The 71,276-nt window shown below is 50.3% G+C and overlaps 1 protein-coding gene across 2 annotated transcripts; it reads left to right on the top strand.

Annotated features, from left to right (window-relative positions):
• The first annotated feature begins 14,042 nt into the window (after positions 1-14,042).
• Positions 14,043-57,631, top strand: BICDL2 (BICD family like cargo adaptor 2). Of its 2 annotated transcripts, none has more exons than XM_073635314.1 (10): positions 14,043-14,197; positions 38,349-38,651; positions 41,973-42,188; positions 43,955-44,071; positions 49,242-49,388; positions 49,577-49,732; positions 50,124-50,270; positions 51,861-51,991; positions 54,883-55,003; positions 55,114-57,631. In XM_073635314.1, exons 2-10 carry the CDS (start codon positions 38,361-38,363, stop codon positions 55,267-55,269), a joined length of 1,482 nt encoding a protein of 493 aa, XP_073491415.1. In that variant the 5' UTR covers positions 14,043-14,197; positions 38,349-38,360; the 3' UTR covers positions 55,270-57,631. The 2 variants fall into 2 exon arrangements, with proteins under 2 accessions (XP_073491415.1, XP_073491416.1); XM_073635315.1 differs by lacking the exon at positions 14,043-14,197 and adding an exon at positions 34,316-34,420.
• The last annotated feature ends 13,645 nt before the right edge of the window (positions 57,632-71,276 follow it).

The raw sequence follows: 71,276 nt of genomic DNA, 5'->3' as shown, positions 1-71,276 counted from the left end.
TGCCCGGTGTCCAGGATAGGGAATGGTTGGGTGTCCGGTGTTCAGGATAGGGGATAGTTGGGTGCCGGTGTCCAGGATAGGGAATAGTTGGGTGTCCGGTGTTCAGGATAGGGGATAGTTGGGTGCCCGGTGTCCAGGATAGGGAATAGTTGGGTGTCCGGTGTCCAGGATAGGAGATAGTTGGGTGTCCGGTGTCCAGGATAGGGGATAGTTGGGTGTCCGGTGTCCAGGATAGTAGATAGTTGGGTGCCCGGTGTCCAGAATAGGGGATAGTTGGGTGTCTGGTGTCCAGGATGGGGGATAGTTGGGTGCTCGGTGTCCAGGATAGGGGATAGTTGGGTGTCCGGTGTCCAGGATAGGGGATAGTTGGGTGCTCGGTGTCCAGGATAGGGGATAGTTGAGTGTCCGGTGTCCAGGATAGGAGATAGTTGGGTGCCCGGTGTCCAGGATAGGGGATAGTTGGGTGCTCGGTGTCCAGGATAGGGGATAGTTGGATGTCTGGTGTCCAGGATAGGGGATAGTTGGGTGTCCGGTGTCCAGGATAGTAGATAGTTGGGTGCCCGGTGTCCAGAATAGGGGATAGTTGGGTGTCTGGTGTCCAGGATGGGGGATAGTTGGGTGCTCGGTGTCCAGGATAGGGGATAGTTGGGTGTCCGGTGTCCAGGATAGGGGATAGTTGGGTGTCCGGTGTCCAGGATAGGGGATAGTTGGGTGCCCGGTGTCCAGGATAGGGGATAGTTGGGTGCCCGGTGTCCAGGATAGGGGATAGTTGGGTGTCCGGTGTCCAGGATAGGGGATAGTTGGGTGCTCGGTGTCCAGGATAGGGGATAGTTGGGTGTCCGGTGTCCAGGATAGGGGATAGTTGGGTGTCCGGTGTCCAGGATAGGAGATAGTTGGGTGTCCGGTGTCCAGGATAGGGGATAGTTGGGTGCTCGGTGTCCAGGATAGGGGATAGTTGGGTGTGCGGTGTCCAGGATAGGGGATAGTTGGGTGCTCGGTGTCCAGGATAGGGGATAGTTGGGTGCCCGGTGTCCGGGATAGGGGATAGTTGGGTGTCCGGTGTCCAGGATAGGGGATAGTTGGGTGCTCGATGTCCAGGATAGGGGATAGTTGGGTGTCCGGTGTAAAGGATAGGGGATAGTTGGGTGTCTGGTGTTTGGTGTCCAGGATAGGAGATAGTTGGGTGTCTGGTGTCCAGGATAGGGGATAGTTGGGTGTCCGGTGTCCAGGATAGGGGATAGTTGGGTGCCCGGTGTCCAGGATAGGAGATAGTTGGGTGTCCGGTGTCCAGGATAGGGGATAGTTGGGTGCTCGGTGTCCAGGATAGGGGATAGTTGGGTGTCTGGTGTCCAGGATAGGGGATAGTTGGGTGTGCGGTGTCCAGGATAGGAGATAGTTGGGTGTCTGGTGTCCAGGATAGGGGATAGTTGGGTGTCCAGGATAGGGGATAGTTGGGTGCTCGGTGTCCAGGATAGGGGATAGTTGGGTGCTCGGTGTCCAGCATAGGGGATAGTTGGGTGCTCGGTGTCCAGGATAGGGGATAGTTGGGTGTCTGGTGTCCAGGATAGGGGATAGTTGGGTGTCCAGGATAGTAGATAGTTGGGTGCTCGGTGTCCAGGATAGGGGATAGTTGGGTGCCCGGTGTCCAGGATAGGGGATAGTTGGGTGCTCGGTGTCCAGGATAGGGAATAGTTGGGTGTCCAGGATAGGGGATAGTTGGGTGCTCGGTGTCCAGGATAGGGGATAGTTGGGGGCTCGGTGTCCAGGATAGGGGATAGTTGGGTGCCCGGTGTCCAGGATAGGGGATAGTTGGGTGCTCGGTGTCCAGGATAGGGAATAGTTGGGTGTCCAGGATAGGGGATAGTTGGGTGCTCGGTGTCCAGGATAGGGGATAGTTGGGTGCCCGGTGTCCAGGATAGGTGACAGTTTGGTGCCCGGTGTCCAGGATAAGGGATAGTTGGGTGCCCGGTGTCCAGGATAGGGAATGGTTGGGTGTCCGGTGTTCAGGATAGGGGATAGTTGGGTGCCGGTGTCCAGGATAGGGAATAGTTGGGTGTCCGGTGTTCAGGATAGGGGATAGTTGGGTGCCCGGTGTCCAGGATAGGGAATAGTTGGGTGTCCGGTGTCCAGGATAGGAGATAGTTGGGTGTCCGGTGTCCAGGATAGGGGATAGTTGGGTGTCCGGTGTCCAGGATAGGAGATAGTTGGGTGCCCGGTGTCCAGAATAGGGGATAGTTGGGTGTCTGGTGTCCAGGATGGGGGATAGTTGGGTGCTCGGTGTCCAGGATAGGGGATAGTTGGGTGTCCGGTGTCCAGGATAGGGGATAGTTGGGTGCTCGGTGTCCAGGATAGGGGATAGTTGGGTGTCCGGTGTCCAGGATAGGAGATAGTTGGGTGCCCGGTGTCCAGGATAGGGGATAGTTGGGTGCTCGGTGTCCAGGATAGGGGATAGTTGGATGTCTGGTGTCCAGGATAGGGGATAGTTGGGTGTCCGGTGTCCAGGATAGGAGATAGTTGGGTGCCCGGTGTCCAGAATAGGGGATAGTTGGGTGTCTGGTGTCCAGGATGGGGGATAGTTGGGTGCTCGGTGTCCAGGATAGGGGATAGTTGGGTGTCCGGTGTCCAGGATAGGGGATAGTTGGGTGTCCGGTGTCCAGGATAGGGGATAGTTGGGTGCCCGGTGTCCAGGATAGGGGATAGTTGGGTGCCCGGTGTCCAGGATAGGGGATAGTTGGGTGTCCGGTGTCCAGGATAGGGGATAGTTGGGTGCTCGGTGTCCAGGATAGGGGATAGTTGGGTGTCCGGTGTCCAGGATAGGGGATAGTTGGGTGTCCGGTGTCCAGGATAGGAGATAATTGGGTGTCCGGTGTCCAGGATAGGGGATAGTTGGGTGCTCGGTGTCCAGGATAGGGGATAGTTGGGTGTCTGGTGTCCAGGATAGGGGATAGTTGGGTGTGCGGTGTCCAGGATAGGGGATAGTTGGGTGCTCAGTGTCCAGGATAGGGGATAGTTGGGTGCCCGGTGTCCGGGATAGGGGATAGTTGGGTGTCCGGTGTCCAGGATAGGGGATAGTTGGGTGCTCGATGTCCAGGATAGGGGATAGTTGGGTGTCCGGTGTAAAGGATAGGGGATAGTTGGGTGTCTGGTGTTTGGTGTCCAGGATAGGAGATAGTTGGGTGTCTGGTGTCCAGGATAGGGGATAGTTGGGTGTCCGGTGTCCAGGATAGGGGATAGTTGGGTGCCCGGTGTCCAGGATAGGAGATAGTTGGGTGTCCGGTGTCCAGGATAGGGGATAGTTGGGTGCTCGGTGTCCAGGATAGGGGATAGTTGGGTGTCTGGTGTCCAGGATAGGGGATAGTTGGGTGTGCAGTGTCCAGGATAGGGGATAGTTGGGTGCTCGGTGTCCAGGATAGGGGATAGTTTGGTGTCTGGTGTCCAGGATAGGGGATAGTTGGGTGTGCGGTGTCCAGGATAGGGGATAGTTGGGTGTCTGGTGTCCAGGATAGGGGATAGTTGGGTGCTCGGTGTCCAGGATAGGGGATAGTTGGGTGCTCAGTGTCCAGGATAGGAGATAGTTGGGTGTCCGGTGTCCAGGATAGGGGATAGTTGGGTGCTCGGTGTCCAGGATAGGGGATAGTTGGGTGTCTGGTGTCCAGGATAGGGGATAGTTGGGTGTGCGGTGTCCAGGATAGGGGATAGTTGGGTGCTCGGTGTCCAGGATAGGGGATAGTTGGGTGCCCAGTGTCCAGGATAGGGGATAGTTGGGTGCTCGGTGTCCAGGATAGGGGATAGTTGGGTGCTCGGTGTCCAGGATAGGAGATAGTTGGGTGTCCGGTGTCCAGGATAGGGGATAGTTGGGTGCTCGGTGTCCAGGATAGGGGATAGTTGGGTGTCTGGTGTCCAGGATAGGGGATAGTTGGGTGTGCGGTGTCCAGGATAGGGGATAGTTGGGTGCTCAGTGTCCAGGATAGGGGATAGTTGGGTGCCCGGTGTCCGGGATAGGGGATAGTTGGGTGTCCGGTGTCCAGGATAGGGGATAGTTGGGTGCTCGATGTCCAGGATAGGGGATAGTTGGGTGTCCGGTGTAAAGGATAGGGGATAGTTGGGTGTCTGGTGTTTGGTGTCCAGGATAGGAGATAGTTGGGTGTCTGGTGTCCAGGATAGGGGATAGTTGGGTGTCCGGTGTCCAGGATAGGGGATAGTTGGGTGCCCGGTGTCCAGGATAGGAGATAGTTGGGTGTCCGGTGTCCAGGATAGGGGATAGTTGGGTGCTCGGTGTCCAGGATAGGGGATAGTTGGGTGTCTGGTGTCCAGGATAGGGGATAGTTGGGTGTGCAGTGTCCAGGATAGGGGATAGTTGGGTGCTCGGTGTCCAGGATAGGGGATAGTTGGGTGTCCGGTGTCCAGGATAGGGGATAGTTGGGTGCCCGGTGTCCAGGATGGGGGATAGTTGGGTGCTCGGTGTCCAGGATAGGGGATAGTTGGGTGTCCGGTGTCCAGGATAGGGGATAGTTGGGTGTCCGGTGTCCAGGATAGGGGATAGTTGGGTGCCCGGTGTCCAGGATAGGGGATAGTTGGGTGCCCGGTGTCCAGGATAGGGGATAGTTGGGTGTCCGGTGTCCAGGATAGGGGATAGTTGGGTGCTCGGTGTCCAGGATAGGGGATAGTTGGGTGTCCGGTGTCCAGGATAGGGGATAGTTGGGTGTCCGGTGTCCAGGATAGGGGATAATTGGGTGTCCGGTGTCCAGGATAGGGGATAGTTGGGTGCTCGGTGTCCAGGATAGGGGATAGTTGGGTGTCTGGTGTCCAGGATAGGGGATAGTTGGGTGTGCGGTGTCCAGGATAGGGGATAGTTGGGTGCTCAGTGTCCAGGATAGGGGATAGTTGGGTGCCCGGTGTCCGGGATAGGGGATAGTTGGGTGTCCGGTGTCCAGGATAGGGGATAGTTGGGTGCTCGATGTCCAGGATAGGGGACAGTTGGGTGTCCGGTGTAAAGGATAGGGGATAGTTGGGTGTCTGATGTTTGGTGTCCAGGATAGGAGATAGTTGGGTGTCTGGTGTCCAGGATAGGGGATAGTTGGGTGTCCGGTGTCCAGGATAGGGGATAGTTGGGTGCCCGGTGTCCAGGATAGGAGATAGTTGGGTGTCCGGTGTCCAGGATAGGGGATAGTTGGGTGCTCGGTGTCCAGGATAGGGGATAGTTGGGTGTCTGGTGTCCAGGATAGGGGATAGTTGGGTGTGCAGTGTCCAGGATAGGGGATAGTTGGGTGCTCGGTGTCCAGGATAGGGGATAGTTTGGTGTCTGGTGTCCAGGATAGGGGATAGTTGGGTGTGCGGTGTCCAGGATAGGGGATAGTTGGGTGTCTGGTGTCCAGGATAGGGGATAGTTGGGTGCTCGGTGTCCAGGATAGGGGATAGTTGGGTGCTCAGTGTCCAGGATAGGAGATAGTTGGGTGTCCGGTGTCCAGGATAGGGGATAGTTGGGTGCTCGGTGTCCAGGATAGGGGATAGTTGGGTGTCTGGTGTCCAGGATAGGGGATAGTTGGGTGTGCGGTGTCCAGGATAGGGGATAGTTGGGTGCTCGGTGTCCAGGATAGGGGATAGTTGGGTGCCCAGTGTCCAGGATAGGGGATAGTTGGGTGCTCGGTGTCCAGGATAGGGGATAGTTGGGTGCTCGGTGTCCAGGATAGGAGATAGTTGGGTGTCCGGTGTCCAGGATAGGGGATAGTTGGGTGCTCGGTGTCCAGGATAGGGGATAGTTGGGTGTCTGGTGTCCAGGATAGGGGATAGTTGGGTGTGCGGTGTCCAGGATAGGGGATAGTTGGGTGCTCAGTGTCCAGGATAGGGGATAGTTGGGTGCCCGGTGTCCGGGATAGGGGATAGTTGGGTGTCCGGTGTCCAGGATAGGGGATAGTTGGGTGCTCGATGTCCAGGATAGGGGATAGTTGGGTGTCCGGTGTAAAGGATAGGGGATAGTTGGGTGTCTGGTGTTTGGTGTCCAGGATAGGAGATAGTTGGGTGTCTGGTGTCCAGGATAGGGGATAGTTGGGTGTCCGGTGTCCAGGATAGGGGATAGTTGGGTGCCCGGTGTCCAGGATAGGAGATAGTTGGGTGTCCGGTGTCCAGGATAGGGGATAGTTGGGTGCTCGGTGTCCAGGATAGGGGATAGTTGGGTGTCTGGTGTCCAGGATAGGGGATAGTTGGGTGTGCGGTGTCCAGGATAGGAGATAGTTGGGTGTATGGTGTCCAGGATAGGGGATAGTTGGGTGTCCAGGATAGGGGATAGTTGGGTGCTCGGTGTCCAGGATAGGGGATAGTTGGGTGCTCGGTGTCCAGCATAGGGGATAGTTGGGTGCTCGGTGTCCAGGATAGGGGATAGTTGGGTGTCTGGTGTCCAGGATAGGGGATAGTTGGGTGTCCAGGATAGTAGATAGTTGGGTGCTCGGTGTCCAGGATAGGGGATAGTTGGGTGCCCGGTGTCCAGGATAGGGGATAGTTGGGTGCTCGGTGTCCAGGATAGGGAATAGTTGGGTGTCCAGGATAGGGGATAGTTGGGTGCTCGGTGTCCAGGATAGGGGATAGTTGGGGGCTCGGTGTCCAGGATAGGGGATAGTTGGGTGCCCGGTGTCCAGGATAGGGGATAGTTGGGTGCTCGGTGTCCAGGATAGGGAATAGTTGGGTGTCCAGGATAGGGGATAGTTGGGTGCTCGGTGTCCAGGATAGGGGATAGTTGGGTGCCCGGTGTCCAGGATAGGTGACAGTTTGGTGCCCGGTGTCCAGGATAGGGGATAGTTGGGTGCCCGGTGTCCAGGATAGGGAATGGTTGGGTGTCCGGTGTTCAGGATAGGGGATAGTTGGGTGCCCGGTGTCCAGGATAGGGAATAGTTGGGTGTCCGGTGTCCAGGATAGGAGATAGTTGGGTGTCCGGTGTCCAGGATAGGGGATAGTTGGGTGTCCGGTGTCCAGGATAGGAGATAGTTGGGTGCCCGGTGTCCAGAATAGGGGATAGTTGGGTGTCTGGTGTCCAGGATGGGGGATAGTTGGGTGCTCGGTGTCCAGGATAGGGGATAGTTGGGTGTCCGGTGTCCAGGATAGGGGATAGTTGGGTGCTCGGTGTCCAGGATAGGGGATAGTTGGGTGTCCGGTGTCCAGGATAGGAGATAGTTGGGTGCCCGGTGTCCAGGATAGGGGATAGTTGGGTGCTCGGTGTCCAGGATAGGGGATAGTTGGATGTCTGGTGTCCAGGATAGGGGATAGTTGGGTGTCCGGTGTCCAGGATAGGAGATAGTTGGGTGCCCGGTGTCCAGAATAGGGGATAGTTGGGTGTCTGGTGTCCAGGATGGGGGATAGTTGGGTGCTCGGTGTCCAGGATAGGGGATAGTTGGGTGTCCGGTGTCCAGGATAGGGGATAGTTGGGTGTCCGGTGTCCAGGATAGGGGATAGTTGGGTGCCCGGTGTCCAGGATAGGGGATAGTTGGGTGCCCGGTGTCCAGGATAGGGGATAGTTGGGTGTCCGGTGTCCAGGATAGGGGATAGTTGGGTGCTCGGTGTCCAGGATAGGGGATAGTTGGGTGTCCGGTGTCCAGGATAGGGGATAGTTGGGTGTCCGGTGTCCAGGATAGGAGATAATTGGGTGTCCGGTGTCCAGGATAGGGGATAGTTGGGTGCTCGGTGTCCAGGATAGGGGATAGTTGGGTGTCTGGTGTCCAGGATAGGGGATAGTTGGGTGTGCGGTGTCCAGGATAGGGGATAGTTGGGTGCTCAGTGTCCAGGATAGGGGATAGTTGGGTGCCCGGTGTCCGGGATAGGGGATAGTTGGGTGTCCGGTGTCCAGGATAGGGGATAGTTGGGTGCTCGATGTCCAGGATAGGGGATAGTTGGGTGTCCGGTGTAAAGGATAGGGGATAGTTGGGTGTCTGGTGTTTGGTGTCCAGGATAGGAGATAGTTGGGTGTCTGGTGTCCAGGATAGGGGATAGTTGGGTGTCCGGTGTCCAGGATAGGGGATAGTTGGGTGCCCGGTGTCCAGGATAGGAGATAGTTGGGTGTCCGGTGTCCAGGATAGGGGATAGTTGGGTGCTCGGTGTCCAGGATAGGGGATAGTTGGGTGTCTGGTGTCCAGGATAGGGGATAGTTGGGTGTGCGGTGTCCAGGATAGGGGATAGTTGGGTGCTCGGTGTCCAGGATAGGGGATAGTTTGGTGTCTGGTGTCCAGGATAGGGGATAGTTGGGTGTGCGGTGTCCAGGATAGGGGATAGTTGGGTGTCTGGTGTCCAGGATAGGGGATAGTTGGGTGCTCGGTGTCCAGGATAGGGGATAGTTGGGTGCTCAGTGTCCAGGATAGGAGATAGTTGGGTGTCCGGTGTCCAGGATAGGGGATAGTTGGGTGCTCGGTGTCCAGGATAGGGGATAGTTGGGTGTCTGGTGTCCAGGATAGGGGATAGTTGGGTGTGCGGTGTCCAGGATAGGGGATAGTTGGGTGCTCGGTGTCCAGGATAGGGGATAGTTGGGTGCCCAGTGTCAAGGATAGGGGATAGTTGGGTGCTCGGTGTCCAGGATAGGGGATAGTTGGGTGCTCGGTGTCCAGGATAGGAGATAGTTGGGTGTCCGGTGTCCAGAATAGGGGATAGTTGGGTGTCTGGTGTCCAGGACGGGGGATAGTTGGGTGCCCGGTGTCCAGGATAGGGGATAGTTGGGTGCCCGGTGTCCAGGATAGGGGATAGTTGGGTGCCCGGTGTCCAGGATAGGGGATAGTTGGGTGTACGGTGTCCAGGATAGGGGATAGTTGGGTGCCCGGTGTCCAGGATAGGGGATAGTTGGGTACCCGGTGTCCAGGATAGTGAATAGTTGGGTGCTCGGTGTCCAGGATAGGGGATAGCTGGGTGTCCGGTGTCCAGGATAGGGGATAGTTGGGTGCTCGGTGTCCAGGATAGGAGATAGTTGGGTGTCCGGTGTCCAGGATAGGGGATAGTTGGGTGCTCGGTGTCCAGGATAGGGGATAGTTGGGTGTCCGGTGTCCAGGATAGGAGATAGTTGGGTGCCCGGTGTCCAGAATAGGGGATAGTTGGGTGTCCGGTGTCCAGGATAGGAGATAGTTGGGTGCCCGGTGTCCAGAATAGGGGATAGTTGGGTGTCCGGTGTCCAGGATAGGAGATAGTTGGGTGCCCGGTGTCCAGAATAGGGGATAGTTGGGTGTGCGGTGTCCAGGATAGGGGATAGTTGGGTGCTCGGTGTCCAGGATAGGGGATAGTTTGGTGTCTGGTGTCCAGGATAGGGGATAGTTGGGTGTGCGGTGTCCAGGATAGGGGATAGTTGGGTGTCTGGTGTCCAGGATAGGGGATAGTTGGGTGCTCGGTGTCCAGGATAGGGGATAGTTGGGTGTCTGGTGTCCAGGATAGGGGATAGTTGGGTGTGCGGTGTCCAGGATAGGGGATAGTTGGGTGCTCGGTGTCCAGGATAGGGGATAGTTGGGTGCCCGGTGTCCAGGATAGGGGATAGTTGGGTGCTCGGTGTCCAGGATAGGGGATAGTTGGGTGCTCGGTGTCCAGGATAGGGGATAGTTGGGTGCTCGGTGTCCAGGATAGGGGATAGTTGGGTGTCTGGTGTCCAGGATAGGGGATAGTTGGGTGTGCGGTGTCCAGGATAGGGGATAGTTGGGTGCTCGGTGTCCAGGATAGGGGATAGTTTGGTGTCTGGTGTCCAGGATAGGGGATAGTTGGGTGTGCGGTGTCCAGGATAGGGGATAGTTGGGTGTCTGGTGTCCAGTATAGGGGATAGTTGGGTGCTCGGTGTCCAGGATAGGGGATAGTTGGGTGCTCAGTGTCCAGGATAGGAGATAGTTTGGTGTCCGGTGTCCAGGATAGGGGATAGTTGGGTGCTCGGTGTCCAGGATAGGGGATAGTTGGGTGTCTGGTGTCCAGGATAGGGGATAGTTGGGTGTGCGGTGTCCAGGATAGGGGATAGTTGGGTGCTCGGTGTCCAGGATAGGGGATAGTTGGGTGCCCAGTGTCCAGGATAGGGGATAGTTGGGTGCTCGGTGTCCAGGATAGGGGATAGTTGGGTGCTCGGTGTCCAGGATAGGAGATAGTTGGGTGTCCGGTGTCCAGAATAGGGGATAGTTGGGTGTCTGGTGTCCAGGATGGGGGATAGTTGGGTGCCCGGTGTCCAGGATAGGGGATAGTTGGGTGCCCGGTGTCCAGGATAGGGGATAGTTGGGTGCCCGGTGTCCAGGATAGGGGATAGTTGGGTGTACGGTGTCCAGGATAGGGGATAGTTGGGTGCCCGGTGTCCAGGATAGGGGATAGTTGGGTGCCCGGTGTCCAGGATAGGGGATAGTTGGGTGTCCGGTGTTCAGGATAGGAGATAGTTGGGTGCCCGGTGTCCAGGATAGGGGATAGTTGGGTGCCCGGTGTCCAGGATAGGGGATAGTTGGGTGCCCGGTGTCCAGGATAGGGGATAGTTGGGTGTCCGGTGTCCAGGATAGGGAATAGTTGGGTGCTCGGTGTCCAGGATAGGGGATAGCTGGGTGTCCGGTGTCCAGGATAGGGGATAGTTGGGTGCTCGGTGTCCAGGATAGGAGATAGTTGGGTGTCCGGTGTCCAGGATAGGGGATAGTTGGGTGCTCGGTGTCCAGGATAGGGGATAGTTGGGTGTCCGGTGTCCAGGATAGGAGATAGTTGGGTGCCCGTTGTCCAGAATAGGGGATAGTTGGGTGTCCGGTGTCCAGGATAGGAGATAGTTGGGTGCCCGGTGTCCAGAATAGGGGATAGTTGGGTGTCCGGTGTCCAGGATAGGAGATAGTTGGGTGCCCGGTGTCCAGAATAGGGGATAGTTGGGTGTGCGGTGTCCAGGATAGGGGATAGTTGGGTGCTCGGTGTCCAGGATAGGGGATAGTTTGGTGTCTGGTGTCCAGGATAGGGGATAGTTGGGTGTGCGGTGTCCAGGATAGGGGATAGTTGGGTGTCTGGTGTCCAGGATAGGGGATAGTTGGGTGCTCGGTGTCCAGGATAGGGGATAGTTGGGTGCTCAGTGTCCAGGATAGGAGATAGTTGGGTGTCCGGTGTCCAGGATAGGGGATAGTTGGGTGTCCGGTGTCCAGGATAGGGGATAGTTGGGTGCTCGGTGTCCAGGATAGGGGATAGTTGGGTGCTCGGTGTCCAGGATAGGGGATAGTTGGGTGCTCGGTGTCCAGGATAGGTGATAGTTGGGTGTCTGGTGTCCAGGATAGGGGATAGTTGGGTGTGCGGTGTCCAGGATAGGGGATAGTTGGGTGCTCGGTGTCCAGGATAGGGGATAGTTGGGTGCTCGGTGTCCAGGATAGGAGATAGTTGGGTGTCCGGTGTCCAGAATAGGGGATAGTTGGGTGTCTGGTGTCCAGGATGGGGGATAGTTGGGTGCCCGGTGTCCAGGATAGGGGATAGTTGGGTGCCCGGTGTCCAGGATAGGGGATAGTTGGGTGCCCGGTGTCCAGGATAGGGTATAGTTGGGTGCCCGGTGTCCAGGATAGGGGATAGTTGGGTGTCCGGTGTCCAGGATAGGGAATAGTTGGGTGCTCGGTGTCCAGGATAGGGGATAGCTGGGTGTCCAGTGTCCAGGATAGGGGATAGTTGGGTGCTCGGTGTCCAGGATAGGAGATAGTTGGGTGTCCGGTGTCCAGGATAGGGGATAGTTGGGTGCTCGGTGTCCAGGATAGGGGATAGTTGGGTGTCCGGTGTCCAGGATAGGAGATAGTTGGGTGCCCGGTGTCCAGAATAGGGGATAGTTGGGTGTCCGGTGTCCAGGATAGGAGATAGTTGGGTGCCCGGTGTCCAGAATAGGGGATAGTTGGGTGTCCGGTGTTCAGGATAGGGGATAGTTGGGTGTCCGGTGTTCAGGATAGGGGATAGTTGGGTGTCCGGTGTTCAGGATAGGGGATAGTTGGGTGTCTGGTGTCCAGGATAGGGGATAGTTGGGTGTCCGGTGTCCAGGATAGGAGATAGTTGGGTGCCCGGTGTCCAGAATAAGGGATAGTTGGGTGTCCGGTGTCCAGGATAGGAGATAGTTGGGTGCCCGGTGTCCAGAATAGGGGATAGTTGGGTGTGCGGTGTCCAGGATAGGGGATAGTTGGGTGCTCGGTGTCCAGGATAGGGGATAGTTTGGTGTCTGGTGTCCAGGATAGGGGATAGTTGGGTGTGCGGTGTCCAGGATAGGGGATAGTTGGGTGTCTGGTGTCCAGGATAGGGGATAGTTGGGTGCTCGGTGTCCAGGATAGGGGATAGTTGGGTGCTCAGTGTCCAGGATAGGAGATAGTTGGGTGTCCGGTGTCCAGGATAGGGGATAGTTGGGTGCTCGGTGTCCAGGATAGGGGATAGTTGGGTGTCTGGTGTCCAGGATAGGGGATAGTTGGGTGTGCGGTGTCCAGGATAGGGGATAGTTGGGTGCTCGGTGTCCAGGATAGGGGATAGTTGGGTGCTCGGTGTCCAGGATAGGAGATAGTTGGGTGTCCGGTGTCCAGAATAGGGGATAGTTGGGTGTCTGGTGTCCAGGATGGGGGATAGTTGGGTGCCCGGTGTCCAGGATAGGGGATAGTTGGGTGCCCGGTGTCCAGGATAGGGGATAGTTGGGTGCCCGGTGTCCAGGATAGGGTATAGTTGGGTGCCCGGTGTCCAGGATAAGGGATAGTTGGGTGTCCGGTGTCCAGGATAGGGAATAGTTGGGTGCTCGGTGTCCAGGATAGGGGATAGCTGGGTGTCCGGTGTCCAGGATAGGGGATAGTTGGGTGCTCGGTGTCCAGGATAGGAGATAGTTGGGTGTCCGGTGTCCAGGATAGCGGATAGTTGGGTGCTCGGTGTCCAGGATAGGGGATAGTTGGGTGTCCGGTGTCCAGGATAGGAGATAGTTGGGTGCCCGGTGTCCAGAATAGGGGATAGTTGGGTGTCCGGTGTCCAGGATAGGAGATAGTTGGGTGCCCGGTGTCCAGAATAGGGGATAGTTGGGTGTCCGGTGTTCAGGATAGGGGATAGTTGGGTGTCCGGTGTTCAGGATAGGGGATAGTTGGGTGTCCGGTGTTCAGGATAGGGGATAGTTGGGTGTCTGGTGTCCAGGATAGGGGATAGTTGGGTGTCCGGTGTCCAGGATAGGGGATAGTTGGGTGTCCGGTGTCCAGGATAGGAGATAGTTGGGTGCCCGGTGTCCAGGATAGGGGATAGTTGGGTGTCCAGGAAGGGGGATAGTTGGGTGCGCGGTGTCCAGGATAGGGGATAGTTGGGTGCTCGATGTCCAGGATAGGGGATAGTTGGGTGCCGGTGTCTAGGATAGGTCATAGTTTGGTACCCAGTGTCCACGATAGGGGATAGCTGGGTGTTTGAAGTCCTGGAGAAGTGACAGTTGGATGCTCAGTGTAGATAATAGTTGGATGTCTCAATGTTTCTATCACTTGGTGCATCATCCAGCCACAGCAGTTCTCAGAAGGCCAGAAGTGGGTCTGGATGGTACACCTGTGACCTCCACCTGCATGAAAGCCTTGGGGTTGGATGTGGCCTTCACCTACCTTTTACCTAAACATGATGGGAAGTATCTGGGAACAGGTTCAGATAACTCCAGACTTCCTGGAAGGATCATGTGTGGTTCTGATGGACCTGAACATGACGTTCCTCCAAGGTTGGGTTATGTATTTGGATCCCCCTAGAATGGGGCAGAAGCTGTACTCTTATCATGGCTACCATCTCATCGACTTTCATCAGACTGAAGTGATTATGTAGATTCCCTGATCCCTGCTCTCCTTAATCCTCTTTAATTGAGAACCTTCATCTTCAGTAACTGACGGGTGAGACGGTGGAGTGCAGATCCCGCAGTGAGGGTGAAGGGTCATCCTTCATGTATGGTCATAGAGATGAATGGAGGGTGGTGAAGTTCTAGATCTGAGGGGAAGAGATTTCTCTGCACACAGGTGACTTCCTGAGTGAGGAATCTCAGTGGGGAATGTCGGTGTGTGCGACGCCCTCTGGCTGTGTGTCCTGGTTGCAGAGTTACAGGAGAATGTGAAGGGAGGGGGGGGGGGGGGGTGTAATCTGTTCTCCCCTCCCTCTGTAACCACACCTGTCATCTGCGTACATCTCCGAGGAGGAGGAGGAAGAAGAAGAAGAACGATCACCAAGAGAGAACATTCACCTGACGCTCAGCAACTGACATGACCCCCCCAGAGAGCGCCTGACCCTACAGGTGAGTGAGAGCCCCCCGCTGTGTCCTTGTCACCTGTCCTACCTGTCCGGGGATTGTCCCGCCCCACCGCACTCTGCCAGGTGTCTGTTACCTAGTGACCGTGTGTATACTGATAGTGTGTATACTGACAGAGAGGTGTGTATACTGACAGAGAGGTGTGTATACTGATAGTGTGTGTATACTGACAGAGAGGTGTGTATACAGTATCTGACAAAAGTAAGTACACCCCTCAGTGACATTTGTGTAAATCTTTTCTTCTCTCTTTTCATGTGACAACACTGAAGAAATGACACTTGTCTACAATGTAAAGTAGTGAGTGTACAGCTTGTATAACAGTGTAAATTTGCTGTCCCCTCAAAATAACTCAACACACAGCCATTAATGTCTAAACCACTGGCAACAAAAGTTAGTACACCCCTAAGTGAAAATGTCTAAATTGGGCCCAAAGTGTCAATATTTTGTGTGGCCACCATTATTTTCCAGCACTGCCTTAACCCTCTTGGACATGGAGGTCACCAGAGCTTCACAGGTTGTCACTGGAGTCCTCTTCCCCTCCTCCATGATGACATCACAGAGCTGGTGGATGTTAGAGACCTTGCGCTCCTCCACCTTCCGTTTGAGGATGTCCCACAGATGATCAATAGGGTTTAGGTCTGGAGACATGCTTGCCAGTCCATCACCTTTACCCTCAGCTTCTTTAGCAAGGCAGTGGTGGTCTTGGAGGTGTGTTTGGGGTGGTTATCATGTTGGAATACTGCCCTGCGGTCCAGTCTCTGAAGGGAGGGGATCATGCTCTGCTTCAGTATATCACAGTACATGTTGGCATTCATGGTCCCCTCAATGATCTGTAGCCCCCCCGTGCCGGCAGCACTCATGCAGCCCCAGACCATGACACTCCCACCACCATGCTTTACTGTAGACAAGACACACTTGTCTTTGTCCTCCTCACCTGGTTGTCCCCACACACGCTTGTCACCATCTGAACCAAATACGTTTATCTTGGTCTCATCAGACCACAGGACATGGTTCCAGTAATCCATGTCCTTAGTCTGCTTGTCTTCAACAAACTATTTGCGGGCTTTCTTGTACATCATCTTTAGAAGAGGCTTCCTTCTGGGATGACAACCATGCAGACCAATTTGATGCAGTGTGCGACGTATGGTCTGAGCACTGACAGGCTGACCCCCCACCCCTACAACCTCTGCAGCAATGCTGGCAGCACTCATACGTCTATTTCCCAAAGACAACCTCTGGATATGACGCTGAGCACGTGACCTCAACTTCTTTGGTGGACCATGGCGAGGCCTGTTCTGAGAGGAACCTGTCCTGTTATACCGCTGTATGGTCTTGGCCACCATGCTGCAGATCAGTTTCAGGGTCTTGGCAATCTTCTTATAGCCTAGGCCATCTTTATGTAGAGCAACAATTCTTTTATTCTGATCCTCAGAGAGTTCTTTGCCATGAGGTGCCATGTTGTACTTCCAGTGACCAGTATGAGAGAGTGAGAGCGATAACACCACATTTAACACACCTGCTCCCCATTCACACCTGAGACCTTGTAACACTAACGAGTCACATGACACCGGGGAGGGAAAATGTCCCAATTTGGAGATTTTCACATAGGGGTGTACTGACTTTTGTTGCCAGCGGTTTAGACATTAATGGCTGTGTGTTGAGTTATTTTGAGGGGACAGTAAATTTACACTGTTATACAAGCTGTACACTCACTACTTTACATTGTAGACAAGTGTCATTACTTCAGTGTTGTCACATGAAAAGATAGAAGAAAAGATTTACACAAATGTCACTCAGGGGTGTACTTACTTTTGTGAGATCCTGTGTATTATTCTATGATGAGGGGTGTACTTACTTTTGTGAGATCCTGTGTATTATTCTATGATGAGGGGTGTACTTACTTTTGTGAGATCCTGTGTATTATTCTATGATGAGGGGTGTACTTTTGTCAGATCCTGTGTATTATTCTATGATGAGGGGTGTACTTACTTTTGTCAGATCCTGTGTATTATTCTATGATGAGGGGTGTACTTACTTTTGTGAGATCCTGTGTATTATTCTATGATGAGGGGTGTACTTACTTTTGTCGGATCCTGTAGGTAGGGGCCATGCGGTCCGTCGGTGGGAGGAGGAAGTCGGGTAAATCTGGGATGAGGTGGAGCTCCCTCTGGAATGTCTATAATAATAATAATATTAATCAGCTGATAATGATGGGAAGGTGAATCAGTGACCTCATTATACAGTGACATCATTATTACCAACATCAGCCAATCACAGGTCAGACTTCTATACCCTGATCACTGGCTCCTGGCTCTAGTCAGGCTGGGACTTGTAGTTCCTCGGGGTGTTGGGGACCCCAGTAGAGCTGTATAGGGCCCCCTACTGGTCACATCATTCTGGGTGTGCTGGAGCCTCACACAGCAGCCTCCTCCACACTCAGTGATGTCATAATACAGATGGCCAATAAGAAGGTGTCTGTGTGCTGAGCGCTGTGTGTGTGGGCTGTACTGTACACTCACCGGACACGGTATGAGGACTAGAGGTCGACCGATATGGGTTTTTCTCTGGCCGATGCCGATGCCGATATTTAGAAATCGCGGTGGCCGATGGCCGATATGTGATGCCGATTTTTTTGGGCCGATATATTTGGCCGATTTTTTTTTTTTCTTTTTTCCCTTCATCTCATAAAATCTAACAGTTAGATTTTTACACTGGGGAGTTTTTCAGGCGCTTTTGGGCTAAAAATAGCACCTGTAAAGTGCCTGTAAAATGGCTCCCCTGCAGTCTCAGTGTGATATCCCGAGTGCTTTCACACTGAGGCGATGCGCTGGCAGGATGTAAAAAAAGTCCTGCAAACGGCATCTTTGGAGCGGTGCAATACCGCTCCTCCACCACTCCTGCCCATTGAAATTAATGTGCACCGCTGCCGAAGCGCCTGCAAAGCGTTTTGGCAGCGACGCTTCAGGGGCGCATTTAACCCCTTCCTCGGCCGCTAGCTGGGTTATAAGCGCCCCGCTAGCAGCCGAATAGCGCCTCTAAAATGACGGTAAAGCGCCGCCAAAACTAGCAGCGTTTTACCATCAACGCATGCCTGCTCCAGTGTGAAAGCAACCTTAAGTAATACAGAAATTTTTTTTCATTTAAACATTAAACAAAACAAACCTCCAATCAGTTCACTTGTATGTATAATTTAGAAAACGAAAAAAAAAAAAAAAAAAAAAAACTATCTTAAATATTAAATACACAAAAACAGGTAATCAAAACTTTTGGACGAAAAAAAATGGGCTAACTTTACTGCTTAGGTTTTTTTTTTTAATTCATTACTGTATTTTTTTTTTTTTAAATTGCGTTTGAAAGACCGCTGCGCAAATACCGTGTGACATAAAATATTGCAACAATCACCATTTTATTCCCTAGGGTCTCTGCTAAAAAAATATATATAATGTTTGGGGGTTCTAAGTGATTTTCTAGCAGAAAATACAGGATTTTTACTTGTAAGCAACAAGTGTCAGAAAAGATTTAGTCTTTAAATGGTTAAACTGAGAACTTCTCCAGGAGTTCAGTCTATTGATAAAAAGAACCTGAAAGATACAATGTATCTTCTTATCAGACTTGGCAGGCTGCCCAGAGGAGGAGAGAAGAAAACTTCACAGATAACTTAAGGCAACTTGCATTAACTTCTATTACAGAAGTCATTTGCAAGTCACGGCTGAAGTTACAATCGGCCTTTTTTATCAGCACAATCGGCCGATGCCGATTAAGTAAATAACGCCAAATATCGGCCGATATATCGGCCGGCCGATATATCGGTCGACCTCTAATGAGGACCACCCTCTACAATCGCTCGGTAACACAAATCGCTAATCAGCCAATCACACGGCAGCAACTCGATGCATTTTGGCATCTAGACGTGGTGAAGACGATTTGCCGAAGTTCAAACCGAGCCTCAGGATGGGGGAAGAAAGGAGGTTGAAGTGACTCTGAACGTGGTTGGTGGCAGACGGGCCAGTCTGAGTATTTCCAGGATCTTCACACACAACTCTCGGGATTACAGAGAATGGTGGGAAAAAAGAGAAAATATCCAGTGAGCGGCAGTTGTGTGGAGGAAAATGCCTTACAGAGGTCAGAGGAGGATGGGCAGATGGGTTCCGGGTGATAGACAACAGGAACTCCAATCACCTCTCTATTAATTTAGAGGTTGGGTGACACCAGGTCAGAATCAGGTACCACATCCTAGAGCTGCACAATTAATCAGTAAAAGATCGAGATCTCGATTCAACCCCCCCATTAAAAGATCGTGATCTCGATTCACCCCCCGTTAAAAGATCGTGATCTCGATTCACCCCCCGTTAAAAGATCGTGATCTCGATTCACCCCCCCGTTAAAAGGTCGTGATCTCGATTCAACCCCCCCGTTAAAAGATTGTGATCTCGATTCAACCCCCCCGTTAAAAGATCGTGATCTCGACTGACCCCCCCCGTTAAAAGATTGTGATCTCGATTCAACCCCCCATTAAAAGATCGAGATCTCGATTCAACCCCCCCGTTAAAAGATCGTGATCTCGATTCAACCCCCCCGTTAAAAGATCGTGATCTCGATTCAACCCCCCCCCGTTAAAAGATCGTGATCTCGACTGACCCCCCCCCCGTTAAAAGATTGTGATCTCGATTCAACCCCCCATTAAAAGATCGAGATCTCGATTCAACCCCCCGTTAAAAGATCGAGATCTCGATTCAACCCCCCGTTAAAAGATCGTGATCTCGATTCACCCCCTGACGATCTCTATTGCGGAGTTTCCCGATTCTTTCCTGTAACAAGTATAGAGAGTTCTCCGCTCTTCTCTGCCAGTCTGCTGAGTTTTTAACAACATTGTAACTCTTCCGTCTTCTATCAAAGGGATAAAACGAGCGCGGGAAGTTTAACCACTTAAAGTCTAAACCTTTTTCTGACACTTTGTTTCTTACGGTTAAAATCAGATTTTTTTTTTGCTAATAAATTACTTTGAACCCCCCAAACATTATATATATATATATATATATATATTTTTAGCAGAGACCCTAGAGAATAAAATGGCGATTGTTGCAATATTTTATGTCACACAGCGGTCTTTCAAACGCAATTTTTGGGGAAAAAAAAATACACTTCAACGAATAATAACAACAACAAAAAATGAAACAGTAAAGTTAGCCCAATTTTTGTTTGTTTAACGTGAAAGTTGATGTTACGCCGTGAGAATCGCGATCTGTATTCTATGCAAAAAAAAAAAATTGCGATTCTCATTTTAGCCGAAATGGTGCAGCTCCACCACATCCCGTATATACAGAGAGAAAGGAGGAGGGGCGAGCCGGACTTTCAAAGGTACCAAAGATTTGAAAAAAAAAAATTTTATTATAAACAACTCTTAAAGCGGAGGACCACCCTAAAATAAAAAATTGTATTAATATTCTTAAAAAAATAAAAAAACATTTTAACTTACCTGAAACCCCTGTTGCTAGGCAGACTTCCTAATCTACCTCTTCCTATTCCGCGGCGCTTCCTCCTCTTCGGTGAGCGGTCCCCGTTGCCTTCTGGGACGTGTGTGTGTGTCCCAGGAAACAACGGGGCCATTCACAAAGCGCCGCGCAACAGGAAATGGGCAGTGAAGCCGCAAGGCTCCACTGCCTGTTTCCCTTCGTTAAGATGGAAGCGCCGGCAGCTGATCCGATGGACGGATCGGCCTCGTGGGGGGGGGGCCCACATTGCGGGGCTCGCTGGACAGGTAAGTGTCCTTATTAAAAGTCAGCAGCTACAGTGTTTGTAGCTGCTGACTTAAAAAAAAAAAAATTTACGGCCGGAACATCGCTTTAAAATGACAATAAGCATTTGCAAGAATCCCGTATCAATTTGTACAACCGCTTCTTACTCTACATGTTTAGCTCAGATGAGCTTCCTCAGGAGAATTTTTTTTTTTTTTGAAGCGTCACATGAAGTAAAGTATAATATAAAAGAAACAACATTTAGAGATGATTGTACTTGGAAAGTTGTTTCGAAAGATAAAATCACAAGGCCTGTCAAAAAAAAAAGAGTCAATATTTTTACATGTACAACCGCTTCTTACTCTACATGTTTAGCTCAGATGAGCTTCCTCAGGAGAATTTTTTTTTTTTTTGAAGCGTCACATGAAGTAAAGTATAATATAAAAGAAACAACATTTAGAGATGATTGTACTTGGAAAGTTGTTTCGAAAGATAAAATCACAAGGCCTGTCAAAAAAAAAAGAGTCAATATTTTTACATGTACAACCGCTTCTTACTCTACATGTTTCGCTCAGATGAGCTTTCTCAGGAGATTGATTTTTGGAAGCGTCACGTGAAGTAAAGTATAATATAAAAGAAACAACATTTAGAGATGATTGTACTCGGAAAGTTGTTCGAAAGATAAAATCACAAGGCCTGTCAAAAAAAGTCAATATTTTTACATGCACAACCGCTTCTTACTCTACATGTTTCGCTCAGATGAGCTTTCTCAGGAGATTGATTTTTTGAAGTGTCATGTGAAGTAAAGTATAATATAAAAGAAACAACATTTAGAGATGATTGTACTTGGAAAGTTGTTCGAAAGATAAAATCACAAGGCCTGTCAAAAAAAAAAGAGTCAATATTTTTACATGTACAACCGCTTCTTACTCTACATGTTTCGCTCAGATGAGCTTTCTCAGGAGATTGATTTTTTGAAGCGTCACGTGAAGTAAAGTATAATATAAAAGAAACAACATTTAGAGATGATTGTACTTGGAAAGTTGTTCGAAAGATAAAATCACAAGGCCTGTCAAAAAAAAGAGTCAATATTTTTACATGTACAACCGCTTCCTACTCTACATGTTTCGCTCAGATGAGCTTTCTCAGGAGATTGATTTTTTGAAGCGTCACATGAAGTAAAGTATAGTATAAAAGAAACAACATTTATAGATGATTGTACTCGGAAAGTTGTTCGAAAGATAAAATCACAAGGCGTGTAAAAAAAAAAAAAAGAGAGTCGTGATATTATCCATCGTTATAATGTAATAATCAAATATTGTACAAAATGATACTTTATAGAACATGATGATAGACTGGAAAGGAACGTCTACCGGATGATTGTATTTAGAGAGATATTAATTAAAGTCATTCCCCCGATGAAGACCGGATTCTAGAAAGTAGAGGGACCTTCTCCAACCAAAGAGAAAAGAGACATTTGATTATTTATAATATTATAATGTAATATTGGAATTGAGGAACATGTCCAAATCTTTATATCATTTCATCCCTAATGAAGATCATTTTCTTCGATATTATAAAGAAGTCATTGAGGAAAAGGGGTTGTAGTTGGGGACTTTAAGGAAGCCATGACCTGGTGAGGTCGCGTATTTCCATCCCAGTCTGAATCAATGGAAAAGGGCTCAGCCAGAAAAAGGGGGGACTTTATATGAAGCACATGATTACAGAAGGGGAGTGGGGTGAACATAAGGAAATTCATTGAAAACACGAAGGTAGTATGAAGGATACACGGTAACATACATAGAATACATGATGGATAGTACAGCTGGAACATGTAGATAATGCTGGTATAATAAGATAATAGATAAACAAGGTAATGACAATAAACATGACAGTAACATCTCATTACATAGTCTTAATACAAAAAATAAAAGGAAATGAAAACAGGAATCATATTGCGTGACCATGTAACAATACATAAAGCACTGAGGAAGCAAAATATGTTCGTAAACAGTTGTCAGCCTGTACCTTTATCTATGTCAGGGGTAAACCTGCGGATTTAAAAAAAAATATAAAAAGTAGCCGAAAATAAAGGTGGAAAAGGGAGTAAAAAAGAACCGACTTAGCGATTAAGAAAAAGAAAGAGGGGAGAGAAATAGTGAAGAAAGAGTGGGGGGAGAGGAAAGGTGGGGGAGGGGGGGTCCGCAGGATGGGGAGCCTGTGATCTCGTTACAAGGAGAGTAGTGCCGAATCAAATTTGGAGGGGTGGGCATAGTTTACCCATGGTTGCCATGTTCGGAGAAATTTGTCATGTGTATCTGATAATACCGCTGTCAGTTTTTCATTAACCATGGTATCATTAATGCGGTTTTTTTAACTGCTTCAAAACTTAGGGCTGGAGTTTTCCATGATTTTGCAATAGTTAATTTAGTTGCTGTAAATATATGGGATGCCAGCTGACGCTCTGGTCTCAACAGTTCAATGATTGTTTTCTCCAAAAGGGCCTCAAAGGGGTCCCTCTTTATGGTAGAAATGAAGAGGTTTCGAAGGAGTGCATACTCTCTGACCCAAAGTCTGCATACCTTAGGGCAGTGTTTCTCAACTCCAGTCCTCAAGGCGCCCCAACAGGTCATGTCTTCAGGATTTCCCTTAGATGAAACAGCTGTGGTAATTACTAAGGTAGTGAAATTGATCAAATCACCGGTGCAAAATAATGAAAAGCCTGAAAACATGACCCCTTTTGGGGCGCCTTGAGGACTGGAGTTGAGAAACACTGCCTTAGGGCACTTCCACCAAATGTGTGCCATCGTGCCCTCTTGTGAACACCCTCGAAAACATAAAGGGGAATATGATGGGATAAAACTCGCTAATCTGGCTGGGGTATAGTACCATCTATAAAGAATTTTGTAAGCATTTTCCAAGAACAGAACATTCTTGGATAATGAGATAGTCATGGCCTGCCAGTCCTCTGGGTCTACCTTCTTAGCCAGCTCTGCTTCCCAATGGAGGTGATATGCTCTTATGGGTGGTTTTGTGGAGCCAATAATGGCTGCGTGAATGAATGAAATCAAACCTGGGGACTGGGGTCGTGATCTGCAAAGATGTTCAAAGGGAGTTAGTGTATAAGGGGCGTCATGAGATTTTATAAGGGTTAGTAGGAAATGTTGTATTTGCATATATCTAAAATGTTCCCTTAGGGGGATGTCATGTGAGGAGCGTAAGGCTGCAAATGTTGTGATCCTAGTTGGGGAAAGCATAGAGTGGACATCCACAAAGCCTTGCTCAGTCCACCGCCGGAATTGCTGCGGGTTATCGTGCCCCGGTGGGAACAATGGGCAGTGAAGAAGAGAAAGTAGGGGAAGGTGTGGGGAGATTAGACCTGCAGAGTATTTGACTGAATCCCATAACCGTAGTGAATGGGCCAAACATGGGCCCATAGCACTAGGACGATGTTCTTGAGGGAGCCATGGAAGAGAGGCTAAAGGTATCGGGTGAAAGTCTACCATATCCATGGTGGCCCATAATGGCATCTGAGATTTCTCATGGAGATGGGATAATGGAGCTATGGCTGCCGCTGTGTAATAAGCTTGTAGGTTGGGTACTGATAAACCTCCATTAATTTTACGAGCAAATAGTACCTGCTTTTTAATCCTAGGTTTCTTGGAATGAAGATCATTTTCATCGATATTATAAAGAAGTCATTGAGGAAAAGGGGTTGTAGTTGGGGACTTTAAGGAAGCCATGACCTGGTGAGGTCGCGTATTTCCATCCCAGTCTGAATCAAAGGAAAAGGGCTCAGCCAGAAAAAGGGGGGACTTTATATGAAGCACATGACTACAGAAGGGGAGTGGGGTGAACATAAGGAAATTCATTGAAAACACGAAGGTAGTATGAAGGATACACGGTAACATACATAGAATACATGATGGATAGTACAGCTGGAACATGCAAATAATGCTGGTAGCAAAGATAATAGATAAACAAGGTAATGACAATAAACAGTAACATCTCATTGTAGGACCACAAGAAGTTTCCTGGTTCACCACCAAAGGAATTTTTCAAAGAAACCATGATACAAAGTATTGCCTGCAGGGCCTATGGCCTTGGAAGGGGTAGATATTCCGTAAACTTGAATGGGAAAAGGTAAAATGGCTAGATATGCAGCATCCGGTAGCTCTACGCGTTTCGTGGCTTAAGTGCCGCTCATCAGGAGCAAACTGTGAGATATCTGGAATGAAACTGGTGTAAGTAAAGTGTAAGGTATGTAAAGCTAGTTGGGGGTGGGGTGTAATAGAGAGCCCCCAAAATCAGTAATAACTTACTAAGGGTGTATGTGTCGATGGCGTGGAGGCGACGCCCCAAGGCATCCGAGGGTACCCCCAACCCGGGAGCCACGGCGGACCGTCCCTCGGGGACAGGAGGGGCAACCACACGGGCAGGCAAAGCAACACGAGGCAGAACTGAGGGGAAAGTGAAGAAGTGAAAATAAAATAAACCAAGGAAGTGGTGAGAGGTGAAAATGGTTGAGGGTGAACAGCGGGAGGCCCCCATAAAGGAAAGGGGGTAAGGTGAAAGTGAATAGGTAAGGGGTGCCTGAAGGAAAGAGAACCCCAAGTGCAGGGTGATAAAAGTGCCAATCTGGATTAGGACCCATGTGAGTGGAGAAAGCAAGGAGGAGTGATGAAGTGTTACCTTGTGAGGGTGAAGAACCCTACTAGAGGAAAGACCGTAAACCAGTGTGTAGAGCCTCGAGTGTCCTGACCACCCGGGAGGAGGACACCCATATATACCCAGTGCGGGGTGGTCCACCGACGTCACGCCGTGAGACAAAAGGGGAGGAGCACCGTGGGTTGGGCAAATCGAGTCCCCGACCCACCGGCACACTAACACCCCCGCTCGCCCACGAATCTGGAAACACAGCTGTCCTTACCTATTCACTTTCACCTTACCTTTATGGGGGCCTCCCGCTGTTCACCCTCAACCATTTTCACCTCTCACCACTTCCTTGGTTTATTTTATTTTCATTTTTGTTTCACTTCTTCACTTTCCCCTCAGTTCTGCCTCGTGTTGCTTTGCCTGCCCGTGTGGTTGCCCCTCTTGTCCCCGAGGGACGGTCCGCCGCGGCTCCCGGGTTGGGGATACCCTCGGATGCCTTGGGGCGTCGCCTCCACGCCATCGACACATACACCCTTAGTAAGTTATCACTGATTTTGGGCGTTCTCTATTACACCCCTCCCCCAACTAGCTTTACATACCTTACGCTTTACTTACACCAGTTTCATTCCAGATATCTCACAGTTTGCTCCTGATGAACGGCACTTAAGCCACGAAACGCGTAGAGCTACCGGATGCTGCATATCTAGCCATATTACCTCTTCCCTTTCAAGTTTACGGAATATCTACCCCTTCCAAGGCCATAGGCCCTGCAGGCAATACTTTGTATCATGGTTTCTTTGAAAAATTCCTTTGGTGGTGAACCAGGAAACTTCTTGTGGTCCTACAATGAGATGTTACTGTTTATTGTCATTACCTTGTTTATCTATTATCTTTGCTACCAGCATTATTTGCATGTTCCAGCTGTACTATCCATCATGTATTCTATCTATGTTACCGTGTATCCTTCATACTACCTTCGTGTTTTCAATGAATTTCCTTATGTTCACCCCACTCCCCTTCTGTAGTCATGTGCTTCATATAAAGTCCCCCCTTTTTCTGGCTGAGCCCTTTTCCATTGATTCAGACTGGGATGGAAATACGCGACCTCACCAGGTCATGGCTTCCTTAAAGTCCCCAACTACAACCCCTTTTCCTCAATGACTTCTTTATAATATCGAAGAAAATGATCTTCATTAGGGATGAAATGATATAAAGATTTGGACATGTTCCTCAATTCCAATATTACATTATAATATTATAAATAATCAAATGTCTCTTTTCTCTTTGGTTGGAGAAGGTCCCTCTACTTTCTAGAATCCGGTCTTCATCGGGGGAATGACTTTAATTAATATCTCTCTAAATACAATCATCTGGTAGACGTTCCTTTCCAGTCTATCATCATGTTCTATAAAGTATCATTTTGTACAATATTTGATTATTACATTATAACGATGGATAATATCACGACTCTCTTTTTTTTTTTTTACACGCCTTGTGATTTTATCTTTCGAACAACTTTCCAAGTACAATCATCTATAAATGTTGTTTCTTTTATATTATACTTTACTTCATGTGACGCTTCAAAAAATCAATCTCCTGAGAAAGCTCATCTGAGCGAAACATGTAGAGTAAGAAGCGGTTGTACATGTAAAAATATTGACTCTTTTTTTTGACAGGCCTTGTGATTTTATCTTTCGAACAACTTTCCAAGTACAATCATCTCTAAATGTTGTTTCTTTTATATTATACTTTACTTCACATGACGCTTCAAAAAATCAATCTCCTGAGAAAGCTCATCTGAGCGAAACATGTAGAGTAAAAAGCGGTTGTGCATGTAAAAAAAAAATTTGATACGGGATTCTTGCAAATGCTTATTGTCATTTTAAGAGTTGTTTATAATAAAATGTATATGTTTCTGAAGGTTATTGTTTATTTTCAAATCTTTGGTACATTTTAAAATCCCACTCGCCCCTCCTCCTTTCTCTCAAATCACCCCTCGTTACACCGAAGGTATGCGGAATACCATCTTTGGAACACATACCACTTGAAGCAGATGGGCTACAGCAGCAGAAGACCACACCGGGTGCCAATCTTGTCAGCTTAGAACAGGAAACTGAGGCTACAATTGGCACAGGATCACCAAAACTGGACAATAGAAGATTGGAAAGACATTGCATGGTCTGATGAGTCTGGATTTCACCTCCGACATTCAGATGGTGGGGTCAGAATTTGGCGCATGGATCCATCCTGCCTTGTATCAGGCTGGTGGTGGAGGTGTAATGGTGTGGGGGATGGGATATCACCGGTTCAGGCTGGTGGTGGGGGTGTAATGGTGTGGGGGATGGGATATCACCGGTTCAGGCTGGTGGTGGGGGTGTAATGGTGTGGGGGATGGGATATCACCGGTTCAGGCTGGTGGTGGAGGTGTAATGGTGTGGGGGATGGGATATCACCGGTTCAGGCTGGTGGTGGGGGTGTAATGGTGTGGGGGATGGGATATCACCGGTTCAGGCTGGTGGTGGGGGTGTAATGGTGTGGGGGATGGGATATCACCGGTTCAGGCTGGTGGTGGGGGTGTAATGGTGTGGGGGATGGGATATCACCGGTTCAGGCTGGTGGTGGGGGTGTAATGGTGTGGGGGATGGGATATCACTGGTTCAGGCTGGTGGTGGGGGTGTAATGGTGTGGGGGATGGGATATCACCAGTTCAGGCTGGTGGTGGGGGTGTAATCGTGTGGGGGATGGGGTATCACCGGTTCAGGCTGGTGGTGGGGGTGTAATGGTGTGGGGGATGGGATATCACCGGTTCAGGCTGGTGGTGGAGGGTGTAATGGTGTGGGGGATGGGGTATCACCGGTTCAGGCTGGTGGTGGAGGTGTAATGGTGTGGGGGATGGGGTATCACCGGTTCAGGCTGGTGGTGGGGGTGTAATGGTGTGGGGGGATGGGATATCACCGGTTCAGGCTGGTGGTGGGGGTGTAATGGTGTGGGGGGATGGGATATCACCGGTTCAGGCTGGTGGTGGGGGTGTAATGGTGTGGGGGATGGGATATCACCGGTTCAGGCTGGTGGTGGGGGTGTAATGGTGTGGGGGGATGGGATATCACCGGTTCAGGCTGGTGGTGGGGGTGTAATGGTGTGGGGGATGGGGTATCACCGGTTCAGGCTGGTGGTGGGGGTGTAATGGTGTGGGGGGATGGGATATCACCGGTTCAGGCTGGTGGTGGAGGTGTAATGGTGTGGGGGATGGGGTATCACCGGTTCAGGCTGGTGGTGGGGGTGTAATGGTGTGGGGGATGGGATATCACTGGTTCAGGCTGGTGGTGGGGGTGTAATGGTGTGGGGGATGGGATATCACCGGTTCAGGCTGGTGGTGGGGGTGTAATGGTGTGGGGGATGGGGTATCACCGGTTCAGGCTGGTGGTGGGGGTGTAATGGTGTGGGGGATGGGATATCACCGGTTCAGGCTGGTGGTGGGGGTGTAATGGTGTGGGGGATGGGGTATCACCGGTTCAGGCTGGTGGTGGAGGTGTAATGGTGTGGGGGATGGGGTATCACCGGTTCAGGCTGGTGGTGGGGGTGTAATGGTGTGGGGGGATGGGATATCACCGGTTCAGGCTGGTGGTGGAGGTGTAATGGTGTGGGGGATGGGGTATCACCGGTTCAGGCTGGTGGTGGGGGTGTAATGGTGTGGGGGATGGGATATCACTGGTTCAGGCTGGTGGTGGGGGTGTAATGGTGTGGGGGATGGGATATCACCGGTTCAGGCTGGTGGTGGGGGTGTAATGGTGTGGGGGATGGGGTATCACCGGTTCAGGCTGGTGGTGGGGGTGTAATGGTGTGGGGGATGGGGTATCACCGGTTCAGGCTGGTGGTGGGGGTGTAATGGTGTGGGGGGATGGGATATCACCGGTTCAGGCTGGTGGTGGGGGGTGTAATGGTGTGGGGGATGGGATATCACCGGTTCAGGCTGGTGGTGGGGGTGTAATGGTGGGGGGATGGGATATCACCGGTTCAGGCTGGTGGTGGAGGGTGTAATGGTGTGGGGGATGGGATATCACCGGTTCAGGCTGGTGGTGGGGGTGTAATGGTGGGGGGAATGGGTCATGTCCATCCCTTTATGACTACAGTGTCCCCATCTTCTGATGGCTCCTTCCAGCAGGATAATGCTCCATGTCACAAAGCTCCAATCATCTCACCACTGGACAATGAGGTCCCTGTCCTCCAATGGCCTCCAATGGCCTCCACACTCACCACATCTCATCCAATAGAGCACCTTTGGGATGTGGTGGAACTGTGTGATGTTATCAGGTCACTATGGAGGAGAATCTCTGAGGAACGTTTCCAACACCTTGTTGTATCTGCCACCAAGAATGAAGGCCAAAGTGGGTCCAACACGGGACTAGCAAGGAGGACCTAATAAAGTGTCCGGTGAATGGACATTGTCTTGTGACGTCGGTGTAGGAGGACGGTGACATTATTAGGTTTGGTGGTGACGTTGGGCGGGGATGAGATGTCTGGGTGTGTATTATATGGTGATTGTCGGATTGTGTAAGGTGCGAGGTATCGGGACACTCGTTCTGCTGGTCTTTCCTGTACACAGAGCTTCTCACACCCTCCGACCTGAGAGGTGAGACACAACTCCCTCTCACACCTCTACATCCGACCCACACATTACACAGCACAACACCCTACATACATCATATATATACAGTGCCTGGAAAAAGTATTCACACCCCTTGAAATTTCCCACATTTTCTCATGTTACAACCAAAAACGTAAATGTATTTTATTGGGATTTTATGTGATAGACCAACACAAAGTGTCACATAATTGTGAAGTGGAAGGAAAATGATAAATGATACAAATAAATATGTGAAAAGTGTGTGTGGGGGGGGCATTTGTATTCAGTCCCCTTCACTCTGATAACTAAAATCTAGAGGAACCAATTGCCTTCAGAAGTCACCTAATTAGTAAATAGAGTCCACCTGTGTGTCATTTAATCTCAGTATAAATACAGCTGTTCTGTGAAGCCCTCAGAGGTTTGTTAGAGAACCTTAGTGAACAAACATCATCATGAAGGCCAAGGAACACACCAGACAGGTCAGGGATAAAGTTGTGGAGAAGTATAAAGCAGATTTAGGTTATAAAAATATCTCCCAAGCTTTGAAGATCTCACGGAGCTCTGTTCAATCCATCATCGGAAAATGGAGTATGGCACAACTGCAAACCTACCAAGACATGGCCGTCCACCTAAACTGACCGGCCGGGCAAGGAGAGCATTCATCAGAGAAGAGCCAAGAGGTCCATGGTAACTCTGGAGGAGCTGCAGAGATCCACAGCTCAGGTGGGAGAATCTGTCCACAGGACAACTATTAGTCGTGTTCTCCACAAATCTGCCCTTTATGGAAGAGTGACAAGAAGAAAGACATTGGTGAAAGAAAGTCATAAGAAGTCCTGTTTGTAGTTTGTGAGAAGCCATGTGGAGGACACAGCAAACATGTGGAAGAAGGTGATCTGGTCAGATGAGACCAAAATTCTACTTTATGGCCTAAAACCAAAACGCTATGTGTGGGGAAAACTAACACCGCACATCCCCCTGAACACACCATCCCCACCGTGAAACATGGTGGTGGCAGCATCATGTGGTGGGGATGCTTTTCTTCAGCAGGGACAGGGAAGCTGGTCAGAGTTGATGGGAAGTAGGGATGAGCTTCGAGTTCGAGTCGAACTCATGTTCTACTCGAACATTGGCTGTTCGCAAGTTCGCCGAACAGCGAACAATTTGGGGTGTTCGCGGCAAATTCGAATGCCGCGGAACACCCTTTAAAAGTCTATGGGAGAAATCAAAAGTGCTAATTTTAAAGGCTTATATGCAAGTTATTGTCATAAAAAGTGTTTGGGGACCTGGGTCCTGCCCCAGGGGACATGGATCAATGCAAAAAAAAGTTTTAAAAACGGCCGTTTTTTCAGGAGCAGTGATTTTAATAATGCTTAAAGTCAAACAATAAAAGTGTAATATCCCTTTAAATTTCGTACCTGGGGGGTGTCTATAGTGTGCCTGTAAAGGGGCGCATGTTTCCCGTGTTTAGAACAGTCTGACAGCAAAATGACATTTGGAAGGAAAAAACTCATTTAAAACTACCCGCAGCTATTGCATTGCCGACAATACACATAGAAGTTCATTGATAAAAACGGCATGGGAATTCCCCACAGGGCAACCCCGAACCAAAATAAAAAAAAAAAATGATGTGGGGGTCCCCCTAAATTCCATACAAGGCCCTTCAGGTCTGGTATGGATATTAAGGGGAACCCCAGCCAAAATTTAAAAAAAAAATTGACGTGGGGTTCCCCCTAAATTCCATACCAGACCCTTCAGGTCTGGTATGGATTTTAAGGGGAACCCCGCGCCAAAAAAAAAAAAAAAAAACGGCATGGGGTCCCCCTAAAAATCCATACCAGACCCTTATCCGAGCACGCAACCTGGCAGGCCGCAGGAAAAGAGGGGGGGACGAGAGTGCGGCCCCCCCCCCTCCTGAACCGTACCAGGCCACATGCCCTCAACATTGGGAGGGTGCTTTGGGGTAGCCCCCCAAAACACCTTGTCCCCATGTTGATGAGGACAAGGGCCTCATCCTCACAACCGTGGCCGGTGGTTGTGGGGGTCTGCGGGCGGGGGGCTTATCGGAATCTGGAAGCCCCCTTTAACAAGGGGACCCCCAGATCCCGGCCCCCCCCTGTGTGAAATGGTAAGGGGGTACTTACCCCTACCATTTCACTAAAAAACTGTCAAAAATGTTAAAAATGACAAGAGACAGTTTTTGACAATTCCTTTATTTAAATGCTTCTTCTTTCTTCCTTCATCTTCTTCTTCTTCTTCTGGTTCTTCTGGCTCTTCTGGTTCTTCCTCCGGCGTTCTCGTCCAGCATCTTCTCCGCGGCGTCTTCTATCTTCTTCTCCTCGGGCCGCTCCGCACCCATGGCATGAGGGGGGAGGCTCCCGCTCTTCTCTTCATCTTCTTCTCTTCTTCATCTTCTTCTTCATCTTCTTCTTCATCTTCTTCTTCTTCTTCTTCTTCTTCTTCCTTCTTCTCTTCTTCCTGTCTTCTCCGGGCCGCTCCGCAGCCATGCTGTGGCATGGAGGGAGGCTCCCGCTGTGTGACGGCGTCTCTTCGTCTGACGGTTCTTAAATAACGGGGGGCGGGGCCATCCGGTGACCCCGCCCCCCTCTGACGCACGGTGACTTGAGGGACTTCCCTGTGACGTCACGGGGAATGCCACAGGGAAGTCCCGTCATGTCACCGTGCGTCAGAGGGGGGCGGGGTCACCGGGTGGCCCCGCCCCCCGTTATTTAAGAACCGTCAGACGAAGAGACGCCGTCACACAGCGGGAGCCTCCCTCCATGCCACAGCATGGCTGCGGAGCGGCCCGGAGAAGACAGGAAGAAGAGAAGAAGGAAGAAGAAGATGAAGAAGAAGATGAAGAAGAGAAGAAGATGAGAAGAAGATGAAGAGAAGAGCGGGAGCCTCCCCCCTCATGCCATGGGTGCGGAGCGGCCCGAGGAGAAGAAGATAGAAGACGCCGCGGAGAAGATGCTGGACGAGAACGCCGGAGGAAGAACCAGAAGAGCCAGAAGAACCAGAAGAAGAAGAAGATGAAGGAAGAAAGAAGAAGCATTTAAATAAAGGAATTGTCAAAAACTGTCTCTTGTCATTTTTAACATTTTTGACAGTTTTTTAGTGAAATGGTAGGGGTACTTTTGTACCCCTTTACCATTTCACACAGGGGGGGGGCCGGGATCTGGGGGTCCCCTTGTTAAAGGGGGCTTCCAGATTCCGATAAGCCCCCCGCCCGCAGACCCCCACAACCACCGGCCAGGGTTGTGGGGATGAGGCCCTTGTCTTCATCAACATGGGGACAAGGTGTTTTGGGGGGCTACCCCAAAGCACCCTCCCAATGTTGAGGGCATGTGGCCTGGTACGGTTCAGGAGGGGGGGGGGGGCCGCACTCTCGTCCCCCCCTCTTTTCCTGCGGCCTGCCAGGTTGCGTGCTCGGATAAGGGTCTGGTATGGATTTTTAGGGGGACCCCATGCCGTTTTTTTTTTTTTTTTTTGGCGCGGGGTTCCCCTTAAAATCCATACCAGACCTGAAGGGTCTGGTATGGAATTTAGGGGGAACCCCACGTCAATTTTTTTTTTAATTTTGGCTGGGGTTCCCCTTAATATCCATACCAGACCTGAAGGGCCTTGTATGGAATTTAGGGGGACTCCCACATCATTTTTTTTTTTTAATTTTGGTTCGGGGTTGCCCTGTGGGGAATTCCCATGCCGTTTTTATCAATGAACTTCTATGTGTATTGTCGGCAATGCAATAGCCGCGGTAGTTTTAAATGAGTTTTTTCCTTCCAAATGTCATTTTGCTGTCAGACTGTTCTAAACACAGGAAACATGCGCCCCTTTACAGGCATACTATAGACACCCCCCAGGTACGAAATTTAAAGGGATATTACACTTTTATTGTTTGACTTTAAGCATTATTAAAATCACTGCTCCTGAAAAAACGGCCGTTTTTAAAACTTTTTTTTGCATTGATCCATGTCCCCTGGGGCAGGACCCGGGTCCCCAAACACTTTTTATGACAATAACTTGCATACAAGCCTTTAAAATTAGCACTTTTGATTATTCATGTTCGTGTCCCATAGACTTTAACGGCGTTCGCGTGTTCGAACGAATTTTTTTCCTGTTCGCATGTTCTGGTGCGAACCGAACAGGGGGGTGTTCGGCTCATCCCTAATGGGAAGATGGATGGAGACAAATACAGGACAATCTTAGAAGAAAACCTGTTAGAGTCTACAAAAGTCTTGAGACCGGGGCGGAGGTTCACCTTCCAGCAGGACAACGACCCGAAACATCCAGCCAGAGCTACAATGGAATGGTTTAGATCAAAGCATATTCATGTGTTAGAATGGCCCAGTCACAGTCCAGACCTAAATCACATTGAGAATCTGTGGCAAGACTTGAAAATTGCTGTTCACAGACGCTCTACATCCAATCTGACAGAGCTTGAGATATTTTACAAAGAAGAATGGGCAGAAATGTCCTCTCTAGATGTGCAAAGCTGGTAGAGACATCCCCAAAAAGACTTGTAGAGAAAGGGGGTTCTACAAAGTATTGACTCCGGGGGGCGCCATACAAATGTCCCTCCCCCACACTTTTCACATATTTATTTGTATCATTTATCATTTTCCTTCCACTTCACAATTATGTGACACTTTGTGTTGGTCTATCACATAAAATCCCAATAAAATACATTTATGTTTTTGGTTGTAACAAAATGTGGGGAATGTCAAGGGGTATGAATACTTTTTCCAGGCACTGTACATTTATAGAAGTTGTGATGTCGGGAGCAGAGAATAACGTTCAGCCAATCAGATCCCGGATTTATAACAGATGACGTCTGATTGGAAACTCTCCTCCATGTATGAACAGATCTTCGCTCTCCTGGATTCCATCTGGAATGACTCGGCAGTCAGACAAACGTTTAATGATTGGACGATGGAGAACCAGCCTGGGAAAGGGGCGTGGTCACAGTTTTATGGTGTAGGACATATAATTATTTTTATTATAATATAATCTTTACAGAGTATGAAGAGTCAGTTGGTGGATTATACGTGATTTTATGAGCCTTCCATACATTGAGTCATGTCTCTGGTGACACCTCTTGGGTTGGACGTGTTCGGCTCTTACCCCATTGTTCTCCATGGTGAGCTCAGTCTGCTGTGTATGGAGGATGGAGGATCTTATAGAGAGGGAATCGGGGTAAGGAGGCCTCTCTGGGAGGTTGTGATTGTGGGAGTGGAGGCTGCAGGCCAGAGACAACCTTCTCTGTACACCGAGGAATGTGAGGCTTCATCTGCCTCAGGAGGTGTGAGTGATGGACAGGAATATATATATATATACTGTGTATACAGAGAGTGAGGGGGACAGATATATACCATCTATATACAGTATAGAGGGAGAGTCCCACATACAGGATATATTTATATACAGAGATCCCACATCGGGCTGAATGTTCAGTCCAGGAGAAGACCTCCTGGTAGATGGACCTCCTATGATGTGGTGAGGCCCCGCAATCCTGAAGGAAGAACCAGGAGAATTTCTGAATATATCCCTCCAATCCCATCCCTCCGTCCTCCGATCCCATCCCTCCGTCCTCCGATCCCATTCCTCCGTCCTCCGATCCCATCCCTCCGTCCTCCAATCCCATCCCTCCGTCCTCCGATCCCATCCCTCCGTCCTCCGATCCCATTCCTCCGTCCTCCGATCCCATCCCTCCGTCCTCCGATCCCATCCCTCCGTCCTCCGATCCCATTCCTCCGTCCTCCGATCCCATCCCTCCGTCCTCCGATCCCATCCCTCCGTCCTCCGATCCCATTCCTCCGTCCTCCGATCCCATCCCTCCGTCCTCCGATCCCATTCCTCCGTCCTCCGATCCCATCCCTCCGTCCTCCGATCCCATCCCTCCGTCCTCCGATCCCATTCCTCCGTCCTCCGATCCCATCCCTCCGTCCTCCGATCCCATTCCTCCGTCCTCCGATCCCATTCCTCCGTCCTCCGATCCCATCCCTCCGTCCTCCGATCCCATCCCTCCGTGATCCCATCCCTCCGTCCTCCGATCCCATCCCTCCGTCCTCCGATCCCATTCCTCCATCCTCCGATCCCATCCCTCCGTCCTCCGATCCCCTCCCTCCGTCCTCCGATCCCATCCCTCCGTCCTCCGATCCCATCCCTCCGTCCTCCGATCCCATTCCTCCGTCCTCCGATCCCATCCCTCCGTCCTCCGATCCAATCTCTCCGTCCTCCGATCCCATTCCTCCGTTCTCCGATCCCATCCCTCCGTCCTCCGATCCCATCCCTCCGTCCTCCGATCCCATCCATCCGTCCTCCGATCCCATTCCTCCGTCCTCCGATCCCATCCCTCCGTCCTCCGATCCCATTCCTCCGATTCCATCCCTCCGTCCTCCGATCCCATTCCTCCGTCCTCCGATCCCATCCCTCCGTCCTCCGATCCCATTCCTCCGATTCCATCCCTCCGTCCTCCGATCCCATTCCTCCGATCCCATCCCTCCGTCCTCCGATCCCATCCCTCCGTCCTCCGATCCCATCCCTCCATCCTCCGATCCCATCCCTCTGTCCTCCGATGCCATCCTTCCGTCCTCCGATCCCATCCCTCCGTCCTCCGATCCCATCCCTCCGTCCTCCGATCCCATCCCTCCGTCCTCCGATCCCATCCCTCCGTCCTCCGATCCCATTCCTCCGTCCTCCGATCCCATCCCTCCGTCCTCCGATCCAATCTCTCCGTCCTCCGATCCAATCTCTCCGTCCTCCGATCCCATTCCTCCGTCCTCCGATCCCATCCCTCCGTCCTCCGATCCCATCCATCCGTCCTCCGATCCCATTCCTCCGTCCTCCGATCCCATCCCTCCGTCCTCCGATCCCATCCCTCCGTCCTCCGATCCCATTCCTCCGATTCCATCCCTCCGTCCTCCGATCCCATTCCTCCGTCCTCCGATCCCATCCCTCCGTCCTCCGATCCCATTCCTCCGATTCCATCCCTCCGTCCTCCGATCCCATTCCTCCGATCCCATCCCTCCGTCCTCCGATCCCATCCCTCCGTCCTCCGATCCCATCCCTCCATCCTCCGATCCCATCCCTCCGTCCTCCGATTCCATCCTTCCGTCCTCCGATCCCATCCCTCCGTCCTCCGATCCCATCCCTCCGTCCTCCGATCCCATTCCTCCGTCCTCCGATCCCATCCCTCCGTCCTCCGATCCCATTCCTCCGATTCCATCCCTCCGTCCTCCGATCCCATTCCTCCGATTCCATCCCTCCGTCCTCCGATCCCATTCCTCCGATCCCATCCCTCCGTCCTCCGATCCCATCCCTCCATCCTCCGATCCCATCCCTCCGTCCTCCGATCCCATTCCTCCGTCCTCCGATCCCATCCCTCCATCCTCCGATCCCATTCCTCCGTCCTCCGATCCCATCCCTCCGTCCTCCGATCCCATTCCTCCGTCCTCCGATCCCACCCCTCTATGTTCTCCGTTACTCCCATCCTTTTATCCTGTGTTGTGATCCCTCCTCTTATTGTCTGTCCTCCAATCATCTTGTCACACTTTATTCTGATTCCCCATCTGGGGGGGGGGGGGTTCCTCGTGGGCGGGATCCTTCCTCATATGACAATTGGGGGGGTTCTGTCTGATTAGTACATATGAGGTCAGGTTGTCTCTCTGGGGTGATGATTGCTAGCTCTGTGGGTTCTGTCAGTGGGCGGAGCTCAGCCCTGTCCCCTGTGATGTCAGACATAGATTGCTGCGCTCCGGTCTGTGTTGGTGATATATGGAGGAGAAGATATTTCCAGGACATTGTCAGGTGTGTGCGGGGCCCCTGGGGGCCCCATGGGGGGTCTCTGATCCTCAGTGCATTGTGGGAGGATTGTTGGTGGGAGTCTTTCATGTCCATGGAGTGCAGATCAGGCAGAACGTGTTTCAGGTGTGTGGAGGGCCCCCGGGGGGGAGGACAATTGGGGGGGGCCCGTGTATTGTATGAAGGCCCCCCTCCCCCTCCTCCTCTGTAGTGTCCTGACTTGTAGAGTCTCACTTCATTCGCTGCGCTGTCTCTGTCTTCATTCTCTTTTCATCTCATGGAATCTGATAAAACATAAAAGGAAATCCCCTCCGATACTTTGTAACATTGTGATAGGAAGAGGAATGGATGGGGGATGTGTGGAGGGCTCCGAGGGGAGGGGGGGGTGACAGTCCGCTATCCTCCAATCATCACTTCCTGTCCCAGAGACACAACAGGAAGTGAGGGGAATCTCCTCTCAGGTGTCCCCAACAGGGAATTCCCCGTCTTCTGGTGATTTCCTGTGCTGGGGACGGAGACTGTCCAATCACCTCCCCCGGAGATTAGAGGGACCCCTACAGAGGGGATGAGGGGTGACTGTGACCCCTTCTGTGCTGGGAGGGGGAGGGGGGACTTTACCTGCACAGGACAGGAGGAGGAGTTCCCCTTTATGTGTGTGTGGGGGAGGGGAAAATCCACACCTGACATTCCACTCTTCATACCTTCATAAATCACCCCCCCTCCTTATACACAGACCCCCCCCCCACAAATCATCACCCCCCTCCTCATACACAGACCCCCCCCCACAAATCATCACCCCCCTCCTCATACACAGACCCCCCCCACAAATCATCACCCCCCTCCTCATACACAGACCCCCCCCACAAATCATCACCCCCCTCCTCATACACAGACCCCCCCCACAAATTATCACCCCCCTCCTCATACACCCCCCCCCACAAATCATCACCCCCCTCCTCATACACAGACCCCCCCACAAATTATCACCCCCCTCCTCATACACAGACCCCCCCCCACAAATTATCACCCCCCTCCTCATACACAGACCCCCCCACAAATTATCACCCCCCTCCTCATACACAGACCCCCCCCACAAATCATCACCCCCCTCCTCATACACAGACCCCCCCCACAAATCATCACCCCCCTCCTCATACACAGACCCCCCCCCACAAATTATCACCCCCCTCCTCATACACAGACCCCCCCCACAAATTATCACCCCCCTCCTCATACACAGACCCCCCCCCCCACATTCCAGTGAAGTAGAATGGGTTGTAATTGTATGATCATCTGATGGAATTCCTTCTCTCTCCTCCAGACGTGACATCCAATGACATCAGAAGAGGCGGACAGCCAGGGTGGGATCCTCCGGGGCTGGAGGGGGGGTCTCCCCTCCCCCACCATGGAGGAAGACTTCTACCCCTTCCTGCTGGAGAGAAGGTCATCCTACCTGGGCGAGGAGGAGTCAGAACAGCAGGAGGAGGACCTGAGCCTGGCCCTGGAGAGGAAGAACAAGGATCTGCTACTGGCTGCTGAGCTGGGGAAGGCCCTGCTGGAGAGGAATGATTACCTGGAGAGGGGGAGGGAAGCGCTGGAGGAGGAGCTCCGAGAGACCCGAGAGGTGAGAGGATAAACCCAGACTGATTATAATATGGGGTGGAGCAAGAGTGGATTTCTATATAATGGCCAGATCCTTGGGGGCGGGAATGGGGAATATCCCCTCCCCCACCATGGAGGAAGATTTCTACCTCTTCCTGTTGAAAAGGAGGCTGTCCTACCTGGGCGAGGAGGTGGAACTTAACATTTATCAATTGGCCCCCAAAATATCTAGATATCCAATCACAAGCCCCTGATACATATCATATCTGGATATATCCACCAGTGGTATTTTAATACTAAGTGGAACCTAGTGGGTGGAGTCAATCCCAGATTTCTTATATGTCAGTGATGGGTGGAGCCTAGCGGGTGGAGTCAACCCCAGATTTCCTATATGTCAGTGATGGGTGGAGCCTACTGGGTGGAATCAATCACAGATTTCTTATATGTCAGTGATGGGTGGAGCCTAGTGGGTGGAGTCAACCTCAGATTTCCTATATGTCAGTGATGGGTGGAACCTAGTGGGTGGAGTCAATCCCAGATTTCTTATATGTCAGTGATGGGTGGAACCTAGTGGGTGGAGACAATCTGAGATTTCATATACGTCAGTGATATTTGAATCCTATTGGGTGGAGCCAATCCCAGATTTCCTATATATCAGTATAGGTGGAACCTAGTGGGTGGAGTCAATCCCAGACTTTTTATTTGTCAGTGATAGGTTGAACCTAGTGGGTGGAGACAATTCCAGACTTGAATGCTCTATTGATGAGATCTCCTTGCCATAATTCCTTCCTCTATTCCTGTAAGACTGAGTTTTATGTGTTCCAGCTAGTCTTGTCCCTTTCTACATAATATAAGAAAAATAAAAGATCCAGCACAGGGATGGTGAGAACCCCTCATAATGGGCACAGCGGGTGTACAGACCCGGGAACTCAGCACAGGGATGGTGAGAACCCCTCATAATGGGCACAGCGGGTGTACAGACCCGGGAACTCAGCACAGGGATGGTGAGAACCCCTCATAATGGGCACAGCGGGTGTACAGACCCGAGAACTCAGCACAGGGATGGTGAGAACCCCTCATAATGGGCACAGCGGGTGTACAGACCCTGGAACTCAGCACAGGGATGGTGAGAACCCCTCATAATGGGCACAGCGGGTGTACAGACCCGGGAACTCAGCACAGGGATGGTGAGAACCCCTGATAATGGGCACAGCGGGTGTACAGACCCGGGAACTCAGCACAGGGATGGTGAGAACCCCTCATAATGGGCACAGCGGGTGTACAGACCCGGGAACTCAGCACAGGGATGGTGAGAACCCCTCATAATGGGCACAGCGGGTGTACAGACCCGGGAACTCAGCACAGGGATGGTGAGAACCCCTCATAATGGGCACAGCGGGTGTACAGACCTGGGAACTCAGCACAGGGATGGTGAGAACCCCTCATAATGGGCACAGCGGGTGTACAGACCCGGGAACTCAGCACAGGGATGGTGAGAACCCCTCATAATGGGCACAGCGGGTGTACAGACCCGGGAACTCAGCACAGGGATGGTGAGAACCCCTCATAATGGGCACAGCGGGTGTACAGACCCGGGAACTCAGCACAGGGATGGTGGGAACCCCTCATAATGGGCACAGCGGGTGTACAGGGATGGTGGGAACCCCTCATAATGGGCACAGCAGGTGTACAGGGATGGTGGGAATTCCTCACAATGGGCACAGTGGGTGTACAGGGATGGTGGGAACCCCTCATAATGGGCACAGAGGGTGTACAGGGATGGTGGGAACCCCTCACAATGGGCACAGTGGGTGTACAGGGATGGTGGGAACCCCTCATAATGGGCACAGAGGGTGTACAGGGATGGTGGGAACCCCTCATAATGGGCACAGCGGGTGTACAGGAATGGTGGAAACCCCTCATAATGGGCACAGAGGGTGTACAGGGATGGTGGGAACCCCTCATAATGGGCACAGTGGGTGTACAGGGATGGTGGGAACCCCTCACAATGGGCACAGCGGGTGTACAGACCTGAGAACTCAGCACAGGGATGATGGGAACCCCTCATAATGGGCACAGCGGGTGTACAGATCCGGGAACTCAGCACAGGGATGGTGGGAACCCCTCATAATGGGCACAGTGGGTGTACAGGGGAGGTGGGAACCCCTCACAATGGGCACAGCGGGTGTACAGGGATGGTGGGAACCCCTCACAATGGGCACAGTGGGTGTACAGGGATGGTGGGAACCCCTCACAATGGGCACAGTGGGTGTACAGGGATGGTGGGAACCCCTCATAATGGGCACAGCGGGTGTACAGACCCGGGAACTCAGCACAGGGATGGTGGGAACCCCTCATAATGGGCACAGCGGGTGTACAGGAATGGTGGGAACCCCTCATAATGGGCACAGCGGGTGTACAGGGATGGTGGGAACCCCTCATAATGGGCACAGCGGGTGTACAGGGATGGTGGGAACCCCTCATAATGGGCACAGCGGGTGTACAGGGATGGTGGGAACCCCTCATAATGGGCACAGCGGGTGTACAGGGATGGTGGGAACCCCTCATAATGGGCACAGCGGGTGTACAGGGATGGTGGAAACCCCTCATAATGGGCACAGCGGGTGTACAGGAATGGTGGGAACCCCTCATAATGGGCACAGTAGGTGTACAGGAATGGTGGGAACCCCTCACAATGGGCACAGCGGGTGTACAGGAATGGTGGAAACCCCTCATAATGGGCACAGCAGGTGTACAGGAATGGTGGGAACCCCTCATAATGGGCACAGCGAGTGTACAGGAATGGTGGAAACCCCTCATAATGGGCACAGCAGGTGTACAGGAATGGTGGGAACCCCTCATAATGGGCACAGCGGGTGTACAGGGATGGTGGGAACCCCTCATAATGGGCACAGCGGGTGTACAGGAATGGTGGAAACCCCTCATAATGGGCACAGCAGGTGTACAGGAATGGTGGGAACCCCTCATAATGGGCACAGCGGGTGTACAGGGATGGTGGGAACCCCTCATAATGGGCACAGCGGGTGTACAGGGATGGTGGGAACCCCTCACAATGGGCACAGCGGGTGTACAGGGATGGTGGGAACCCCTCACAATGGGCACAGCGGGTGTACAGGGATGGTGGGAACCCCTCATAATGGGCACAGCGGGTGTACAGGGATGGTGGGAACCCCTCATAATGGGCACAGCGGGTGTACAGGGATGGTGGGAACCCCTCATAATGGGCACAGCAGGTGTACAGAATCCAGCAAACATTGAAATATCAGTTTCGATATGGTGTGATGGTCTGTGATGGTCTTCATGGCTGGTTATTGTCTTGCAGCGGTTGGAGCAGGAGAAGCACGCTCTTCGTCTGAAGATGGAGGTGCGGGAGAGTGAATGGAGATCACAGATCACGGATCTGGAGAGCGACCTATCAGAGGCCCGGCTACAGCTCAGACAGCTCATGTCAGAGCACAGAGAGTGCGGACGGGAGAGCTCCACCGCCGTACACGAGATGTCCGAACAGAACCAGCGACTGCTGGAACAACTAGCTCAGGTGAGGGGTGGTCTGGAGGTCCGCCATATTGTCAGACCCCAGTCTGATCTGTTACCTGAGGTGGGGGAATGTAGTGCCGTGTCTATCCTGTCTATCTGCCCCTGCTGGGGTCAGTGATGGTACAGTCCCCTCCATCTGCACCTGATGGGGCCACCGATGGTGGCACAGTCCTATTTTCCCCGATGGGATCACCTCTTTCAGCCCTTGGTGAAGTTAACAATGGTAGTATGATCCCCTCTATCTGCTCCTGGTGGGGTTACTGATGGTGGTACGGTCCCTTCTTTCTGACCCTGGTGAAGTCCCTGATGGGGGTACAATCTCCACCAATTGCCCCTTGTAACTTTCCTGATGTTGGTTTAGTCCCCCCCCTGGAATCACCTCTTTCAGCCCCTGATGAAGTCAGTGATGGTGGTAAAGTCTCCTCTATCTGCCCTTGGTGGGGTCACTGATGGTGGTATGGTCCCTTTTTTCTGTCTCTGGTCATCACTGATCGTGGTACGGTTCCCCTCTATCTGTACTTGGTTGGGTCGCTGATGGTGGTGTAGTCTCATCTTATCTTTACCTGGTGGGGTCACTGATGGTGGTATGGTCTTACTGCCCCAGTGGGGTTACTGAGTGTGGTAAATCCTTCCTATCTGTCCCTGATAAGGTCAATGTTGGTGGTATGGTCTCCTCTATCTGTCTTTGTTGGGGTCACTAATGATGGTATGGTTCCCTTTATCTGTTCCTGGTGGGGGTCACTGATGGTGGTATGGTTCCCTTTATCTTCTCCTGGTGGAGGTCACTGATGGTGGTATGGTTCCCTTTATCTGTTCCTGGTGGGGGTTACTAATGGTGGTATGGTTCCCCTCTATCTGCTCCTGGTGAAGTCTGTGATGGTGGTATCCTCTCCTCTATCTGCCCATGATAGAGGTCAGTGATGGTGGTGCAGTCCCATCTAGCTATTCCTGGTGGGGTCACTGATGGGGGTACAGTCCCCTCTATCTGTCCTTGGTCACCCCTGATGGTGGTACTGTCCCATCTATATGTCCCTGGTGGGTCACTGATGGTGGTACGGTTCCCTCTATCTGCCCCTGGTGGGGTCACTGATGGTGGTATGGTTCCACTATCTGCCCCTGGTGGGGTCACTGATGGTGGTCTTGTCCCCTTTATCTGCCCCTGGTGTGGTCACTGATGGCAGTAAGGTCCCCTCTATCTATTTCTTGGGGGGGGGGGGTCACTAGTGAATACACGGTCCCCTCTATCTTTTTATCTTTTCCTGGGGGGAGGGAGGTCTCCTGATGAGGTGACACCGGAGATGGATTAGGTTGTCACACACGACGGGAGGGATTAGAGTGTCAGTGATGCGATCAGACTGAGAAGCGAGCAGCTGTCCCCGGATAAGACGATTACCTCCTAATAGGATTGTGTGATATGGGGGGATTCCAGCAGGTGGGGGGGATGGAGCTGTCCTCTGTGGGAACAACATCCTCTAGTACGGTGTTCACACTTTTTTTATCTGATGTCCCTGAATGTCCCCAATGGTAGAGTACGGCGGATGGGGGGCTGGTGGACGCAGCTTTCAGGGGGTGAAGCGTTTCCAGTAGTGGTCATCCTGTGTCTAAGACAATGATGGCAATGACTGTGTGTGTGTCATGTTCTGCTGATGGAAAGATATTTCTAGAGACACAGCTGTGCCCCACCTAATAACATGTTCCCTTCCTGCATTGTACCCTTCTATGTGGCTCACCCGTGGCCTACACTGATGAACCTTTATGTCTCCACAGGTCTCCCAGGCGGAACAGTCCCTCACCCTGCAGCTACAAAATCTTAGAGAAGAGAACCGGGAGCTCAATCTGAGCCAAGGACACCTCGCCCCATGTCTGCAGAGCCTACAGAACGAGGTCAGAGGTCACGCAGGGGCGATCAGGGGTCACACTGGGGCAGTCAGGGAAGAGGGGGATCAGAAGGGTTCTGTGACAGACTCACCCGAGACAGAGGCTATTGGAGGGGACTGAACGCTAGCCTGTTGCCTTTTGATTATGGGCCCTGGATTTTCAATGGAACGGTGCTCTTTGTGGGGTGAATTGGAGGTCCGGTCTGAACTGTACTAATCGGACTCAGTCGTGTATATATGTATATATTGTTTGTTGTTTGATTCTGTTGGGGACTCCTTGCTGTGGATCTGTGTCCCTGAAGAGGGAGGGGGGATTCCTCCAGCAGCCCCCTGCTGATAAGACTGATTCATTCTGTTGGGACACATCCTGTGAGGAGATGCTGGTGTCATCAACCTGTGTTTATGTTAATTGAGAGAGCTGATCACATTAGCCACCAGCCCTGGCTAGGAGACGAATGGTCTAGGCTGAGGAGGGGGGAGATTGTTGTTTGTATTGTTAATTGTAATTATCTCCAGCTATTGTGTTTATATTAATGTGTGAAGCTCGGTGCCCACAAGACTGTCATCTGGTCTGGGTACATTTTGTAGTAAATTAGCTCATGTTAATTAGGTTAGCTTTGAGTCATCCCTGCTGTATAAATGTCTGTGAGATCTCAAAATAAAAGGCAGTTCTGATGTACTCCAAGACTGGTGTTGTCTAGTTCTTGGGGTTCCTATAGCCAGATCCATTGGACTCGTGTTCCAGAACTTAGGAAGCGGTATACTGACGGAAGCACTCAAGCGGAGTGTGGGACGTTCCGTGACATTGGTGGCAAGCAGCGGAAAAGCTTCCTGCAGTCTGGGAAATCTAAACCTCCACCTGGATCCAAGATCAGGATAGCAGACTTCAGTCACCCCAGCGGAGATATGGACCTGGCATCAGAATTCCCGGGGCTGCTGCGGATCATCCTTTCAACATACACCAGGACTGTGTCTGAGGATGAATACCTGGAGCTTAGGCAGCAAATTCGGGTGGAGCTCTGGATTGCAGCCCTCCGTCTCGCTGGTATAAAACAGGGCAAGTGCTTTCCAACCCAAGAGCAACGGGCCAGTGACCAACGGGCATTGCGGATGGCATTCCTGGGAGAGCAGCCCCAGGAGCAATGGGTGACTGAGTTGGACAGGTTGGTCCAGCAGGAGATAGAGCTGGACAATCATTATCGGGCTCTGCAATGGCACGCAGAGGAGGGATATTTAGGGGAGACAACAGAATGCTCTCCGGAGGGATATGACTTTGGAGGTCCTGGATTGCTGTGGGAGAGCCTTACAGATCTTTTTATGTTTGGCGATGAAGGGGAACCTGACCTTGAGGACCTGAGAGAATATAGAGAGTCTATGCTCGGTCTTGCAGGGGTCTCAGAGCTCAAACCTGATCTGGACCATTTGCTAAGAAAGGAACAGCATCTGGAAAGGGAATACAGGAAACTGCTAGAACAAGTTCAGCAGCATGCCAGAGAATCGGCAGTGGAAAATCCAGAGATTGCCGTCCCCAAACCTGAAGTGCTGACAACAGGGCAGAGCTCTGCTAACCTCTGCCCAGAAATGATAGCATCTTCTGGGTTCCATGGACAGGAGATGGTGAACCTCTATCCCCAGACATCAGTTGCAGAGACATGGGATTTGATAGACTTTTCGGCTGAGGAAGAACAACCTGATGAGCCTCCAGCAGAAGAGCTGCTATCAGGGCCAAAGTTCACTGTGCTCTGCCCAGCACCAACAGTGGCTTCGGCCTTCTTGAGAGAAGAGGTAGTCAGCCTTTCTCCCACAACACTGACAGGGACATGTGATTTTCTGCCAGCAGCATCTATGGAGTTAAAACAAACTTCTCCAGCTGAAGATCTGGTAACTGAACAGAGGGTCCAAGACCTCTGCCCCACACCTGTGGCAGTTTCGGAGGCTCAGGGTGAGAAGATGGCAATCACTTCCCAGCAGCAGATACAGGGGGAGAAGGGAGAGGAGGTGTGTGTTGTCCCTCCCCAACAGTTGGCCAGGGTGGAGGAAGCGGACTTTCCTCCCCAGCAAAGATCCGTGCACCTGGGAGACAGTACCATCGACATGTCGTCCCAGCAGCCAGATGAGGGAATAGAAAAGGAAGCAGCCGGCTCCCTTTTCCAATGGCAACTACACAGTTTGGGAGTGGAGGAAGCCAGCCTCCTGCCCCAACGGTTAGCTGGAGCGGAGGATGCAGAGTCCCCAGCAGAAGTGCTGGCAACAGAGCAGAGTGCTACCAATCTCTTCCCAGCACCGGCAACAACTGTGGAGTTCCAGGGAGCCGGGGAAGTTGGCCCCTCTCTCCGACGACAAGCTGATGTAGTGGAGCTGCTACTCCCAGCTGAATCGCTGGCAACAGGGCAGAGCACCGCTGGCCTCTGCCTAGCACCTAGTGTCCCTCTACAGCTTCAAGAAGCAGGGGTGATCGGCCCCTCTGCCCAGCAGCAGACCGAGCCCAGGAATGTTAAAAACAATCCAGCTGAAGCCCTGGCAGCCAGACAGAGAGTAAATGAGCTCTACCCCACACCTACTGAGGTCAGCTATTCCTTGCAGCCAAGAATGGAGATCATGCGGGAAGACTATGTGAGTTCACTCTGCCTGACTAACGTATGTCCAGACCAGGTGGAGGTCTGGGACCTTGTTAGTCAACCTTTGATGGGGGAGAAATGTGACAGACTCACCCGAGACAGAGGCTATTGGAGGGGACTGAACGCTAGCCTGTTGCCTTTTGATTATGGGCCCTGGATTTTCAATGGAACGGTGCTCTTTGTGGGGTGAATTGGAGGTCCGGTCTGAACTGTACTAATCGGACTCAGTATATATGTATATATTGTTTGTTGTTTGATTCTGTTGGGGACTCCTTGCTGTGGATCTGTGTCCCTGAAGAGGGAGGGGGGATTCCTCCAGCAGCCCCCTGCTGATAAGACTGATTCATTCTGTTGGGACACATCCTGTGAGGAGATGCTGGTGTTATCAACCTGTGTTTATGTTAATTGAGAGAGCTGATCACATTAGCCACCAGCACTGGCTAGGAGACGAATGGTCTAGGCTGAGGAGGGGGTAGATTGTTGTTTGTATTGTTAATTGTAATTATCTCCAGCTATTGTTTTTATATTAATGTGTGAAAATCGGTGCCCACAAGTCTGTCATCTGGTCTGGGTACATTTTGTAGTAAATTAGCTCATGTTAATTAGGTTAGCTTTGAGTCATCCCTGCTGTATAAATGTGTGTGAGATCTCAAAATAAAAGTTAGTTCTGATGTACTCCAAGACTGGTGTTGTCTAGTTCTTGGGGTTCCTATAGCCAGATCCATTGGACTTGTGTTCCAGAACTTAGGAAGCGGTATATTGACGGAAGCACTCAAGCGGAGTGTGGGACATTCCGTGACAGGTTCCTCCCACATTCAGATCATGAAGGACCTCTGAAGGTTTTACGGAATAGACGTCGGAGGGGTAAAAGGTTAGGGCAGTGTGATGGAAGGTCAGTTAGAGGAGCTTCTGGATGGAGATGATAGGCCAAATGGCTTGTGGTTGGGTTGGACAGGTGGGGGATGGAAAGTTACGTGGCTGCAGAACAGTATTTCTAAACTCCAGTCCTCAACAGGTGATGTTTTCAGGCTTTCCATTATTTTGCACAGGTGATTTGATCAGTTTCACTACCTTACCGGTAGTAATTACCACAACCGTTTCATCTGAGGGAAATCCTAAAAACATGGCCTGTTGGGGTGCCTTGAGGACTGGAGTTGAGAAACATTGATATAGATTATATAGAAGATTGATCAGGATTGATCAGGTGGATTGATCAGGCGAAGATGGAAGGTTGGTCGGGTGGAGTTGGAAGGTTAATCAGGTGGAGATAGGCTGGTTAATTTTAGATGGAGGATCGGTCATGTGAAGATGGTTAAAAAAAGGTTGTTCAGGTGAGGGGGTTGGAAAGTTGGACAGGTGTAAATGGAAAGCTGATCAGATGGTGATGGAAGATTGGTCAGGTAGAGATGAAAGGCTGTTAAGACGAGGGGGAAAAAAGGTTGGACAGGTGATGGAAGGTTGGTTGGCTGTTCAGGTGAGGTGGTTGGAAGGTTGGACAGGTGGTGATGGAAGTATGTAAGGTAGAGATGAAAAGGCCGGTCAGCGAGGGGGTTGGAAGGTTGGACAGGTGTAAATTGAAAGTTGGTCAGGTGGAGATGGAAGGTTAATCAGGTGGGGCTGGAACATTGGTCATGTAGAAATGCAAGGTCAGGCAGGTATAGATAAAAGGCTGGTCAGGTGATGATGGAAGGTTGGTCAGGTTGAGATGGAAGTCTATCAGATGAAGGGGTTAAAAGTCAGTCAGGTGTACATGGAAGGTCTGTTAGATGAGGGGGGTGGAAGGACAGTCGGGTGTAGATAGAAGGTTGGTCAGGTAATGAGAGGAGATCAGTCAGATGGGGATCGATGGTCAGGCAGGGGAGATAAAAGGTCCATAAGTTGGTGGTAAAAGTTAATCAGGTGGAGGTAGAAGGTTAATCAGGTGGAGGTAGAAGGTCAGTCAGTGGAGATGACAGGGCAGTAATGTGGAGGTGAAAGGTCAATAAGTTGGGGGTGAAGGTCAGTCAGGTGGAGGTGGAAGGTTAGTAAATGGAGATTAAAGGCTAGTCTGATGGTGTGAAAGGTCAGTAAGGTGGAAATAGAAGATCAGTCCAGAGGAGATAAAATGTTAATCTGGTGGAGGAGAAAGGTCAGTACAGTGGGGGTGAAATCTCAGTAAGGTGGACGTAGAAGGTCAGTAAGTTGGTAAAAGGATAGCAAGGTGATGGTGGAAGGTCAGTAAGGTGGTGGGAAAAAAATCAGCCACTGGAGATGAAAGATCAGTAAGGTGGAGGTGGAAGGTCAGTCAGTGGAGATGGAAGGTCAGTAAGGTAGAGGTTTAAGGTCAATCAGTAGAGATGAAATCTCAGTAAGGTGGTGGTTGAAGTCAGTCTGGTGGAAATAGGAGGTCAGTCTGATGGAGATGAAAGGTAGGTAAGGTGGAAGTGGATGTTCAGTCTGATGGAGGTGGAAGATCAGTAAGTGGAGATGGAAGGCCAGTCTGGTGGAGGTAGAAGGTCAGTAAGGTAGAGGTGGAAGGTCAGTCAGAACATGTCATGACCCATCTCTCTCTCCCCATAGAACAACCTCCTCCTGGAGCAGAAGAAAGACCAGGAGAGCCAAATAAAGCACCTGAGAGAAGAACATGAGAACACACAGAACCTCCTCTTCACTCTGAAGGAGACCGCACTGAGGATGGAGAGGCAGAAGAGTGAGGGGGAAGCCCGGGTAAGGACCTGTCACCGCTTATTACCCTGAAGGTGGGGGAGGAGATCATTAATCATTGCGGAGCAGGGGGAACAACAGGAATGCATTGCTGGTGTTCTCAGAACATAAACTTTCTGATTGGTTGTTAGAAGGAAGCACCTAGTTAGTGCAGGTGATGACTCGTCTCTGATTGTTCCATTGTATTTCAGTTGCAGGAGGTCCAGGCGGAGGCCCAGCACCTGAGGGACAGCCAGCGCTCCCTGCAGAGCCAAGTCCAGGAGCTGCAAGACGAGCTAAAGATGAGGGACAGCCAGGCTCTGCATAACGGCCAATACTCCCTCCACTCCGAGATGGAGGACTGCCAGGTGAGGATGGAGCACACGCTGATGTAAAATTATTACCTTCCACTCCAAGCTCAGATTTCAGAAGAATCCCCCCCCCCAGGACAATCACTGGAAGAGGGCCGGGGACTCTGCTGAAACAGCAATCTGCACCCCAACCCATGTCATATTGCCCGTCACAGATGTAGAGGGGTATCACAGAATGTTTAGGTCACATTCCACACCAGGTATAAATCCTGTCACCCTACATAACTCACCTTACCCATTACGTGGAATATTTGGAGTATGTTCATGTGATGATGTCACATGTATTGTTATCAGGAGCATTGTGCGGTAGGTCACATCTCCTCATGCTGTATATTGTTATCAGGAGCATTGTGTGGTAGGTAACACATGTGGTCTTCTCTCACCATAGGATGGCCCCATAAACCCATCTGCCAGTCTTGGGGCTCAGCCAGCTCGGGTTCCTGACCCTACCGTTCATATGGCGGCATATCTGACACAGCGGGAGAGAGACTTCCTTCGGGAGAAGGAAGAGGAAGTGCTCAGACTGCAGGATCAGGTGAGCAGCCTACAGCGTAGACACAAGAGGTCACATAATTAGCAAGAAACACCTCACTTTATCTGACCCGACACGCACAACCCCAATAGAGAACCATCACCTCGTCTCGGCTCTCTACTGCACCAAGACAAAATGCGTCACCCTTTTGTGAGCAGGAGACAGGTGCTCTTTAATGGAGCCTGTGATCTTGGGGGACCTATCTACATGGGTTCATTTTATAAGAGCTGTGAGAGCAAAAATAAAGAGACGGTGATAACCTGACCTTGACTATTAGCTAAAAAAAACAACGGCTCCCCCTGTGAAGTTCCTTGTGCAGCTCCCCTCCCAAGAGGCATAAATGGACTATGCCAGGTGTAGAGTGACAACATTCTCCCTATGAGGTTCCTTGTCTTTCTCCCCTCCCAAAACATGAATGGATTGTGCCATTTGTGGAGGTTCTAGGTGTAGAGCGACATTCCCCGTGTGAGGTTCCTTGCCCAGCTCTCCTCCAGTAACATGAATAGACAATGCCAGGTAAGGTGTAGAGTGACAATGTTCCCCTGAGGTTCCTTGTCCAGCTTCCCTCCCAAGACATGAATAGATTATGCCAGGTGTAGAGTGATGAAGTTCTTCCTGAGCTTCCTTGTCTGACTCCCTTCCCAAAACATGAATAGATTATGCCAATTGCCAGGTGTAGAGTGATGTAGTTCCTCCTGAGCTTCCTTCTCCGACTCCCCTCCCAAGACACAAATAAATTATGCCAGGTGTAGAGTGACAATGTTCCCCTGAGGTTCCTTGTCTGACTCCCCTCCCAAGACACAAATAGATTATGCCAGGTGTAGAGTGACAATGTTCCCCTGAGGTTCCTTGTCTGACTCCCCTCCCAAGACATGAATAGATTATGCCAGGTGTAGAGTGATGAAGTTCCTCCTGAGCTTCCTTGTCTGACTCCCAAGACATGAGTGGATTACACCAGGTGTGGAGGGACATTGTTCTCCTTAGGTTTCTTATTCAGCTCCTGTCTTGCGACATGAATGGTCAATGCTAATTGGGGAGCGACATTGTTCCCTGTGTGAGGTTCCTTGCCCAGCTCCCCTCCAGTAACATGAATGGATTATGCCAGGTGTAGAGTTACAATGTTCTCCCCTGAAGTTCCTTGTCCGGCTCCCCTCCCGGGACATGAATAGATTTTGCCAGGTTTACAGTGCCAACGTTCCCCTGAGGGTCCTTTTCGAGCCCTCCTCCTGGGACATGAATAGATTATTCCAGGTGCACAGTGATATAGCTCCCCCTGAGGTTCCTTGTCCGGCTTCCCTCTTGGGACATCAATGGAACATGCCAGGTGTAGAGTGATGTAGTTCCTCTTGAGTTTCCTTGTCCTGCTCCCCTCTTGGGACATGATAGGGTTATGCCCCCCCTCCTCTCCCTGAAGTTCCTTGTCCAGCTCCCCTCCTGAGATATAATTAGACCAATAGACTTACTCAATGGAAACACAAGGAGGTGTCAGAATCCCCTCCTAGTCCTATAAAGTCCATCCGTTGTGCATTGTATGGATTATCTGTGTATATGACCGCTGTACATGACAGTCCCCTGATCCTGCTCTCTCAACAGGTCACCATGCAATATGTGGAGATAAACTCTCTACGAGAGGAACTTCAGAAGCTGCGTGATATGTCCCAGCAGAATGACGTCGACAGTGTCCTGAAACAATCCATCTCTGACCGGGATGAGGCCATCATAAAGTAAGACATCAGTATATCAAGTAAAAATGACTGGATAACTGCGGTGGGTAGGTCTGAGAGCTCTGCTGCTCTGTAGGCCTACAAACCAGTCATGGATGTGGATAAATGAAAGGAATGACTGTCTCAATGATGATGGACTTTAGAGTCTCCTCATACCTGACATATCTGGCCATTTCTACATATGACCGAGCACAGGTGTCTCCAGTGAAAGGTCCTGGTAATGCTCCATCATACAAAAACTTTGTAGACAATTGTGCTAATGGTTTGGCAAAGACCCTTTTCTCTTCCACCATGACTGCCCCCCTGTGTACAAAGCCAGCTCCATAAAGATATGATTTCACCAGTTTGGTGTGGAGGAACTCTGGTGTCCTGCACAGAGCCCTGACCTCATCCCAACCTGAAGACCTTTGAGATAAACTGGAACATCCATTGGAAGTCAGGTCTTTTTTTTGTTGTTGTGCCCAATGTGAAGCCCAGCATGTGAGTCGGGTCTTTTTTTTGGTGCCCAGCATGTGAGTTGGGTTTTGTTTTTTTTTTGGTGCCCAACATGAGGCCCAAACATGTGAGCCAGGTCTTTTTTTTTTTTGGTGCCCAATGTGAGGCCCAAACATGTGAGTCAGGTCTTTTTTTTTTGGTGCCCAACATGTGACTCCATTTTTTTTTTTTGTGCCCAATGTGGGGGGGCCCAGTATGTGGGTCATGTCTTCTCATCCAATATTAGTACCTGACTTCACAAATGGGCACAAATTACCACAGACACCCTCCAAAATCTTGTGGAAAGTCTTCTCAGAAGAGTGGAGGATGGTATAGCCACAAAAGAGGGGCAACTCCATATTAACGGCCATGGTTTTGGAAAGGGATCTCTAACCAGCTCATATAGGTGTGATGATAGTCAGGAGTCCACAATGAATATATAGTGTGTTCTGTATTTCTAGTTTTGCTTCTAATTTATCTTCCCCAGGATTGAAGGATAAAACATGGCTGGAGCACAATGTTTTTGTGATAAGTAGGTGGAAATCGGGCACCTTTGTGTTGCCTACAAAGCCTTTCCAAATCATTTTAAAGCCTCTTTATCAATAGGCTCCAATCCTCCCTAGTTTTGTGTCGGAAAGACATTTCCTACCATTTCTGAACAATGGTGAACAGGCGCTCTCTGCAGGTCCATACAGCTTTGATGTGTCTCCATGAATCATCTGCTCATTCTTTGGGGCTTGTTTACACTTGCTTCGACTTCAACACACATTAAAGTGTCTACCCCTTCATCATGCTTTATGTGTTTTTATGCTTCAGTGATGCTATTTTGAAGCTTTAATGAAGCTTGGCAAATGCCCTGTGTGTGTTGTTTTTCTCTTTGTTTTCTATTTGTTTTAAAGGGGCTGAGAGGAACCCCTGTTCAGAAGATCCCCAGCTCTTTAGTATCCTCGTTCAGTAGAACCCCAGTTCATTAGTACCTCTGTCCAGCAGATCCCCAGCACATTAGTACCCTCGTTCAGCAGATCCCCTGCTCAGTAGTACCCCCAGCTCTGCTGATGCCGCACCCAGTTGCACCCCCAGCTTTGTTGATCCCCCGCTCAGTAGTAACCCCCAGCTTTGCTGATCACCAGCTCAGTACTACTTCCAGCTCTGCTGATCCCCTGCTCAATACTATTCCCAGCTTTGTTGATCCCCCGCTCAGTAGTAACCTCCAGCTTTGCTGATCACCAGCTCAGTACTACTTCCAGCTCTGCTGATCCTCCTGCATAGTAGTACTCCCAGCTTTGCTGATCCCCCGCTTAGTAGTAACTCCCAGCTCTGCTGATCCTCCAGCTCAGTAGTACTCCCAGCTTTTCAGATCCCCCGTTCAGTAGTAATCCCCAGCTTTGCTGATCCCCCACTCAGTAGTAATCCCCAGCTTTGCTGAACCCCTGCTCAGTACTACTCCCAGCTCTGCAGATCCCCTGCTCAATAGTAACCTTCAGCTTTGCTGATCACCAGCTCAATACCATTCCCAGCTCTGCTGATCCCCCACTCAGTAGTAACCCCCGGCTTTGCTGATCCCCTGCTCAGTACTACTTCCAGCTCTGCTGATCTCCCACTAAGTATTACTCCCAGCTCTGCTGATCCCCCGCTCAGTACTACTCCCAGCTCTGCTGATCCCCTGCTCAGTACTACTCCCAGCTCTGCTGATCCCCCGCTCAGTACTACTCCCAGCTCTGCTGATCCCCTGCTCAGTACTACTCCCAGCTTTGCTGATCCCCTGCTCAGCACTACTCCCAGCTTTGCTGATCCCTCGCTTAATAGTAACCTCCAGCTTTGCTGATCCCCCGCTCAGTACTACTCCCAGCTCTGCTGATCCCCCGCTCAGTACTACTCCCAGCTCTGCTGATCCCCTGCTCAGTACTACTCCCAGCTTTGCTGATCCCCTGCTCAGTACTACTCCCAGCTTTGCTGATCCCCCGCTTAATAGTAACCTCCAGCTTTGCTGAATCCCCACTCAGTAGTAACCCTCAGCTCTGCTAAACCCCACTGTGTAGTAACCCCCAGCGCTGCTGATCCTCCTCTCTTTCCAGTCAGTGCTTACATCCCGCTATATTGCTGCTGCACACCAGATGTGACGCCTGCACCGGACACTTCCAGAATATATACACATGAACCGGAGATGACTGCTGATGACGTCTTTCTGGTTTGCATGTTGGATTCCCAGTGCATCCTGGGATATCTCATACCTGCAATACCTCCAAAACAGTGAAGCTAACTCTGAATAAAAGCCCCCAAAAATCTGCAGATGCTGTTAGCGAGCATTGTCATAGACTTCTATGGAGGCTTTGGCAATGCTTTCAAGCACCAAGAAAGTGACATGGGGTATAGTTTTTGAAGCAAAGCAAAGTAAACGCAATTTTTTGTCTCCTTAGAAAAGGCGAGTTGGAGCTGGAGTTGGCGAAGTGTCGACTGGAGAAGGATTCTATGAGCCGGCAGCTTCTCAGTGCCGTGGAGCAAAAAGTGCTGCTGAGCCAAGAGCTGGAGGCGTGGCAGGTGAGGGGAGGAGGAGTGGGGGCTGGGTCTTGGTGTGACTCTTGGGACCAGGGTGTCCCAGGAGGAGAATGGGGTCAGTCTATTCATATTCATGTCTTGTCTGTTCACAGGATGACATGCAGATTGTTATCAGCCAACAGCTGAAGTCGCAGAGGGATCAAGAGAAAGCCTCGGAATCAGCTCCCAGCACCCCAACTAGGAAAGGGAGCACAAAACGATCCCGGGACAGCGGCAGTGGAATCTTCTCCATCTTCAAGAGGATTTAATAAAGACAATGCAAGATATTCAAAATACCTCCAACCCCCCCCCCCATTGTTTCACTAGGAGGTCTGGAACACCCTTCACCACCATTACTTCTGTGCCTCCATCATAGTGCTCAATCCATTGACTTCATCTATATGACAGGACCCTGTCATATAGACATGGGCATTTTCCCTCAGGCACCATCATCTCCAATTCCATGTCCCCTCAGGTGCCATCATCTCCAATTCCTTGTCTTCCCACAGTCCATCATCTCCATTTCCATGTCCCCTCAGGCACCATCATCTCCATTTCCACGTCCCCTCAAGCGCCATCATCTCCATTTCCATGTCCCCTCAGGCACCATCATCTCCATTTCCACGTCCCCTCAAGCGCCATCATCTCCATTTCCACATCCCCTCAGGCTCCATCATCTCCATTTCCACGTTCCCTCACACTCCATCATCCCCATTTCCAATCCATGTCCCCCCACACTCCATCATCTCCATTTCCACATCCCCTCACACTCCATCTCCAATGCTATGTCCTCTTAGGCTCCATCATCTCCAATTCCATGTCCCCTCACACTCCATTATCTCCATGACATCTGTGGCTCTATCTTATTGGATACCATGACACATCCTTTAGTATTAGTCTCATACCATGACATATATTGTGACCATAAGCATGCACCCATGACCTCTACTTTACTACTGTTCCGAAGTATTAAGGATTCAGCGTGTCCATGACCTCATCACCTCTATGAGTCCATCACACGTAGAAGATAGGATAGTACTATATACTATCTAGATCTCTATTATGGCTTCAACCCAAAGACATCCCACACTCCGTCTACAACGCCATAAGATCCGTGACGCACCTTATCTCTCTGTCTTTAACATCCATCACACCGCTGTGTGATATCTGCCATCAGGTCCATCATCCCCATCTATAGCTCTCGTCTCATCAGACAGCTTTTTTTTCCCCTCTTCTCATCCGTTAAAGGAGACAGAATTTCAGAAATACTGTGTTATACTGCCCCCTGCAGAAGGTTGGGACACTGGCAAACATAAAAATTGTAGGCCTGCCCCTGTATATCCCGTCCTGTAGCCAGCATGCCCCTTGGTTTTTCCTCAATGTCCTAGGAGGTTAGACCCCTTTGTGCCCAACCTCCATGTCATGTCTACTGATTTTTGCTCGCCTTCCTTGCTTGGTGGAAATTTCTCCTCTGTGACTTTTCCTTGCTAGATCACAGTTTGAGCTTGTAGTAGCTTTCCAGATTGGTGTTATCTCGCTAAAAGCTTTGGTGGCCGTACTGCTTTGGAGACCCTGCTGGACTGGAAATGCAGGTCTAGCATGGAAGGTGATCTTCAGGCCCAGGGCTCTGCATTGTGATGCTCCAGGCATGTCTTTGCTGAGACACTCGGAAAACAGACCTGTTGTCACGCATGACCTTAGCCCACACTTCTTTGGTGATTATGATGGCATTTACCTGGTATCCCTAAAAAGCGACTGACACCATTAACCCGGAGCCTGGGACACTTATTGTTTGAGTCTTCAATATGAGGCCAAGGCCTTTCCCATAGCCACAGGGACCTCCTTGTCTCCTGCAGTTCACTCAGATTTACAGGGTGATGTTTTAAACCTCATCAATGCGTTGCATCTACCCCTGCTGCATCTGGAGGTTCAGTAGGGGTGCCCCCCTTTTCTTCAAGCCAAACCTGAAACTTGAGCGGCACATGGCCAATTTTTAATTTTTTTATTCAAAGAGGGAACACTGTGGACTCCGGTGTAAGGGGGATTCTGCTCACCAAAGCTTCCACTTACATCAGAGTCCACAGCATTCCCCCTTAAAACAGAGTTTCCAAAGCCCCCCTTTGCCAGTGTCCCAGCCTCCTGTAGAGGGCAGTAGAACCCGACTGTTTCTGAATCCCCGTGTCCCTCAATGGACTCCAAGAAAAAGGTTCAAAGATCTTATTTTAATGACGACACCCGATGGGTGGAATATTGACTCGGAGACCAAAGGAACCACCCCATGGGTGACAGGATGGCTCCCTATTACAGACAGGGCACTTACTGGTGACCCCTGGTGGGCGAGGTAGGTCCCCATCAAAGGTCTGTTAGACCCAGAAACGTCTTGTTACAAGTTTATAATCCACACCCAATGGACCCCAAAACTGCAGGCTGCCTATCCCATAGCTGCCACCCCAAAGGGGGAGGGGCAGACTATGTCTATCCTGTCTGTCCTCAGCCTGCTGTCACCCCAATGGGGAGGGGCAGGCTCCGTGTCTATGGTCACCCTGCAGGGGGGAGGGGTAGGTGTATAAATCTGTATAGCATTTTATAATGTGTATATAATCTGTTCTGTATATAAATAGTTATTTTAAATGGTTGTGTTCTTCTATCATTGTGCAGACACGGGTCCACGGGTCACGATGGGGGCCACAGGGGCCCCAGCCTAGGGAGTCACACTGCCTTGTGCAGGGTGGGTGGGTGGGGGGTTGAGGTCATTTTTGACATTTTAAAGCTTTTACCAATCAAAATTCATTGTAGATTTGGATGGGAGGTCAAGATGGCATCATGGCTGCCCATCCCCCCCATGGATACCCAACGACATGTAATAGGGGGAGGCAACAGAGCGATGGTGTCAGAGTCGTCCTCTCCTGGCCGTCTTTGGGGGTGAAATCTCTGTACACCCCTTAGTGTGTGTGGGGGGGGGGGATAGACAACAGAGGCCTCCCTCTGTAACTGAGATATCACTTCTGGGTGGAACTTGTCCTTCATTACATCAAATGGCTAAAAACAGCCGGACAGGTACCCTGACATGTTTCAGCCACTGAAGACCTTACTCAGAGCTCCCCAACCGGTACAGTGAGGGGGAAAAAGTATTTGAACCTCTGCTGATTTTGTATCCGTTTGCCCCACTGAAAAAAGAAATGATCAGTCTATAAATTTAATGGTTGTTTATTTTACCAGTGAGAGACGGAATAAAATTTGCATTTTAATGAGTGAAATAAGTATTTGAACCCTTCGCAAAACATGACTTAGTAGTTGGTGGAGAAACCCTTGTTGGCGATCAAAGAGGTCAGACGTTTCTTGTAGGTGGTGATCACAGAGGTCAGACGTTTCTTGGAGGCGGTGATCACAGAGGTCAGATGTTTCTTGGAGGCGGTGATCACAGAGGTCAGACGTTTCTTGTAGGCGGTGATCACAGAGGTCAGACGTTTCTTGGAGTTGGTGATCACAGAGGTCAGACGTTTCTTGGAGTTGGTGATCACAGAGGTCAGACGTTTCTTGGAGGCGGTGATCACAGAGGTCAGACGTTTCTTGGAGGCGGTGATCACAGAGGTCAGACGTTTCTTAGAGGCGGTGATCACAGAGGTCAGACGTTTCTTGGAGGCGGTGATCACAGAGGTCAGACGTTTCTTGTAGGCGGTGATCACAGAGGTCAGACGTTTCTTGTAGGCGGTGATCACAGAGGTCAGACGTTTCTTGTAGGCGGTGATCACAGAGGTCAGACGGTTCTTGTAGTTGGTGATCACAGAGGTCAGACGTTTCTTGGAGGTGGTGATCACAGAGGTCAGACGTTTCTTGGAGGTGGTGATCACAGAGGTCAGACGTTTCTTGTAGGGGGTGATTACAGAGGTCAGACGTTTCTTGGAGGCGGTGATCACAGAGGTCAGACGTTTCTTGGAGGCGGTGATCACAGAGGTCAGACGTTTCTTGGAGGCGGTGATCACAGAGGTCAGACGGTTCTTGGAGGCGGTGATCACAGAGGTCAGACGTTTCTTGGAGGCGGTGATCACAGAGGTCAGACGTTTCTTGGAGGCGGTGATCACAGAGGTCAGACGTTTCTTGTAGGCGGTGATCACAGAGGTCAGACGTTTCTTGGAGGCGGTGATCACAGAGGTCAGACGTTTCTTGTAGGCGGTGATCACAGAGGTCAGACGTTTCTTGGAGGTGGTGATCACAGAGGTCAGACGTTTCTTGGAGGCGGTGATCACAGAGGTCAGACGGTTCTTGTAGTTGGTGATCACAGAGGTCAGACGTTTCTTGGAGGTGGTGATCACAGAGGTCAGAAGTTTCTTGTAGGTGGTGATCACAGAGGTCAGACGTTTCTTGGAGGCGGTGATCACAGAAGTCAGACGTTTCTTGGAGGCGGTGATCACAGAGGTCAGACGGTTCTTGTAGTTGGTGATCACAGAGGTCAGACGTTTCTTGGAGGTGGTGATCACAGAGGTCAGACGTTTCTTGTAGGTGGTGATCACAGAGGTCAGACGTTTCTTGGAGGCGGTGATCACAGAGGTCAGACGTTTCTTGGAGGCGGTGATCACAGAGGTCAGACGTTTCTTGGAGGCGGTGATCACAGAGGTCAGACGTTTCTTGTAGGCGGTGATCACAGAGGTCAGACGTTTCTTGTAGGCGGTGATCACAGAGGTCAGACGTTTCTTGTAGGTGGTGATCACAGAGGTCAGACGTTTCTTGTAGGTGGTGATCACAGAGGTCAGACGTTTCTTGGAGGCGGTGATCACAGAGGTCAGACGTTTCTTGGAGGCGGTGATCACAGAGGTCAGACGGTTCTTGTAGTTGGTGATCACAGAGGTCAGACGTTTCTTGGAGGTGGTGATCACAGAGGTCAGACGTTTCTTGTAGGTGGTGATCACAGAGGTCAGACGTTTCTTGGAGGCGGTGATCACAGAGGTCAGACGTTTCTTGGAGGTGGTGATCACAGAGGTAAGACGTTTCTTGGAGGTGGTGATCACAGAGGTCAGACGTTTCTTGTAGGTGGTGATCACAGAGGTCAGACGTTTCTTGGAGGCGGTGATCACAGAGGTCAGACGGTTCTTGTAGTTGGTGATCACAGAGGTCAGACGTTTCTTGGAGGTGGTGATCACAGAGGTCAGACGTTTCTTGTAGGTGGTGATCACAGAGGTCAGACGTTTCTTGGAGGCGGTGATCACAGAGGTCAGACGTTTCTTGGAGGTGGTGATCACAGAGGTCAGACGTTTCTTGGAGGTGGTGATCACAGAGGTCAGATGTTTCTTGTAGGTGGTGATCACAGAGGTCAGACGTTTCTTGGAGGCGGTGATCACAGAGGTCAGACGTTTCTTGGAGGTGGTGATCACAGAGGTAAGACGTTTCTTGGAGGTGGTGATCACAGAGGTCAGACGTTTCTTGTAGGTGGTGATCACAGAGGTCAGACGTTTCTTGGAGGCGGTGATCACAGAGGTCAGACGGTTCTTGTAGTTGGTGATCACAGAGGTCAGACGTTTCTTGGAGGTGGTGATCACAGAGGTCAGACGTTTCTTGTAGGTGGTGATCACAGAGGTCAGACGTTTCTTGGAGGCGGTGATCACAGAGGTCAGACGTTTCTTGGAGGTGGTGATCACAGAGGTAAGACGTTTCTTGGAGGCGATGATCACAGAGGTCAGACGTTTCTTGTAGGCGGTGATCACAGAGATCAGACGTTTCTTGTAGGTGGTGATCACAGAGGTCAGACGTTTCTTGGAGTTGGTGATCACAGAGGTCAGACGTTTCTTGTAGGTGGGGATCACAGAGGTCAGACATTTCTTGGAGGTGGTGATCAGAGGTCAAACGTTTCTTGGAGTTGGCGATCACAGAGGTCAGACGCTTCTTGGAGGCGGTGATCACAGAGGTCAGACGTTTCTTGTAGTTGGTGATCACAGAGGTCAGACGTTTCTTGGAGTTGGCCTCCAGATTTGCACACATCTCAGGAGGGATTTTGTCCTCTTTGCAGATCTTCTCCAAGTCATGAAGGTTTCCAGGCTGACGTTTGGAAACTCGAACCTTCAGCTCCCTCTACATATTTTCTATGGGATTAAGGTCTGGAGACTGGCTAGACCATGCCAGGACCTTAACCATTTCCCTACCGCCGTATAAAATGACGGCCGCAGGAACCCTTGGGGGGGGGGGGGGCGTCATATGACGTCCTCGGCTTCCTGGCATTGTGGAGAGTGTGCGAGCGCCGCCGCATCACTGGGGGACCCGATGCATGTGCCAGGCGGCCGCGATGTCCGCCGGGCAGCCGCGCTTTCTCATCACAGAGCAGGGACGGTGGATCTGCGTGTGTGTGTATAAACAGGGGAGCGGAGAACTGATTGTATGTTCCTTGTACAGAGGAACTCCTCCCCTCATCAGTCCCCCCCACAGTTAGAATTACTCCCTAGGACACACATTTAACCCCTTTATCGCCCCCTCCTGGTTAACCCCTTCCCTGCCAGTCACATTTATACAGTAATCAGTGCATTTTTATAGCACCGGTCGCTTTATAAACGTCCCAAAATAGTGTCAAAAGTGTCTGATCTGTCTGCCGCAATGTCGCAGTCACGATAAAAATCGCAGATCGCCGCCATTAGTAGTAAAAAAAAAAAAATTAATATTAAAAATAACAAATCTATGCCCTATTTTGAAGACGCTATAACTTTTGCGCAAACCAATCAATATACGCTTATTGGGATTTTTTTTTTACCAAAAATATGTAGAAGAATACGTATCGGCCTAAACTGAGGGAAAAAAATGTTTTTTTTTTTAAAAAAAAAATGGGGATATTTATTATAGCAAAAAGTAATAAATATTGTGTTTTTTTTTTTTTCAAAACCGTCGCTCTTTTTTTTTTTGTTTATAGCGCAAAAAATAAAAAAAGGCAGAGGCGATCAAATACCACCAAAAGAAATCTCTATTTGTAGGGTGGAAAAAAAATGATCAAAATTGAGTTTGGGTACAACGTGGCATGACCGCGCAATTGTCGTTCAAAGTGGGACAGCTCTGAAAGCTGACAAATTGGCCTGGGCAGGAAAGGGAAGTGAAAATGCTCAGTATGGAAGGGGTTAATGTGCTTCTTCTTGAGCCACTCCTTTGTTGCCTTGGCCGTGTGTACAAGTGAATGTGAGAGATGACATCACTGAGGGAGCTAGGGAGGAGGTGGAATCTTTATAAGTAGAGCTCCAAAGGGATGAAGTTAAGGGGAAAATAATACTGGTAGTATGCTATAGGCCCCCAAACCTGAGGGAGGAAGTGGAGACGGATCTCCTATCACAAATTGGATTAGCAGAAAGGATGGGAAGTGTTATCATAATGGGGGATTTTAATTATCCAGACATAGACTGGGCGGAGGGAACCGCGCATTCATTTAAGGCTCGCCAGTTCCTTAATGTCTTGCAGGACAATTTTATGGGTCAGATGGTAGACGCACCAACTAGAAATAAAACATTACTAGATCTACTGATTACCAACAATACAGACCTGATCACAGATGTGGAAATACGGGGCAATTTATACAGAAGATCTGCTCAAAAAAACAAAAACCAACATAAAACTCAAACTCAACGGATCCAAAACAGAGCTTCTTCTCCTACACACAAACCGAAATACTGAAACCAAGACCCCGTGGACACCACCCACCATCTTTGGACAGACTATCCCCTAAAGCACCAAAGCCAAGAGTCTCTGAGTCATCTTTGAAGTATTTGATGCACAAATAGGATTGGTAGTCAGCGGATCTCACCATCTCCTTCGCCTGCTTCGTAGACTCATCTCCTTCATTCCAGAAGAGGACAAAGCAGCAGTAGTTGGTACAATCATCAATTCCCGACTCGACTACGCAAACTCCCTCTACATAGGACTACCACAATATCAGATTGCACGCCTACAACTCATCCAAAACAGGGCAGCAAGACTGATAACAGGAAAAAACCCTGGGAATGCATCTCCCCTTCCCTGAGGACCCTACATTGGCCAGCCGTAAAGAATCGGATCACATTCAAGACCCTCTGCCTCACCCACATGCCTACATGGAAACGCTCCTCAATACTTATGTGAGAAAATAAAACACTACACACCGAATCGTAATCTTCGATCAGCGAACCAAGACCTACTCTTCATTCCCAAGTCCCAATACCAATCGAAGGGAGACTGACCGGCTATTCCATGGCTATGGAATGTTCTACCAACTAACATCCGCTTGGAAGAAAACCATCAGGCCTTCAGAAAAAAACTTAAGAACTTCCTCTTCTAAAGAGCTGAACGACACATGACGGATAAGAGCCTCGAGGCGATTCAGTTCGCATCTGCAGCGCTTTACAAGTCTTTTATTCATTCTTTCATTCATAAAAAAACAAAACACGCAAAGTAGATGCAAAGTTGCTCGTAGGCTGCAGAAGATCTGCTGAAAAGACAAACAAAAAAAAAACACCCAAAACACTCCTGAGGAAAGCAAACTTTTTCCCTTTGAGGGGGAAGTTGTACATCGGTGGTCTACTCCAACTGTTGATAGACCAGTGACCCACCTTACCAGGACATCCCTCCTTCAATTGGCTGGTCTGGCCCTCCGTCCCATGCTGGCAGAAGTGTCAACCAATCAAATTGTGTCACAAAGGTTGGAATCCCTCAATAGGGATCCCGCCACCGCTGTAGTAGATCGCCCGTAGCAAATGTTCTACAATTCTGATGGCATTTAAACTGCATCCAATGAGCATCTGAGCCTTCGAAGGGAGGAAGTCACTCTGAAAACCCAGACACACGATTCAAAACCCGGACTGTCTGGGAGATTCCTGGATGGGAGACAACCCTAAGGTTCAGCCTGCTGTCTCCAGGCTTGAGATCTTCTCCCAAGAATCCTCACTTGGTGCTGTGTGTGAGAACACCCATTGAGGATACCACTGCGGACTGGAGCTCGGGGGTAGAACTTGTTTCAGCCCTGGGCTCCGGGACTTCAGCCTAGATCTGCAGGACCCCGGGACTTTCCTCAAATCACGAGACGGTAACGCGGATTCCAGGATGGTTGGGAGGTATGCTTTGGGGGCAACTCCAGCTGCAAAGACCTTTCTTTGGAACCGGCTGAGTAACTCCTCCATAGGGACTGTAATCCACCCTGAAGGGTCCCGGGCCTTATCTGAGGGAACTTTCTCCCTTTGAGAGGGAATTTGTAAATCGGTGGTCTGTTCCCACTGTTGACACACCAGTGACCCACCTTACTTTAGTCTCTTCAGAACTGCTCTTGGCACCATCATTGGCGATGCAATGAGTGTCCCTAAGTGTGCTCCTACCCCAGTGCGGGTGGTCCTCAGAGGCGTTGGGGGAATCCCACCCTTCTACTTCAGAAGTACATGAAGGCCTTTAGAGCCCAACTCCTCTTCTGCCTGTAGGTCTCGAAGCTCAAAGCCAGGAGGTCAGTTAAGCCCTTTGGGGTGAAGGGGCACCCCCACTTCTACACGCCTGTCAGTGGATGTTTTTTTTTTTTGGGCTGCTCCTGGATGTCCCAACTTTTTCTGAATCCCTGAGTCCCTCAATGGATGAGAAAGGAAATACAAATTTTGTATCTACTGTGAAATCTATTTCTTGGAGTCCATCGAGGGCCATCTATTTCTTGGAGTCCACGGGTCCCACCCCTTTCGCTGGCCCTGTGTACTGCTTACTCAGAGAACTGAGGCATGCTGGGAAGAGGAGGGATTATAGGGGGCGGGCTTATAACATTTTCAGTTTGCCAGTGTCCCAGCCTCCTGTAGAGGGCAGTAGAACCCGACTGTTTCCGAATCCCGGTGTCCCTCCATTGGACTCCAAGAAAAAGGTTCAAAGATCTTATTTTAATGACGACACCCGATAGGTGGAATATCGACTTAGAGACAGAGGGATGCGCCCAATGGGCTGACAGGACGGCTCCCCATAGTGGACAGGGCACTTACTGGTGACCCCTGGTGGGCGAGGTAGGTCCCCCCTCCCCCATCAAAGAATTATTACACCCAATCAGAAACGTCTTGTTACAAGTTTATAATTCACACCCAATGGACCCCAAAAACTGCAGGCTGCCTATCCCATAGCTGCCACCCCAAAGGGGGAGGGGCAGGCCCCACGTCTGTTGTCACCCTGCAGGGGGAGAGGCAGGCTCCATTTCTATCGTCACCCCGCAAGGGGAGGGGCAGGCCCCACGTCTGTTGTCACCCTGCAGGGGGAGAGGCAGGCTCCATTTCTATCGTCACCCCACAAGGGGAGGGGCAGGCTCCACGTCTGTTGTCACCCTGCAGGGGGAGGGGCACGCTCCATTTCTATCGTCACCCCGCAAGGGGAGGGGCAGGCCCCACGTCTGTTGTCACCCTGCAGGGGGAGGGGCACGCTCCATTTCTATCGTCACCCCGCAAGGGGAGGGGCAGGCTCCATGCCTATTGTCACCCTGCAGGGGGAGGGGCAGGCCCCACGTCTGTGGTCACCCTGCAGGGGGAGAGGCAGGCTCCATTTCTATCGTCACCCCACAGCAGGAGGGGCAAACTCCATGTCTGTTGTCACCCTCCAGTGTAATAATCAGTATGAGAGCCCGCAGAGCTGACAATCTACCTTACTTCCTGTCTGTGTGACTCCCTGTCCCGCTCACCCCAGGCGATGAGGGCAGACGGGAGGGCGGACTGTCCATGAGGACCCCTCGCCTGCTCAGCAGGCGCCCCCTGCTGTCTGACCAATCACACCAAGGCTGAAACAGGTGTCCCCGCTGGAGGATTACCCTCACTTCCTGTACCGGTGACACCGGGAACATATTGGATTTCCCCTCCCCCCCCTCGGTGGAAGTGACGTTCTGTCAGCTGACTTACCAAAAATAATTACTGCGCATGCGTTCCACCGCTGGAGCATGCGCATTGCAGCGTCTAACAAACTGACAAGTAGATTGTTGGTAGTGAAGTGGAGGAGAAGCAGTGGAACGCATGTGCGGTAAGTATTTTTGGATGTAGCAAGATGTCCGCTGCCGAATTCTGATTACAGGCTTGCTGTGAGTGAGGGTGTCCAAAAATGTCTGTCGGCGCCTTAGGACTAGAAGTTTGGGGCGGGGTGTACCAAGATGGCCGTCGCCACCTTCTGACTGCAGGTGTTCTGTCTCAGCTCCCAACTGTCCCTCATTTCGAGGGACTGTCCCGGATTTGGAGCAATGTCCCAGATTTCGAGGGACTGTCCCGGACTTCGAGGGACTGTCCGGGATTTGGAGAAATGTCCCGAATTTGGAGGGACTGTCCCAGATTTGGAGAAATGTCCCGGATTTAGAGGGACTGTCCCAGATTTGGCGAAATGTCCCGGATTTGGAGAAATGTCCCAGATTTGGAGAAATGTCCCGGATTTGGAGCAATGTCCCGGATTTGGAGAAATGTCCCGGATTTGGAGAAATGTCCCGGATTTGGAGCAATGTCCCGGATTTGGAGAAATGTCCCGGATTTGGAGAAATGTCCCGGATTTGGAGCAATGTCCCGGATTTGGAGAAATGTCCCGGATTTGGAGAAATGTCCCGGATTTGGAGCAATGTCCCGGATTTGGAGAAATGTCCCGGATTTGGAGAAATGTCCCGGATTTGGAGAAATGTCCCGGATTTGGAGCAATGTCCCGGATTTGGAGAAATGTCTCGGATTTGGAGCAATGTCCCGGATTTGGAGAAATGTCCCGGATTTGGAGAAATGTCCCGGATTTGGAGGGACTGTCCCGGATTTGGAGGGACTGTCCCGAAATTGAAGGGTCTGTCCCGGATTTGGAGGGTCTGTCCCGGATTTGGAGCAATGTCCCGGATTTGGAGCAATGTCCCGGATTTGGAGAAATGTCCCGGATTTGGAGAAATGTCCCGGATTTGGAGAAATGTCCCGGATTTGGAGGGTCTGTCCCGGATTTGGAGAAATGTCCCGGATTTGGAGGGTCTGTCCCGGATTTGGAGAAATGTCCCTCTGTCCCTCTTTCCTCCTCATTTGTCCCTCATGTTGCTCTGATCTCTATAGTTGTATATAAAATGCACTTTTTATCTTTCAAAAAGTCTTTCCCAGAGCCAAACTTTCCATCTGATTTATAACTTCCAGAAGCCGATATAAAGGAATATTAGTGGTAAAAAAAATCACTTGTGGGTTTAACCAATCTTGTTTTTTTGTACAATTCTCCTTTAAGGGGGCGTGGCCAGGGGGTGTGTCCTATGCCTACATACTTTTGCTGATAGGTGTCCCTCATTCCCATCTCAGAAAGTTGGGAGGTGTGCAAGATGGCCGTCGCCACCGTCTGACTGCATTTGTTCTGTCAGATTAGGCAACCCGTCAGATTTTGTAACAGAAGTGACGTCCTGTGACGGCCATCTTGGTACACCCCACACTCATCCACACTAAAGTCTGGAGTCAGCAAGCGGACATCTTTGTACACCCTCCGAAGTCTGGCATTTCACACTTATTTTTAACAGTAAACTCCGCTTATATCGTGATGTACAGGATCGAGAAATCCGTCTCACTGTTTGGATGTTGAATTATAAAATCAGCGGTCAGATTAGAAGACCTGAGAGGTCAGAAGGCTCGCCTCACAGGTCATCCAAACAGTCAGACGGACTCGTAAGTCCTCTACATCATATGAGCTCCGTTTACTGGTAACAAGAAGTGTGAAATGCCAGACTTGGGTGGGTGTACCAAGATGTCCGCTTGGTGACTTCACACTGTAGACTTAGTGTGGCTGAGTGTGGGGTGTACAAAGATGTCCGCTTGGTGACTTCACACTGTAGGCTTAGTGTGGCTGAGTGTGGGGTGTACAAAGATGTCCGCTTGGTGACTTCACACTGTAGGCTGAGTGTGGCTGAGTGTGGGGTGTACAAAGATGGCCGCTTGGTGACTTCAGACTGTAGGCTTAGTGTGGCTGAGTGTGGGGTGTACCAAGATGTCCGCTTGGTGACTTCACACTGTAGGCTTAGTGTGGCTGAGTGTGGGGTGTACAAAGATGTCCGCTTGGTGACTTCACACTGTAGGCTTAGTGTGGCTGAGTGTGGGGTGTACAAAGATGTCCGCTTGGTGACTTCACACTGTAGGCTGAGTGTGGCTGAGTGTGGGGTGTACAAAGATGGCCGCTTGGTGACTTCAGACTGTAGGCTTAGTGTGGCTGAGTGTGGGGTGTACCAAGATGTCCGCTTGGTGACTTCACACTGTAGGCTTAGTGTGGCTGAGTGTGGGGTGTACCAAGATGTCCGCTTGGTGACTTCACACTGTAGGCTTAGTGTGGCTGAGTGTGGGGTGTACAAAGATGTCCGCTTGGTGACTTCACACTGTAGGCTGAGTGTGGCTGAGTGTGGGGTGTACAAAGATGGCCGCTTGGTGACTTCAGACTGTAGGCTTAGTGTGGCTGAGTGTGGGGTGTACCAAGATGGCCGTGACAGAACGTCACTTCTATTATGAAATCTGACGGAACACAGGCTTTCAGAATGAAACATTAAAACAGTCTCACAAGTATATAAACATCGGGGCTGAAATATCGCTAGAATGAGTCTGAAATTTAAGGACATAGCTGGCTATAGATGTCCGCTGGGTGTAGCAAGATGTCCGCTGGGTGTAGCAAGATGTCCGCTGGGTGCGGTGAGACGTCCGCTGGGTGCAGTAAGACGTCCGCTGGGTGCGGTGAGACATCCGCTGGGTGCGGTGAGACGTCCGCTGGGTGTGGTAAGACGTCCGCTGGGTGTGGTAAGATGTCCGCTGGGTGTAGTAATAAAGTAGCAAGTATTAGGTAGGATATCGGTAATGACATTATTGGACAAAGAACTCTGGTATGGGAGATTTTATTCCATCTTTCTGGCCAGAGAAGAATGGAAGCTCCTGACCCGACTCGTGTCTACATGTCAAGAGTCCCAGATACAGAGAATACAGTGAGTACAGTGAGTACAGTGAATACAGTGAGTACAGTGAGTACAGAGAATACAGTGAGTACAGTGAGTACAGAGAATACAGTGAGTACAGTGAGTACAGAGAATACAGTGAATACAGTGAGTACAGAGAATACAGTGAGTACAGTGAATACAGTGAGTACAGAGAATACAGTGAGTACAGTGAATACAGTGAGTACAGTGAGTACAGTGAGTACAGAGAATACAGTGAGTACAGAGAATACAGTGAGTACAGTGAGTACAGAGAATACAGTGAGTACAGTGAGTACAGAGAATACAGTGAATACAGTGAGTACAGAGAATACAGTGAGTACAGTGAATACAGTGAGTACAGTGAGTACAGTGAGTACAGAGAATACAGTGAGTACAGTGAGTACAGTGAGTACAGTGAGTACAGAGAATACAGAGAATACAGTGAGTACAGTGAGTACAGTGAGTACAGAGAATACAGTGAGTACAGAGAATACAGTGAATACAGTGAGTACAGTGAGTACAGAGAATACAGTGAGTACAGTGAATACAGTGAGTACAGTGAGTACAGTGAGTACAGAGAATACAGAGAATACAGTGAGTACAGTGAGTACAGTGAGTACAGAGAATACAGTGAGTACAGTGAATACAGTGAGTACAGAGAATACAGTGAGTACAGTGAGTACAGAGAATACAGTGAGTACAGTGAATACAGTGAGTACAGAGAATACAGTGAGTACAGAGAATACAGTGAGTACAGTGAGTACAGAGAATACAGTGAGTACAGAGAATACAGTGAGTACAGTGAGTACAGAGAATACAGTGAGTACAGTGAGTACAGAGAATACAGTGAGTACAGTGAGTACAGTGAGTACAGAGAATACAGTGAGTACAGTGAATACAGTGAGTACAGTGAGTACAGAGAATACAGTGAGTACAGTGAATACAGTGAGTACAGTGAGTACAGAGAAAACAGTGAGTACAGTGAGTACAGAGAATACAGTGAGTACAGAGAATACAGTGAGTACAGTGAGTACAGTGAATACAGTGAGTACAGTGAGCACAGAGAATACAGTGAGTACAGAGAGTACAGAGAATACAGTGAGTACAGTGAATACAGTGAGTACAGAGAATACAGTGAGTACAGAGAATACAGTGAGTACAGTGAATACAGTGAGTACAGTGAGTACAGTGAGTACAGAGAATACAGTGAGTACAGTGAGTACAGTGAGTACAGTGAATACAGTGAATACAGTGAGTACAGTGAGTACAGAGAATACAGTGAGTACAGAGAATACAGTGAGTACAGAGAATACAGTGAGTACAGTGAGTACAGTGAATACAGTGAGTACAGAGAATACAGTGAGTACAGAGAGTACAGTGAGTACAGTGAGTACAGTGAATACAGTGAGTACAGTGAGTACAGTGAATACAGTGAGTACAGTGAGTACAGAGAATACAGTGAGTACAGAGAATACAGTGAGTACAGTGAATACAGTGAGTACAGTGAGTACAGAGAATACAGTGAGTACAGTGAGTACAGAGAATACAGTGAGTACAGAGAGTACAGAGAGTACAGTGAATACAGTGAGTACAGTGAGTACAGAGAATACAGTGAGTACAGAGAATACAGTGAGTACAGTGAGTACAGAGAGTACAGAGAGTACAGTGAATACAGTGAGTACAGAGAATACAGTGAGTACAGTGAGTACAGAGAATACAGTGAGTACAGTGAGTACAGTGAGTACAGTGAGTACAGAGAGTACAGTGAATACAGTGAGTACAGAGAATACAGTGAGTACAGAGAATACAGTGAGTACAGTGAGTACAGAGAATACAGTGAGTACAGTGAGTACAGTGAGTACAGAGAATACAGTGAGTACAGTGAATACAGTGAGTACAGTGAGTACAGAGAATACAGTGAGTACAGTGAATACAGTGAGTACAGTGAGTACAGAGAATACAGTGAGTACAGTGAGTACAGAGAATACAGTGAGTACAGAGAATACAGTGAGTACAGTGAGTACAGTGAATACAGTGAGTACAGTGAGTACAGAGAATACAGTGAGTACAGTGAGTACAGAGAATACAGTGAGTACAGTGAATACAGTGAGTACAGTGAGTACAGAGAATACAGTGAGTACAGTGAATACAGTGAGTACAGTGAGTACAGTGAGTACAGAGAATACAGTGAGTACAGTGAATACAGTGAGTACAGTGAGTACAGAGAATACAGTGAGTACAGTGAATACAGTGAGTACAGAGAATACAGTGAGTACAGTGAGTACAGTGAATACAGTGAGTACAGTGAGTACAGAGAATACAGTGAGTACAGAGAGTACAGTGAGTACAGTGAGTACAGTGAATACAGTGAGTACAGTGAGTACAGTGAATACAGTG

This window comes from Aquarana catesbeiana, linkage group LG06, assembly GCF_042186555.1.
Source record: "Aquarana catesbeiana isolate 2022-GZ linkage group LG06, ASM4218655v1, whole genome shotgun sequence".
Taxonomy (NCBI): domain Eukaryota; kingdom Metazoa; phylum Chordata; class Amphibia; order Anura; family Ranidae; genus Aquarana; species Aquarana catesbeiana.
Note: the sequence above shows the minus strand (reverse complement) of the source record. Positions and strands in the feature narration are given on the sequence as shown.

Excerpts from the sequence above, each read along its gene's own strand:
- BICDL2 (XM_073635314.1), top strand. The coding sequence starts at position 38,361 with ATGACATCAGAAGAGGCGGACAGCCAGGGTGGGATCCTCCGGGGCTGG. Across the intron at positions 44,072-49,241 it reads TGCAGAGCCTACAGAACGAG|AACAACCTCCTCCTGGAGCA; the intron begins GTCAGAGGTCAC and ends CTCTCCCCATAG. Across the intron at positions 49,733-50,123 it reads CCGAGATGGAGGACTGCCAG|GATGGCCCCATAAACCCATC; the intron begins GTGAGGATGGAG and ends CTCTCACCATAG.